The sequence below is a fragment of the Hibiscus syriacus genome, unplaced genomic scaffold (genome assembly GCF_006381635.1).
Source record: "Hibiscus syriacus cultivar Baekdansim isolate YM2019G1 unplaced genomic scaffold, ASM638163v2 tig00013680_pilon, whole genome shotgun sequence".
NCBI lineage: Eukaryota > Viridiplantae > Streptophyta > Magnoliopsida > Malvales > Malvaceae > Hibiscus > Hibiscus syriacus.
The window spans coordinates 88,505-149,452 of NW_024062306.1; the positions used below are offsets into that span (position 1 = coordinate 88,505).

General features: G+C 35.2%; 1 protein-coding gene and 1 pseudogene across 1 annotated transcript; both read left to right on the forward strand.

Moving 5' to 3' along the window:
• Nucleotides 1-32,978: 32,978 nt before the first annotated feature.
• LOC120206284 lies at nucleotides 32,979-34,540 on the forward strand (annotated as a pseudogene).
• Nucleotides 34,541-49,176: 14,636 nt separating this feature from the next.
• On the forward strand, nucleotides 49,177-60,300 carry LOC120206304 (E3 ubiquitin-protein ligase listerin-like). The gene is given in 18 exon segments (XM_039205993.1): nucleotides 49,177-49,329; nucleotides 49,440-49,557; nucleotides 49,657-49,719; nucleotides 49,977-50,054; nucleotides 50,485-50,576; nucleotides 51,044-51,146; nucleotides 51,322-51,474; nucleotides 52,012-52,670; nucleotides 52,796-53,249; nucleotides 53,942-54,465; nucleotides 54,932-55,661; nucleotides 56,249-56,306; nucleotides 56,309-56,959; nucleotides 57,254-58,293; nucleotides 58,373-58,831; nucleotides 59,219-59,449; nucleotides 59,544-59,940; nucleotides 60,099-60,300. Coding segments are annotated over 17 exon segments (5,697 nt in total). The 5' UTR covers nucleotides 49,177-49,273; the 3' UTR covers nucleotides 59,772-59,940; nucleotides 60,099-60,300.
• Nucleotides 60,301-60,948: the final 648 nt, after the last annotated feature.

The following is a 60,948-nucleotide window of genomic DNA, read 5'->3' on the forward strand; positions in this document are numbered from 1 at the left end:
CCGATCTCCTCGGCTGAAAATCTCGGTGACCGGTGTATGGTGGCGCTCAGGCTTTTGGTAATTTTGATTTGATCTTGACTGTTGGATTAGGTCATATCCAACTGTCCAAGATCGGCCGCGGCGTGATGGCTCTTTGTGGGCTAAACAAACCCTAACTCCCTTACTATATTGGCCATTGATCTCTTTGTTGATCCAACGGTCCCCTGTTGTGCGGCGCTGTGACATATGCTGGAACCCTAGTTTAATCGCTGGGCTGGATCAGGCCCGTTTGACTGGATTTTGGACCTGAAATAAACAAAATTAAATTAAATAATAAAATAAATAAAATAAAATAATATGATATAAACTATAATATAATATTTCAAAAATATTTTTTAGAAAACTATATACTTTAAAAAAGTTTTCAAAACTATATTACATAGTTTCCAAAATGTTTTTAAAAATATTATATAAATTTTCAAAACAAATGTTTTAAACTATATTATATAATTTTACAAAAAATGTTTTTAAAACTATATACTATATATGTTTTTCAAAATGTTTTAAAAACTATATAATATTTAAACGTTTTCAAAATGTTTAAAAACTATATATTATATACGTATTTTCAAAATGTTTCAAAAAAACTATATAATATATAAATGTTTTCAAAAAAACTATATAAATATAATGTTTTCAAACATGTTTTCAAAACTATATATATATAACATTAAATAAAAAATAGACGAAAATGAGTGTCTACAGCTGCCCCTCTTTGTCCTTTTCGTGGAATAAAAATAGGACAGATAAAAGACACAAATTTTTTCGGTGGAGTTGAAAATAACTCCCTGTCGAATTGGGTTGCGGATGGCTCCTCTGTCGCAAGTCGAGTCCATCTCGAAATATATAGAATTGAGGCCGCAGTTGGGATGTGGCTTCTCGTTGTAGTCCGCCTCGATCTTTTTCTCGGTCTAAAGACCTTTGTTTAAAATTCGACTGGAAAGTAGTTCATTGACTCCAACATGTTGATAGACCTTTGAGCTGAATGACATCGGACTCGAAAGGTATTCGTTGACAGATAGCTTTTCTCGATTTAAGCTATGCTGTCGGAAAGCGATTTCTTGCCACTAAGGCCGCTAACCCATGTCTTATTCTCGACTTGAAAGCCTCGATTACAGCCGGACGATAATGAATGGTGTGTTATCGAGCTGAATGAAATCGAACTCGATATTTTATTGGTAGATAGCCCTTTTTGCCTTGACTATTCTGTAAATTTGATTTGCCTCTGAGTTGAATATAATCGAACTCGAAGGTGATAACCTTTCTTGACTTGAGCTATTCTGCAAATGATGTGCCGTTGAGCTGAGCGTAGTCGAACTCAAAGGTCTTTTGTTGGCAGACAACCCTTCTAGATTTAAGTTGTGCTGCAAATGATATGCCTTGGAGCTGAGTGTAGTCGAACGCGAAGGTATTTGATTGGCAGATAACCTTCTCGACTTAAGTTATGCTGCAAATGATGTGCCCTCGAAGCTGAGTGTAATCGAACTCGGGGTCTTTGGCAGATAACCCTTCTCGACTTAAGCTATGCTGCAAATGATGTGCCGTTGAGCTGAGCGTAGTCGAACTCAAAGGTATTTGGTTGGTAGATAACCCTTCTCGACTTAAGTTATGCTGTAAATGATGTGCCCTTGGAGCTGAGTGTAATCAAACTCGAAGGTCTCTGGCAGATAGCCCTTCTCGACTTAAGCTATGCTGCAAATGATGTACCTTGGAGCTGAGCGTAGTCGAACTCAAAGGTCTTTTGTTCGTAGACACTCCTTCTTTGAGTTGGATATCCCTCGTCGTGAAGTTGAAATCCAATCTAGAGACTGATGCTGCTTGTGTGCACGATTCCCTTAGACACGAAGATGAAACCGCGGCTGGCCCCTTCGTCGTTAAGCTAAGCCTGGAATTGGATATCCTTCATCGTGAAGTTGAAATCCAAGTAAGTTGTATTGTTCCAAGTCCAATATCCTCCGCCGTGAAGTTGAAATTGGCTTGGGAAATTGTTTATTGACAACCAGCGGTCCCTTCGTCGTGAAGTTAAACTTGTATTGTCTGGAGCCCAATATCCTTCGTTGTGAAGTTGAAATTGGGAAATTGTTTATTGACAACCAGCGGTCCCTTCGTCATGAAGTTGAACTTGTGTTGTCTGGAGTCCAATATCCTTCGTTGTGAAGTTGAAATTGGCTCTGAAATTGGGAAATTGTTTATTGATAACCAGAGGTCCCTTCGTCGTGAAGTTGAACTTGCGTTGTCTGGAGTCCAATATCCTTCGTTGTGAAGTTGAAATTGGGAAATTGTTTATTGACAACCAGCAGTCCCTTCGTCGTGAAGTTGAACTTGCGTTGTCTGGTCCAATATCCTTCGTTGTGAAGTTGAAATTGGCTCTGAAATTGAGAAGTTGTTTGTTGACAGTCAACCGCCCCTTCGCTGTGAAGTTGAGCTTGTGCTGTCTTGAGTCCAATATCCTTCGTTGTGAAGTTGAAATTGGGAAATTGTTTATTGACAACCAGCGATCCCTTCGTCGTGAAGTTGAACTTGCGTTGTCTGGAGTCCAAAATCCTTCGTTGTGAAGTTGAAATTGGCTCTGAAATTTAGAAGTTGTTTGTTGACAGTCAACCGCCCTTCGCTGTGAAGTTGAGCTTGTGTTGTCTTGAGTCCAATATCCTTCGTTGTGAAATTGAAATTGGCTCTGAAATTTGGAAGCCTCTTCGTCGTGAAGTTGAGCCTCAAATGGCACGATATCCTCCATCGTAGAGTTGAAATCGTGGGTGTGTTGGTACGATATCCTCCGTCATGGAGTTGAAATCGTGGATGGCCCCTTCGTTGTGAAGTTGAGCCCTGACTTGAATATCCTTCCAAGTATTGTATGTTGCGAGTGGACACGATTCCCTTCATCATGAAGTTGAAACCATGGATGACCCATTCGTTGTAAAGTTTGGCCTTGAGCTAGATATCCTTCGTCGTGGAGTTGAAATCTACTCTCGAGCTAATTGTGTCGTTTTGAGTCCAATTTTCTTCACTGCGAAGTTGAAATAGACTCTGAATGAAATTGGAAAGTTGTTTGTTGACAGACAACTTTTCTTGACTTAAGATGTGCTGTAAATTTTCTTTAAATGAATGATGGCCCCTTTTGCCAAATTTTGTGAGCTGGATATCTTCCGTCGTGGAATTGAAATCTGGCTTGAAAGTGTTAACTAGAAACATGCTGCTCATGGTTGAGTTTGAGTCGAACTGGATTTGTTTTGAACTGGTTCTCGAATCTATCTGAAATTGGTTCTGAGATGTCAAGTCGGTTAAGGTGTAGCTTCTTACTGCCGAGTTAAGCAACCACCATCCTTCTTTTAAGGCGCTTGAGAATCGAGTATCTTTCATCCTGAAGTCAAAACTTGACTCTAAAAGCTGCAAAAACGTGTATGCTAAAATGATGAATATGATGCACCTAAGTATGTCTAAGATGCATGCAATATGAATGAATTATGTGTTATCTCCTGGATGGAGTCTCGTGCTTTGTCTGTCAATCATGTCCTTAGAATCGATCGTGCCCCATTATCTTCTCGAGCTTTGGTTTTACAGACCTTTCAAATCTGAGACTACTCTGTTTGAAAATGTTTTTCTCATTTTTCTTGTTTTAGGAGAAAAATGTTGTAAAATATTGTTGGTAATTGATTCAAATTGTAAACGTGAGTTCAAAGGAATCAACATCTCTTTTAATGCTTTTAGAGTCGCAGCTCTTTGACAAATGTTCAAATGGATGAGTTGGCCTTAGGTTGGCCTCCTTTCTAAGGTTTTGGTAACCCAAAATGTCATTTTTAAATATCGCAACATGCTTTGGTATTTCATTGGGTGTGGACAAAATGACGCAACTAGCATGATCACTTACTAGACCTTTTATTTCAGTCCTCTGAAATCACCCATTTGTTCAAGCTTTGTAGGCTCCTCTAACGAAGGCAGTGCAAAAAAATATCGGTCTAAAAATGAAATTCTTGAGTGTTCATGTGAAATTGACTATAACAGGTGTTCCTTAAATCCCTTAGTCCATCATTACCGAATATTTCTTGTTTAGGTAAATTTGATTTAATTTGTCGTGATCTGGCTAGCTGAATCCATAAAGTTGGGGCGTTCAACCAATTGCTTTAGAGGGATAGCTTAATATTATAATCACTTTTATCAGGTTTAACTGAAGGGTTCATCTCATCACAAAGTCTTCGGCCTGACAAAAGTAGTGGAGCAAACACCGAATTGCCAAGTGTTCAAGCAATGTCATGGTTTGAATATAATCTATTCATAAGGCCAGGGCTTTCAAGTTCCCTCTATAACCAATTGCCTTAGCGGAATAGCTCAGTTTTACGAATTTCTTAAGATTGTTAAGAAGAACCTGTTATAGTCTAGGTGTTTTCGAAAGTCAAGGAATCTCATCTTTAGAGTTCAATTTTCAAGTAACTGACCTAAACTAGATTCACTTACTCGACTATTACATCTGTAAAGATAATGGTCATCACTGAACGTCTTAAATAAAAAGCATAGTAATTTCATACGCAAATGATGCCCCATGTTGTCCGCACCATATGAAATGAAAAGGTCACATTGGTTAATTGCAAGAGTAGGGTACGATGTTTGAGTGTATATTCTGGGTAAGGTTAAAGTCCTTGTTTCAGATCATGTTACTTTTCAAAGATCTGTAACTTTGAACCATTTACAGAGTTTCTTAATTCAGATGATATTTAAAGAATTGCAAGTTTGCAAATGTGATTCATTGCTTAACATCTTTAAAGTAACATAAATTTATTCAAAATTCCTTACAAAAACTTGAGAAATAATGAAAAAACAGATTCAAACAGAATGCCTCAAATGATGAAATGATCTTCCTCACTTGGATGCCCCCAAGTTATTGAAGTCGATCCGATTCTTGTTACGTATTTCCTGTATGATTCTCTTTATTGTGGAGTAATTCTCGATAGTTCGCCCTGGGACTCCGCTATGATTTTCGCAATGAGCGTTCTCATCATACTACCTGGGGTACGGGGCTTCATGGATTTCTCTGGACATGGTGACACCACGTGTGCGTCAAACAACTGTTGGTAAAGCTCCTTATATGTCATAGGATCAAAATGTTCTCATTTTTTATGAGACATGTTTCCTTTAGTTAATGTGAATGCAAAGAAAATAACAAAATGCAAAATGTCTAAAATGCATGATGCATGAAATGTCCGAAGCATTAATCCAAAAAAATGTGCATGTTATTCTAAATAATCTTTATTAAGGACAAAAGTGTTACTTTTGAAGAGATAAAAAACTTTTTGATGGTATAGATCTCGCACAGCTTCTGACAAGTTGATTCGTCTTCTGCCTTTTTCATCGGTTGAATATCCTGTCAAACCATTCATGCTCCTTTGGCTAAACTTGTGCGATGACGAATTGCTTGCCCCAAACAAGGTCTCGAATGACTGCATCTCCGGCCTTCACTCTATGTCGAGCTCGTTCCAAACGAAAGTGCCATTGGAGCCCTCCATCCGAAGTTTGTTGACTTGTTTGGTCTCCGGCTTAGCTAGGGTTTCACCATATTGTTCTCGTAATTTTCGAAAGGACTCTCCGGGTCAGTAATCATTTCCTTGTCTTGCCCCTGCAACCTTTGCCTCTGAGTATTCTTTGATCACGGTTGGACTTCTGAGCTTTTTATCTCTTTGTATTATAACCACTTTGTCCATTAATGCAGATTATTTACGTTTAACAAACACATTTTTTGTGGATCAACACCTCGTTTTAATGATGCGAATGATAAAAAATGCAAAAGAACAAAAATGAAAGGAGAGAAAAAAAGTTAGTGAGATAAGGATAATAATATAAAAAAAGATGAAAATGAAAAGTCCTACCCCACATGATATCTACCCCACATATTTATTATTCCTACCTGGACATGATCTCCATCCTGAATGCTAATTTCAAACAAATCCTAACCACATATTTGTCTAGTTCGCATGCTTTGAGCTGAAAATAAAGTAGGAAATAAAAGCAGCCTAGGGTTTGGAATGAGGTTTTGGGGTGGGCTCTAATTCCATGTACTCTCCCGATTTAGGTTCTAAAAAGGTACTCGAGTTCTTCTTACCGGTGCCCCCTTGGGCTTGCCAGACCCTTAGTCCTAAGCCCATTACAAGCTTATGTGGACTAAGTTAAACTCGAGAGGAAACATTCCCTTATGCCCGCACGGTGAATAAATTCACACGAAAACATAAGGTATATGAATCCTGAAGGCTACTTGCTATGCCCGCACGGTGAATAAATTCACACGAAGGCGTCACTTTTACCCCCACTTAAAAGGGTTCGAAGCTCGGGTATAGAGCCTGAGATGAATTTTGAAAATCTGAAATCATTGAAAAAACGTCAGTACAACTATTTACTTAAAAAAAATAATCAAAGGTAAATAATTCGAATCGAATAAATAAATTAAAATTTAAATTACCATTTTCGCATAAAAGGACAACCGAAAATTATTTTGGCCTGACTCACTTACATGTCCCCAGCGGAGTCGCCAAGCTGTCGGAACAGTCTTTCGGTTAGGCCCCGGAATAGGGCTTCAACTTGAATTGATGTGAACTAGAGTCGCCACCGACCACTTTAAAATGAATTTAGGTGGGTCAGACACCATCTTACCTGATCTGCGTTGTACCATAAACGTGTCGGGTTCGGGAGTCGGTTATGGTCAAGGAAGGATTAGTACCCTTGAACCGCCCTTTCGGTACCAATTAATTTATCGGTTGTCTTTATTTACGAAAAATAAAATTTAAATTTAAATTTAAAAAACTCGATTCAAATAATTACCTTTGATCGATTGGAATTATCACTGAAAATGCCAAGAAAATGTTAGATGATGAAATAAGAATAAACACGAAGAAAAAATAAATGAAATATATATGTATGTACAAAATGGATGAAGAAGGAAAAACAAAATAATAAAATAAAATAAAATAATAAAAACAATAATAAAATATTAGTTAAAAAAACAAACAAATAAATAAGAATAAAAATAATAATAAAATGTAGTAAAGTAAAATAGAAAAACAAAATTAAATTAAAACCATGAAGGAAAAATATATAAATAAAATAAAAACATAGAGGACGAAAATGGAAGAGTCATAAACATTATTACCCAAATTCGAATGTTAATAAATATGGCACAGTATATAACAGAGGACTAAATTGTAAACGAGAGAAAACAAATGCCCAAAACAGAACACTAAAACTCCATTAAGTGATTAAACGACCAGGTTACAGAGCTGGGGGACTAAAAAGGATATTATCCCCTTTTTGTTCAAAGTTTGAGGCCAAAACGACGTAGCTTCGCGTTTGGTATATAACTCTTATCACACGGCTTATTTTCCTCATATGTTATCATTTTCTTCCTTACCTCAAAACCAGAGAAGAGAGAGAGGGGAGTGAGCTCTCCCAGAGGCTTCGACCGAGCCCAGAATCCGGCGAAGTTCCACCGCCTCTGCCGCCATTGTCTGCCGATGAGTGCCGTCCGCCGGCGCCGGAAAATAGAAAAGGCGTCACCTTTCGACGCGTTCTTTAACCCCGGATACGTATCTGGCCTTCGTTTTGCCTGGAAACACCTCAAAGTTCGTAGATCTACGAAAGTCCTTTGTATTTTGTTTTTTTACTTGGCTTCGGGTTTTCTGAATGGTTCTGCTTCTCTTGTGGTTATACTTGTACTCGTCGATATGTTGTTTTGTGGTGGTTTGGTGATATTTTTATGGTTTTGTTGTTGTGATCTTTGTTCTCTGTTGATGGTGTTCTGGGACTGTGCTGTTTGGGTACCGTTGATGCGTAATGTGGTGTGGGTATTTTCTGCTGTGTACTCCCGTGGTCTTTTCCTTGGGTCTGTTGTGGCCTGATGATGGTCACCGTGGGTGCGTGACTCTCTGTTTGGCTATGCGTAGCCGTTTGTTCCCGTTGTGGGTTCTGTTGGTTTTTTGGATTCCCCCCTCCGTTGTTGATCTGTGATGGGGTATTTATACCCCCACCGGTGCTGGTCAGTTTCCGATGATAACGGGGTCGGTTGTTGGCCGGGGATTTCGGGATGGGTCAGTCTCGATCTCCTCGGTCGGAAATCTCGGTCACCGGTGTGTGGTGGCGTTCAGGCTTCTGGTAATTTTGATTTGATCTTGACCGTTGGATTGGGTCAGATCCAACGGTCCAAGATCGGTCGCGGCGTGATGGCTCTTTGTGGGTTAAACAAACCCTAAATCCCTTGCTATATTGGTTGTTGATCTCTTTGTTGATCCAACAGTCCCCTATTGTGCGACACTGTGACATAAGCTGGAACCCTAGTTTGACCTCTGGGCTGGATCAGGCCCGTTTGACTGGATTTGGACCCGTTTTTGGACCTGAAAAAAACAAAAATAAATGAAATTAAATTAAATAAAATAAATAAAATAAAATAAAATAATATGATATAAACTATATAATATATATATTTCAAAAATATTTTTTAGAAAACTATATACTTTAAAAAAGTTTTCAAAACTATATATTACATAGTTTCCAAAATGTTTTTAAAAATATTATATAAGTTTTCCAAAAAAATGTTTTTAAAACTATATATTATATAATTTTACAAAAAATGTTTTTAAAACTATATACTATATATGTTTTCAAAATGTTTTAAAAACTATATAATATTTAAACGTTTTCAAAATGTTTTCAAAACTATATATTATATACATGTTTTCAAAATGTTTTCAAAAAAACTATATAATATATAAATGTTTTCAAACATGTTTTCAAAACTATATATTATATATATTTTCAAAAACCATTTGCAAACTATATAATATATAGACGTATATGTAAATAAAAAATGTATGAAAATAAGTGTCTACAACTGCCCCTCTTTGTCTTTTTGCGTGGAACGAAAATAGGACAAAGATAAAAAGACACAAATTTTCGTTCGGTAGAGTTGAAAAATAACTCCCTGTCGAATTGGGTTACGGATGGCTTCTCTGTCGCGAAGTCGAGTCCATCTCGAAATGATATAGAATTGAGGCCGCAGTTCGAGATTTGAATCGGGATGTGGCTTCTTGTTGTAGTCTGCCTCGGCCTTTTTCTCGGTCTAAAGACCTTTGTTTAAAATTCGACTGGAAAGTAGTTCATTGACTCCAACATGTGGTTGATAGACCTTTGAGCTGAATGACATCGGACTCGAAAGGTATTCGTTGACAGATAGCTTTTCTCGATTTAAGCTATGCTGTCGGAAAACGGTTTCTTGCCACTAAGGCACGGCTAACCCAGGTCTTATTCTCGACTTGAAAGCCTCGATTGCAGCCGGACGGTAGTGAATGGTGTGTCATCGAGCTGAATGAAATTGAACTCGATAATTTTATTGGTAGATAGCCCTTTTTGCCTTGAGCTATTCTGTAAATTTGATTTGCCTCTGAGCTGAATATAATCGAACTCGAAGGTCTTTAGCAGATAACCCTTCTTAACATGAGCTATTCTGCAAATGATGTGTCGTTGAGCTAAGCGTAGTCGAACTCAAAGGTCTTTTGTTGGCAGACAACCCTTCTAGACTTAAGTTGTGCTGCAAATGATATGCCTTGGAGCTGAGCGTAGTCGAACTCGAAGGTCTTTTATTTGCAGATAACCCTTCTCGACTTAAGTTATGTTGCAAATGATGTGCCCTCGAAGCTGAGTGTAATCGAACTCGGGGGTCATTGGCAGATAGCCCTTCTCGACTTAAGCTATGCTGCAAATAATGTTCCGTTGAGCTGAGATTAGTCCAACTCAAAGGTCTTTGGTTGGCAGATAACCCTTCTCGACTTAAGTTATGCTACAAATGATGTGCCCTTGGAGCTGAGTGTAATCGAACTCGAAGGTCTCTGGCAGATAGCCCTTCTCGACTTAAGCTATGCTGCAAATGATGTGCCTTGGAGCTAAGCGTAGTCGAACTCAAAGGTCTTTTGTTGGCAAACACTCCTTCTTTGAGTTGGATATCCCTCGTCGTGAAGTTGAAATCCAATCTAGGGACTGATGCTGCTTGTGTGCACGATTCCCTTCAACATGAAGTTGATACCGGGTGGCCCCTTCGTCATTAAGCTGAGCCTGGAATTGGATATCCTTCGTCGTGAAGTTGAAATCCAAGTAAGTTGTATTGTTCCAAGTCCAATATCCTCCGCCGTGAAGTTGAAATTGGCTTGGGAAATTGTTTATTGACAACCAGCGATCCCTTCGTCGTGAAGTTGAACTTCCGTTGTCTGGAGTCCAATATCCTTCGTTGTGAAGTTGAAATTGGCTCTGAAATTGAGAAGTTGTTTTTTGACAGTCAACCGCCCCTTCGCTGTGAAGTTGAGCTTGTGCTGTCTTGAGTCCAATATCCTTCGCTGTGAAGTTGAAATTGGCTCTGAAATTGGGAAGCCCCTTCGTCGTGAAGTTGAGCCTCAAATGGCACGATATCCTCCATCATAGAGTTGAAATCGTGGGTGTGTGGGTACGATATCCTCCGTCATGGAGTTGAAATCGTGGATGACCCCTTCGTTGTGAAGTTGAGCCCTGACTTGAATATCCTTCCAAGTATTGTATGTTGCGAGTGGACACGAATTCCTTCATCATGAAGTTGAAACCATGGATGACCCATTCGTTGTAAAGTTTGGCCTTGAGCTAGATATCCTTCTTCGTGGAGTTGAAATATACTCTCGAGCTAATTGTGTCGTTTCGAGTCTAATTTTATTCGCTGCGAAGTTTAAATGGACTCTGAATGAGATTGGAAAGTTGTTTATTGACAGACAACTTTTCTTGACTTAAGTTGTGCTGTAAATTTCCTTTAAATGAATGATGGCCACTTTCGCCAAATTTTGTGAGACGGATATCTTCCGTCGTGGAATTGAAATATGGCTTGAAAGTGTTAACTGTAAACATGCTGCTCATTGTTGAGTTTGAGTCGAACTGGATTTGTTTTGAACTGGTTCTCGAACCTATCTGAAATTGGTTCTGAGATGTCAAGTCAGTTGAGGTGTAGCTTCTTACTGCCGAGTTATGCAACCACCATCCTTCTTTGAAGGCGCTTGAGAATCAAGTATCTTTCATCCTGAAGTCAAACTTGACTCTAAAAGCTGCAAAAACGTGTATGCTAAAATGATGAATGTGATGCACCTAAGTATGTCTAAGATGCATGCAATATGAATGAATTATGTGTTATCTCCTGGATGGAGTCTCGTGTTTTGTCTGTCAATCAAGTCCTTAGAATCGATCGTGCCCCATTATCTTCTCGAGCTTTGGTTTTACAGACCTTTCAAATCTAAGACTACTCTGTTTGAAAATGTTTTTCTCCTTTTTCTTGTTTTAGGAGAAAAATGTTGTAAAATATTGTTCGCAATTGATTTAAATTGTAAACGTGAGTTCAAAGAATATCAAAGGAATCAAGAGCTCTTTTAATGTTTTTAGAGTTGCAGCTCTTTGACAAATGTTCAAATGGATGAGTTGGCCTTAGGTTGGCCTCCTTTCTAAGGTTTTAGTAACTCAAAATGTCATTTTTAAATATCGCAACATGCTTTGGTATTTCATTGGGTGCGGACAAAATATTGCAACTAGCATGATCACTTACTACACCTTTTATTTCGGTCCTTTGAAATCTCCCATTTGTTCAAGCTTTGTAGGCTCCTCTAACGAAGGCAGTGCAAAAAAATATCGGTCTAAAAATGAAATTCTTGAGTGCTCGTGTGAAATTGACTATAACAGGTGTTCCTTAACTCCCTTAGTCCATCATTACCGAAAATTTCTTGTTTAGGTAAATTTGATTTAATTTGTCGTGATCTGGCTAGCTGAATCCATAAAGCCGGGGCGTTCAACCAATTGCTTAAGAGGGATAGCTTAATATTATAATCACTTTTATCAAGTTTAACTGAAGGGTTCATCTCATCACAAAGTCTTCGGCCTGACAAAATCAGTGGAGTAAACACCGAATTGCCAAGTGTTCAAGCAATGTCATGGTTTGAATATAATCTATTCATAAGGCCAGGGCTTTCAAGTTCCCTCTATAACCAATTGCCTTAGCGGAATAGCTCAGTTTTACGGATTTCTTAAGATTGTTAAGAAGAACCTGTTATAGTCTAGGTGTTTTTGAAAGTCAAGGAATCTCATCATTAGAGTTCAATTTTCAAGTAACTGACCTAAACTAGATTCACTTACTCAACTATTACATCTGTAAAGATAATGGTCATCACTGAACGTCTTAAATAAAAAGCATAGTAATGTCATACGCAAATGATGCCCCACGTTGTCCGCACCATATGAAATGAAAAGGTCACATTGGTTAATTGCAAGAGCAGGGTACGATGTTTGAGTATATATTCTGGGTAAGGTTAAAGTCCTTGTTTCAGATCATGTTACTTGTCAAAGATCTGTAACTTTGAACCATTTATAGAGTTTCTTAATTCAGATGATATTCAAAGAATTGCAAGTTTTCAAATGTGATTCATTGCTTAACATCTTTAAAGTAACATAAATTTATTCAAAATTCCTTACAAAAACTTGAAAAATAATGAAAAAACAGATTCAAACAGAATGCCTCAAATGATGAAATGATCTTCCTCACTTGGATGCCCCCAAGTTGTTGAAGTCGATCCGATTCTTGTTACGTATTTCCTGTATGATTCTCTTGATTGTGGAGTAATTCTCGATAGTGCGCCCTGGGACTCCGCTATGATTTTCGCAATGAGCGTTCTCATCATACTACCTGGGGTACGGGGCTTCATGGATTTCTCTTGACATGGTGACACCACGTGTGCGTCAAACAACTGTTGGTAAAGCTCCTTATATGTCATAGGATCGAAATGTTCTCATTTTTTATGAGACATGTTTCCTTTAGTTAATGTGAATGCAAAAGAAAATAACAAAATGCAAAATGTCTGAAATGCATGAAATGTCTGAGGCATTGATCCAAAAAATGTTCCTGTTATTCTGAATAATCTTTATTGAGGACAAAAGTGTTACTTTTGAAGAGACAAAAAACTTTTTGATGGTATAGATCTCACAGAGCTTCTGACAAGTTGATTCGTCTTCCGCCTTTTTCATCGGTTGAATATCCTGTCGAACCATTCTGGCTCCTTTGGCTAAACTTGTGCGATGACTAGTTGCTTGCCCCAAACAAGGTCTCAAATGACTGCATCTCCGACCTTCACTCTATGCGGAGCTCGTTCCAAACGAAAGTGCCATTGGAGTCCTCCATCCGAAGTTTGTCGACTTGTTTGGTCTCCGGCTTAGCTAGGGTTTCACCATCTTGTTCTCGTAATTTTCGAAAGGACTCTCCGAGTCAGTAATCATTTCCTCGTCTTGCCCCTGCAACCTTTGCCTCTGAGTATTATTTGATCATGGTTGGACTTCTGAGCTTTTTATCTCTTTGTATTATAACCCCTTTGTCCATTAATACAGATTATTTACGTTTAACAAACACATTTTTTGTGGATCAACACCTCGTTTTAATGATGCGAATGATAAAAAATGCAAAAGAACAAAAATGAAAGGAGAGAAAAAAAGTTAGTGAGATAAGGATAATAATATAAAAAAAAGATGAAAATGAAAAGTCCTACCCCACATGATATCTACCCCACATGCTTATTATTCCTACCCAGACATGATCTCCAACCTGCATGCTAATTTCAAACAAATCCTAACCGCATATTTGTCTAGTTCGCATGCTTTGAGCAGAAAATAAAGTAGGAAACAAAAGCATCCTAGGGTTTTGGAATGAGGTTTTGGGGTGGGCTCTAATTCCCTGTACTCTCCCGGTTTAGGTTCTAAAAAGGTACTCGAGTTCTTTTTACCGGTGCCCCCTTGGGCTTGCCAGACCCTTAGTCCTAAGCCCATCACAAACTTATGTGGACTAAGTTAAACTCGAGAGGAAACATTCCCTTATGCCCGCACGGTGAATAAATTCACACGAAGACATAAGGTATATGAATCCCGAAGGTTACTTGCTAGGCCCGCACGGTGAATAAATTCACACGAAGACATAAGGTATATGAATACCGAAGGCTACTTGCTAGGCCCACACGGTGAATAAATTCACACGAAGGCGTCGCTTTTACCCCCACTTAAAAGGGTTCGGAGCTCGGGTATAGAGCCTGAGATGAATTTTGAAAATCTGAAATCATTGAAAAAACGTCAGTACAACAATTTACTTAAAAAAATAATCAAAGGTAAATAATTCGAATCGAATAAATAAATTTAAATTTAAATTTAAATTACTATTTTCGCATAAAAGGACAACCGAAAATTAATTTTGGCCTCACTCACTTACCTGTCCCCAGCGGAGTCGCCAAGCTGTCGGAACAGTCTTTCGGTTGGGCCCCGGAATTGGGCTTCGACTTGAATTGATGTGAACTGGAGTCGCCACCGATCACTTTAAAAAGAATTTAGGTGGGTCGGACACCATCTTACCTGATCTACGTTGTACCAGAAACGTGTCGGGTTCGGGAGTCAGTTACGGTCAAGGAAGGATTAGCACCCTTGAACAGCCCTATCGGTACCAATTAATTTACCGGTTGTCTTTATTTGCGAAAATTTAAATTTAAATTTAAATTTAAAAAACTTGATTCAAATAATTACCTTTGATCGATTGTAATTATCACTGAAAATGCCAAGAAAATGTTAGATGATGAAATAAGAATAAAACACGAAGAAAAAATAAATGAAATATATATGTATGTACAAAATAGATGAAGAAGGAAAAAGAAAATAATAAAATAATAAAATAAAATAAAATAATAAAACCCAATAATAAAAGATTAGTTAAAAAAAAACAAATAAATAAGAATAAAAATAATAAAAAATATATAGTAAAGTAAAATAGAAAAACAAAATTAAATTAAAACCATGAAGGAAAAATATATAAATAAAATAAAAACATAGATGATGAAAATGGAAGAGTCATAAACATTATTACCCAAATTCGAATGTTAATAAATATGGCACAGTATATAACAGAGGACTAAATTGTAAACGAGAGAAAACAAATGCCCAAAACAGAACACTAAAACTCCATTAAGTGATTAAACGACCAGATTACAGAGCATGGGGGACTAAAAAAGATATTATCCCCTTATTGTTCAAAACACGGAAAGTTTGAGGCCAAAACGACGTAGCTTCGCGTTTGGTATATAACTCTTATCACACGGCTTATTTTCCTCATATGTTATCATTTTCTTCCTTACCTCAAAACCAGAGAAGAGGGAGAGGGGAGTGAGCTCTCCCCAGAGGCTTCGACCGAGCCCAGAATCCGACGAAGTTCCACCGCCTCTGCCACCGTTGTCTGTCGGTGAGTGCCGTCCGCCGGCGCCGGAGAATAGAAAAGGCGTCACCTTTCGACGCGTTTTTCAACCCCGGATACGAATCCGAGCTTCGTTTTGCCTGGAAATGCCTCAAAGTTCGTAGATCTACGAAAGTCCTTTCGTATTTTGTTTTTTTACTTGGCTTCGGGTTTTTCGAATGATTTTGCTTCTCTTGTGGTTATACTTGTACTCTTCGATGTGATGTTTTGTGGTGGTTTGGTGATATTTTGTGGTTTTACTGCTGTGATCTTTGTTCTCTGTTGATGGTGTTATGGGACTGTGCTGTTTGGGTACCATAGATACGTACTGTGGTGTGGGTATTTTCTGCTGTGTACTCCCGTGGTCTTTTCCTTGGGTCTGTTGTGGCCTGATGATGGTAACCGTGGGTTCGTGACTCTCTGTTTGGCTATGCGTGGCCGTTTGTTCCCGTTGTGGGTTCTGTTGGTTTTTTGGATTCCCCCCTCCGTTGTTGATCTGTGGTGGGGTATTTATACCCCCACCGGTGCTGGTCAGTTTCCGATGATAACGGGGTCGGTTGTTGGCCGGGGATTTCGGGATGGGTCAGTCCCGATCTCCTCTGCCGGAAATCTCGGTGACCGGTGTGTGGTGGCGTTCAGGCTTCTGGTAATTTTGATTTGATCTTGACCGTTGGATTGGGTCAGATCCAACGGTCCAAGATCGGTCGCGGATTGATGGCTCTTTGTGGGTTAAACAAACCCTAACTCCCTTGCTATATTAGTCGTTGATCTCTTTGTTGATCCAACGGTCCCCTGTTGTACGACGCTGTGACATATGCTGGAACCCTAGTTTGACCTCTAGGCTGGATCAGGCCCGTTTGACTGGATTTGGACCCGTTTTTGGACCTGAAAAAAACAAAAATAAATGAAATTAAATTAATAAATTAAATTAAATTAAATTAAATTAAATTAATATGATATAAACTATATAATATATATATTTCAAAAATATTTTTTAGAAAACTATATACTTTAAAAAAGTTTTCAAAACTATATATTACATAGTTTCCAAAATGTTTTTAAAAATATTATATAAGTTTTCAAAAAAAATGTTTTTAAAACTATATATTATATAATTTTACAAAAAATGTTTTTAAAACTATATACTATATATGTTTTCAAAATGTTTTAAAAACTATATAATATTTAAACGTTTTCAAAATGTTTTCAAAACTATATATTATATACGTATTTTCAAAATGTTTTCAAAAAAACTATATAATATATAAATGTTTTCAAACATGTTTTCAAAACTATATATTATATATATTTTCAAAAACCATTTACAAATTATATAATATATAGACGTATATGTAAATAAAAAAATGGACGAAAATGAGTCTACAGTAAGACAGAGTTAGGATGGAAGGCGCCCTCAGAAAACTGATTATGTAATGACTCTTACTTTTTTTGTTTCAAGCAACACAATCATGGTTGCTCCTTGAATCTGCTGGTGATTTTTGTCTCTCCTTTTGTACCCTAATGTTTTGACATTTTGATTTTAATTTCTGCAGCGGCAAGAGCTGCTATCTAAATCCATCCAAAAGCAAGAGGTAATTTGATGTCTGGCAATGATATCCTAATTCATTTTGAAAAGATAGTCATCATCGTAGTTTTTATCTATCTGATAGCGATTGCTGCTTTGTCTATGATTCAAACATATTGTTAAAATCTAGATTTATGAAATGTGTCGAAGTATGGAATAATGCCTTCTTGTAAACTCCACTTGTTTATGCCCTTCACTATCATCTTACCTTTTTGTTGAAATTACTATCTTAAATAATTACTTTACTACTGATAGCAGAATACCAATTGAGCACATTTACTGGTGTATGTGGAATACTTCTCACTGGGTTACAAACTAAAGTGGGACAAGTTGCTGGTTTGGCTGTCTTGTTTTCACATGTTTCTAATATGAATGTTGCAAAGGGGTTTGTGATGGTTTCACATTGTGGAGTAGTTTTATGATCTTTGCCTTAAGAAATTATGGGTTGACCATAACCTCGAGTGATAAATTTATGGCACAATAGGGTTAAATCTCTGAAGTACCTGTATTATAGTTCTTGTTATTTGTTCAGAAAGCTCATGGCTCTATTGGTATAGATTACTGGAAATGCATGCTTTTTGTGAGACTAAAGTAAAAAATTGTCAACTGGTTTTGCTAAGAGAACGGAACTGCCCAAGTTTGCTTAGACTTACTCACTTCCTTGTAGAAACTTGTTAATATTAGTGTTTTAATCCAAAATCTGGAGAATCTGAACAATATTCAGAAGTTTGTCCACATCAAGTACAATTTTAAACTGGAGCTAAGCAATTTACTGCATTATTTGGATCCTATGTCTGTCGTTAACACAACAAGTTATCTTGTGATGTAGGGAAAAGGGATTCGTTTTTTGCTTTTACTTTCATATTCATGGGGTCTGTTGTCTCAGGAAAATGCAAAAAGTGCTCGTTTTGAACAAATATGGAGGAGCAGAAGAGATAAAAATGAGGCAGTTGATGAAATGTGCCATTTCTACGATGTTGTTCGTGTTGATGTTGAGGAAAAGTCTAATAGCATGCGATTTGAGTAAGTTTGTCTTAAAATTTATTTAACTTGTAATTTAAAGAATTATTTTGAAACAGATTAAGTTGCCTTGATTTTTACTGCATAGAAAGATCCTTGGAGGATCAAAAGCTTTTGTCAAGTTATATGCCTTTAAAGAGTTCATCCTTGAAGCTGTTGCCGAAATTGAATCCGATATGCGAGCATATGTGTTTGGAAAAGGTTGTGAATTGTAAATGTTTTTTTTTATGATGAACCACTGTTTGCTGCACTATGTCTGGCCTTTCAGCTGCTATTGGTTTCGGCTTTAGAGTTCAACACTGTTTGATCTTATATATTCACATATGGTTTTTATGCAGTTGATTTCACTGGTTTCCCCTGCAATGCTGTTTCATTAGAGAATTAGTATTATTTGTGTCCTCTTTAGAACATCAGTGTGGCTGATATTTGGTTTATGCTCTCGAGACCATCTGATGTGTTATTTCCTTTTCTATTTAACATGCAGAGCAATATGTGTATGACTACTACACTGTGAAGGATGACTCTGATGTAGATGAGGATATGGCTTCAAATCCATTACCACTGTGAGTAGTACATTACATAGTCTGTTATTTCATCTCTCTCCCTCTCTCTCTCACACACATTGAAAGTGATGCATGATCTTGTTGCAGGGTGCAGGTGGATGATGAGGATTTCTATGATGTGCCATGAGTTGGAATATGATAGTGAAGATTCAAATGGTAACCTTTAGAGTCTAATCTCTGTCACCAAATTCTGGGGATGTTGGTATGATTTGTATATTCTTTTTGGTGTTTGCAGCTGAAGATAATCCAAGAAATGATTATCCTGATGAAATATCCGATGAGGAGGAAGGAGGAAGATGAAGACGAGGAGAGTAAATCCTCTAGCAGTATCAAGTCTTCAGAAGTTGGGAGCCTGGGAGGCTATGATGAAGACCTTCTAAATGAAATCGATTCATGTGATGATGATGATGATGATTATCTTGGTCATGGTAATAGTGACAACGATAACGACGGTGCAGATTGGAGATGGTTTTACAGATGAAATCTGGACTTGGTTGGCAAGTAGAGTTATTTGTTTGGAGATCATGTTTGATTATTTTGTTTTATGTTAAACTATGTTCATAATTAGATCCGAAAGACCTCACCTTAGAGGATTTGTTAAGGTACATGGTTACTTGAGCTGCTTTCAAAGTATGTGAATTTGGATATGGTTGTTGGTACCCAACGTTATGTTATTAAGCATAATGAACAGTGGTGAGGGAAATGTTTAGCTATTAGATAAAACATGTTCCATATTAATATTATAAAACCTGTCTGTGTGAGGCTTATTTTAGAAGTCGATCATTACAGATCAAAAGTTAGGTTTTGCTTTGTCATTTTGGCATCACAATTCGTGAATACAGGGAAATATGCGTCATTTTACACATGATTCTCAACCCCGCATCATTGTTTCGCTGAACCCCGAATTCATACGCAACAATTTATTTAGTGCCTGCTTTAGCTTGCAGTTGCAGGCAAACTGTCTTTAGGAAATTATATCATTCTTTTTTCATTTTACATATTTTTTTTATTGGTAAGGAGAGACATGTAATTGTTAGAATTTGAATAATAAATCTAAATATATCAAGAAATCAAGATATTGAGTTTTTTTTTAACAATTCCTATTTAGAGGAAGAGAAAAAGGAATTTTTGCACCTAATGGATATTGAGAAGAAGTGTTAACTTAGAGTTTTTAACCATTTGTTCTATAGATCGATGGCTATTATTCTTTTGAGTTGTTAGCTTTGTATAATTTTCGGTATACTGAATAATGTAGTTTGATAATAAAGATATGATATGATATGGAAGAGAGGTCATAATTACATCATTCGTCTCATAACTTTTTTACATCATTAATTATCTTAGCAAATGCTCTTACATATCTGTAATTTTTTATTTATAAATAGATTGGGTTGATTATAAGATAATATATGTTATGAATGTTTCTTAGTCATTATCAATGTACACATACCTTACAGACGCAATTGTTCGAACATGAAATCTTCAGGTAGAATAACATTTTCTTTTATCATGAAGCCTCTTGACGAGTTCTTATATTTTTTTAAATTAAAATAGTGTTGATCAAATTTTGTATAATTTATAAATAAAATTACCTACTATTTTATTTAATATAACATATAAATTAATGTTAAAGAATAAATTTCTGGCATTCATTAATAAAAACCCTTAAAAGAAAGTAATGAAGAAGCTAAATCCAATGAAGCATCAAAAGATAAATAATTAATGAAATGGAAAAGAGGGTGAAAATGGGAGCCTCATAATGGCAGCTTAAATTTGATGCAGTTGATGAATTAAACAATATAATCCTAGTCATACGGTAAAGTAGTTTATCCAGAATGGTCAATTAATTAGGTGATGGATTATTTTGTTAAGAAACAAACATACTGATACAGTGGGATATCAAATATTTTCCTACCCACTAACCCTAAATTTAACATATAATATGATCAAATCTTAAGCTGATCAAAATCAACACTTCATGTTCAATGTATCACATCTTTCATATATAAGCCTTTCGTACTTCAAATCACAAAACATTTTAGTACCGCTCAACCTTTGTTTATCATTTTCAAGACAGTTTTTTTTAATTACCTACCGATTTATATTGTAAGTTTAGGGATAAATGTCTCTTTCCGTCATAAAAAAATTAGATCGGTTGTACCTACCGATTTACTGTAAAAATATAAATCTATTTGACGGACTTAATTTTGGGTTAGTATTTTTCTTTATAAAAACCACTCGTGTTTTTTTATCTATTTATTTAATAATTTAGATAAAGATTAATCTTATTTATCATTTTATATATCATCTACTTGTAAGTAGTGTTTAAGTTGAACTCTGAATTCTAACTTATCTTTAAAATTATATCCTAATTTGTAGAAAATATGAATCATGTCTTATCTAGGTCTCTAATTTCAGTATATAAAAATCTCATGTATCCTTTTGTGTAATATGCAATTGTTATTTGAATAAAAAAATTCAGAATCGAAAAATCTGTTTACCAGAATCGAAAAACTATGTTTACCAGAACCAGAAAACTCTTATTCTACATGGTATCAGTCGTCGGCGTCGATCCCAGCCTTGTTGCCGTCGTCGTTCGTTATCCTTCCGACCAGCAGTGCGCCTTCTGTGCACTGTCGTCCTTCCAATTGTCCTTTCAACACACCACCCATCACAACGTTGTTCTTTTCCTATCGTCACACCCTTTACATCGTCGTCCTCATCGCAACACAGCCCCTTCGTAGCACCGTCTTCCTTGCTGCGCAACCACAACAGTGATGCTTCATTCGCAGCGTTGTTCTCCTCGTCGTACTGCTCTTATCGCATCGTCGATACAATGTTGCCCTCATCACAGCGGTAGCCTTCCCGTTTCGTTGTTTGGTACTTGTTCCACCGCTATTTGGTACCTGTTCCACCACTGTTGGTAACTGTCCGGCCAGCACTATCACCTCGCCGCACAACCCATTCTACACTCATCCTAGTGTCGATCTCCTCAAATCTTCGGTTATCACTTATAACGGTGTTCCTTGCTAGTCGGCGACATATCCAAAGCTCTCAATTCTTCAGCAATCATGGCATATCATTCTTCGCCCAACCTGTCATCTGAGGATGAAACTTCTATTGCTCAACTGTCTCCTTCCGACTCAATTTCCTCGAACATTACTTGTCATCCTCTAAATGGTGAGAATTACATTGTTTAGTCTCAATCCGTGTGTCTGTTCACCACCAGTCGTCGAAAACAACAACATATCTCTGACAATATGTCTGTCCCCGATCCATTCGACCCCCAATACGACACTTGGCTCATCGAGAACACCATGATTATGTCCTGGTTCCTCAACTCTATGTTTTCTAACATTAGCACGAACTTCATGCTCTATACCACCACCTCAAAAATCTGGAACTTTGCCAAGGAGACGTACTCCAATCAGGAAAACCCGTCCGCTTTGTTTGCCATTGAATGTTGAATCAACGAATTGAAGCATGGCGATCTCATTGTTACCCAATATTTCACTTAGTTGTCTCGCTTATGGCAGCAAATTGATCTGTTTGTATCTCCCGATTGGCAAACTGGTGCATATGCCAAACTCTATAAAGGGCTACTTAAAAAACGAAGTATTTTTCAATTCCTATCTGGACTGTCCGCCTCTCTTGATAATGTCTGTAGTCGGATTCTGGGCATCATGCCTCTTCTGTCTCTTCGCAAGATGTTCTCTAAATTTTGTTGCAAAGAAAGTCACAGATGTCTAATGCTTCCTTCACCCGTTGAAAGTTTTACCTTAAATACCCATTCATCCGGTGACACCCGTGTCAAGAAAGGTCAATCCCTGGTGCGATCACTGTCAGAAACCTGGTCATGTTCGTAATATTTGTTGGAAGCTCCATGGTCATCCAGCCAATTAGACTCCATCCAAATCCTCCTTGCGTTTATCTCACGGTAACTTTATTGTAACGACATTGGAGGGTGGTTCCTTTTTCTCGTCAACAACTGGACGATCTACGAAAGATGTTTGGTCATTTACAGATTCCTCCTGCTACTGAGTCCAAGTCTGCATGCACTGTTTGTAAATGTAGTTCTCCTTTTACCTTTTTATCCCCTTCACCAGGGTATGTTTCTTGGATTGTTGATTCCGGATCAAGTGATCATATGACGAGTAACTTTAGTTTATTTTCCATATTTCACAAAAATAGTATCTCATGCAGTGTTCGTACTGCTGATGGCTCCCTATCACCCGTTAAGGGTAGTAGCTCAGTTCACATTAATAGTCATATTACTCTATCTAATGTTTTATTTGTTCCAATTTTGACTTGGAATAATCTTTCGATTAGTAAATTATCTATCAATTTGGGTTGTACTTCTCATTTTACTCGTTATTATTGTGAATTTTAGGATTTGACCTCAGGGATGGTGATTGACAATGCTAAGTGTCGTGGTAGACTCTACATCCTTGACGCTCCTCCTTATACTCTCGTTCTCAACCATTCACTTGCACCATTTATCTCTTCTTTTATTTCAGTTTCTCTCATAGATGTGGCTGCCTACATTGTGTTATGGCATTTTAGGTTAGGTCACCCAAGTTTTTCTTATCTTGCAAAATTGTTTCCCAAATTATTTATTAATAAAAATCCCACATCATTTTCTTGTGACATTTGCTCTCTTGCAAAACACATTCTGAGTTATTATCCTCATTCTCCCTATCGCTTACCTAAACCTTTTTTCTTTAATTCAAAGTGACATTTAAGGACCTTCACGGGTTATGGGTTTACATAAAATTTGTTGGTTTATTACTTTTATTGACGACCACTCTCGTACCACTTGGACCTCTCTTATTAAGGACAAATATGAGTCTTTTACCATCTTCAAATGATTCCACAAAATGGTTGAAACACAATTTCAAAGTTCCAATGGCATCCTTAAATCTGATAATGGTGGGGAATACCTCTCTCAGTCGTTGGGATCCTTCTTCCAGGAAAACAGAATAGTCCACCTCACTTCTTGTATTAACACTCCACAACAAAATAGGGTCACCGAACGTAAAAACCATCATTTTCTTGAGCTAACCCAAGCACTCATTTTTTCTTCTAATGTTCCAAAATATATTCAGGGTGAGGCTCTCTGAACAACTAATTTTCTAATCAATATTTTGCCTAGTAAGATTATTTCCTTTAAGTATCCACGGGATATCATTTCCACTAAATTCACTCATTTCAAACATTTTACCTCTTTATTTCCTCTTCGTGTCTTTGGTTGTACAACCTTTGTCCGTGACCACAATCCTTATAAATCTAAACTTGATCCTCAAGCAATTCAGTGTGTCTTTGTTGGTTATTTATCCCATCAGAAAGGTTATCGTTGCTACTCTCCATTTACAAAATGGTTCTTCACATCTATGGATATCACTTTTCAAGAACATAAATTGTTCTTCTTAAATCGAAATCCAAGGGGAGAGTGAGTCTGAATTTCAATTTTTACCGATTATTATTGAGTTACCCATGAGTTCATATTCTACTGAAAAAAATACCACTCCATAATCTCCTAACACTACCACATATGATAATGAAAACCAATCCATTAATCCCATCGACTCTCATAAAACACCTAGACCATCTACCGATATTCTCATCTAAAAAAGATGACCCAAACAAACCTTATCTTCCACATCGCATCCAATACGTTGTCAAGATAGTGTCTAATTTAAGTTGGATGTGGTAATTGATACTAGTGACTTACCAATTGATCAAAGAAAGGGAGTCAGACGATGCACAACGCCTCCTATAAGTAAATTTATTGTTTATGGGAAACTAATGTCTGGTTTTAAGACTTTGACAGCTCAGGTTGATCATATTCACATTTCAAAGACCATAGATGAGACATTAAAAAGTCCCGAGTGGAAGAAGATAGTTGAAGAAGAAATTTCAGCTCTAGAAAACAACAAAACCTGGGTCATTGTTGATATACCTAAAAATAAGAAACTAGTCGGCTGCAAATGGATCTTTATTGTGAAATTCAAGGAATATAGAAAAATTGAGAGATATAAAGCTAGACTTAAGGTAAAAGGGTTCACTCAGACTTAAAGAGTTGACTATCAGGAGACCTTTGCTCCAGTTGAAAAACTCAACACTGTTCGAGTTTTATTATCCTTGGTAGAGAATAAGGATTGGATACTTCACAAACTAGACGTAAAAAATGCATTTCTCAATGGCAATCTTGAAGAATAGGTTTATATGAAAGTTCCATCAGGAATTCATTCTGGAAATAACCGGGTATATAAATTACTGAAATCCTTATACGGTCTAAAACAATCACCTCGAGCTTGGTTTGATAGATTCACAAAGGTAATGTTACAAAACAACTACAAACAATGTCAATCCGATCACAATCTGTTTGTAAAAATATGCTTCTGATAAGAAGAAATCAATCTTGATTGTCTACGTTGATGATATCATCATTAGAAGACATTACTAGCAAAAGACATTCCTAGGCATAGAGGTAGCCAGATAAATCAAAGAAAATATATTCTAGACTTACATTTTGAAACTGAAATGACTAATTGTAAACCCTAGGAAACTTCTATGGAAGTTAACCTGAAATGGAGTAAAGATAGAAACCCTGTAAACAAGGAACAATATCAGATGCTAGTTGGTAAACTCATTTATCTATCTCTAACTAGATCTGGCATTGATTTTCTTGTTAGCATTGTTAGTCAATACATGAATGATACAAGAGAACATTTGGAGGTAGTTAATCGAATCTTAAGATATATAAAGATGACACCAGGACATGGGTTGATTTTTGGAAAACATGAAGACAAAACAGTTAAAATCTTCTCAGATTCAAGTTGAGCTAGAGAATTAACAGATAGAAGGTCAACCACTGGATACTGCTAATTTGTGTGGTGAAACCTAGTGACAAGGAGAAGCAAGAAACAATCAGTAGTCTTTAGAAGCAGTGCAGAAGCAAAATATAGGGTGATAGCACTCGGAATGTGTGAAGGAATTTTGCTACAAAGACTCTTAATTGAACTAGAGATGTGCGACAATAACAATTTTGAACTTCAGAGTGAAAACAAATATGTAATAAGAATTGCAAAGAATCCAGTGCACCACGACAGAACAAAACATGTGGAGATCTACAGACACTTTATTGTAGAAAAAGTAAATAACGGAATTGTGAAACTAAACTACGTCCCTTCACAAAACCAACTAGCTTATGTATTGACCAAGGCACTTCTAAGGATTACCTTTGACGAAATTATATCCAAGATAGGTCTTCACAATATTTACTCCCCAGCTTGAGGGGGAGTATAAGTAGTGTTTAAGTTAAACTCTGAATCCTAACTTATCTATAAAATTATCTCCTAATTTGTAGAAAATATGACTCCTATCTTATCTGTCTCTAATTCATGTATATAAAAATCTCATGTATCCTCGTGTAATATGCAATTGTTCATTAAATAAAAATAATTTCATAATCGAAAAACCATGTTTACCAGAACCGAAAAATTTTGTTTACCAGAACCGGAAAACTCTATTTCTACACTACTTAATTCTGATTATAAAGTTTTTAAACTCCATATGTATGGGAATAAATTTTTCTAATTTTTTATAGGGTAAAGTATAGTAATGGTCACTGAACTTTTCTAAAGCTTTTATTTAGGTCCCCTAACTTTTAAAACTTGCAATACAATCCTCTAACATTTATTCCGTTTGCAATATGGTCCCCGATGTCACATTGTCGTTAGTACATTTGCAATATGGTCACTGAACTTTTCAGGCGCTTGCATTTAGGTCCCCCGACTTTTAAAACTTGCAACACAATCATCAATTTCATTCTAAACCCTAAATTCCTTTTCGGTCTCAAATTTACTTTATAAAAGTTCTTTAATCAAAGGAGATAGATCTATTCAAGGTGCATTTACTTATTTTATCGTGTTTGTTTATATAAAACACTTCTAGTTTACAAGTCAATTAAAAAATACTTAAAATATATAAATGACTTTTAATTACATGATATTATTTTATAAAGTCTCGCCAACTATTAAAAGTTACAAAATGATGTCTTAAGAGTTTTGCTTTATCAAGTTTCCGACTATTAAAAGTTACATAATGATCACATTATTATTCATATGTTCAAACTTGTCTGTTTATATTAAAAAAGTAATGGTCGTTTGAACCAGACACTAACCCGTTGAATGAAATATGTTAAACATCCGTAAAATTTTTAAGTTAAAAAATTGTTTATACAAAAAACGAAGCTCCTTTATTTTTGAAAGAAAAAATTATACAAATAAATTTATAAACTTAACTAAAATATTTCAATATTAATTTTCCCACTTAAGTAATCATTTATCGTACTCGAATGATTCATCGAGACTCTTCCATTAATGTTGATATCCTATCGCGAATAAAGAAACTTGTAACATTCACACAAAAATAATATGGACGTTTAGCTTATAAAATTCAATAGTATACTATACTATTTTATGAGGTTCACATACATAAACGTTCAAGTCAAATAGGAACATGTATGCATTAAGTATAAAGATCTATAATCCTTAATTAATTATTAGGGATTATCATACTTACACAAGTACAAAGAGTAGCATATTTCAAATCAAATAGGTACATACTAAAGTTTTATAATCCTTAATTAATTATGAACATATACACATTAAGTATAAAGATCTATAATCCTTAATTAATTGTTAGGGATTATCATAATGAAAATTTTATTTTATTCATTAACTTGTTAACTTTATTTGGAAGGAATTTCATGGTTTTTTATTTAGTATCTGAATTTCTAAAGTTTATTCTCTCTTTTATTTCTCTTATAATAAGTTTTGTAGGTTATATCTATAAGCTTTGATTTTATAAGACTAAGATATAACAAATTTAAGATAAATTTTTCATATTTATTTTCTAAAGAAAATTCGATATCGAAAAGGAATTTGACGTTTAGAATGAAATTGAGGATTGTGTTGTAAGTTTTAAAAGTTGGGGGATCTAAATGCAAGCACCTGAAAAGTTAAGTGACCATATTGCAAACGTACTAACGACAATGTAACGTCGGGGACCATATTGCAAACGGAATAAATGTTGAATGACTGTATTATAAGTTTTAAAAGTTGGGGGACCTAAATGAAAGTTTTAAAAAAGATCAGTGACCATTACTATACTTTACCCTTTTTATATACAATTTGTTTTCAATCTATAGATTTGTCCTTTTCCAATATTGGAGTTGTGATGATGATGATGATCTTCTATCTTTATAAAAGACATTCCAATATTCCGCAATTCTGGACGCGGGTTCTCTGTTTTCCTGTAAGTTGCTTGGTTTGCTTTCTAAAATTAACATGGTTATTAAAACTGGACCGGACCGACCGGTTCGACCGGTTACCTGTCTGGTCCGGTCAGCATGCAAAACCGGTTGTGCACAGAACCGGTAAATAACCGGTAAAACCGACTGTGAATCGGCAAAACCGGTGTGAACCGACGGTTCTACCGGTTCAAGCGATTCTGTGTTTTTTTTAATTAAATAAAACGTCGTCATTTTATGATTTTGTTCAACCCATATTTATTTTTTGATTTTGTAGGGTTAAGCCATTTTCAATTTTTCTTTTTCTTTCACGAACGTTTAAGCAGTAAACCCTATCCCTTTTCATTTTTTCCACTTTGGTTTCCTTCATCACCACTCCCTCACCGGCGTTTCATTGAGTTCCAGTTCCTTATTCTCGTAAGATGGTAATGTTTAAGCTTCCCATTTCTTTATATTTTTAATTCATCTTTTAATTGAATTTAAATCTTTGAGTTTGTAGTTTATTATAAATCCTTACGGGTCTTCATTCGTTGTGTGATTTTTATGGCCCAATTTTATATATATGGAATTTGATAAATTGTAGTCGATCTTGATTCTAGTGTGATTTGCAGCTTGATTCTGCTGGATTTGGTTTTTAATATAGTCATTCTTTGGTAGAAATTCAACTTGATCTTTTTGTTCTTTCTGCTTCGAAAACTGGTGTAAAATTTGTGATATTGTTAAAAGTTGTCGCTGCTTCTTTGCTTTCTGCAAGAGAAAATCGAAACAGTCTACCCGCGCCTGTGCTCCATTTCTGGTATAGTGCAGCTTCATCTGGTTCTGGTTCTGGTTTTCCTTGAACCATGTTTTTTGACATGGTGGTTTTGAAACATAATATTAAAGGAACCTTAGAACTAATACCTTTGTTAGCGTACTGTTTTAGCCTCTGTTCAATGTGGAACTTATAAAACTTTCAATTTAATGTCGAGTTTTGTGGAAATGAAACCGTCTCTGCTCACTTTTTACTTAAAAAAAAGAAATTTGTGACACCGTTCGTTCAATGTATGTAGCAAGGTTTTCGATTCTTTTGTTTTTATGGCATTCTATTTATATGGTAATGATGTTTCTGTTTGTTGCTCGTTATATTTACAATTGCATATGAATTTCTCAATTATTCAATTATTTATTATTAATCACTAATCAGTTTATGTTTATAACATGTAGGAATTAGCAAGTGTGAATGCTCTACAAGATAATGCTTCTCAAGATAATAATAATATTCCATCTGAGAAACAATCCACAGAATCCTCAAGTACAGCTCGAGGGAAAAGTGATTCTGCGTGGGCTCACATTTCATTTTAAAAAGAGGGAAAAAGTTGTGTATAAACTTGCCTTTATTGTAGTAAGCCTTGTAAAGGAGGGGGCATAAATAGAATGAAGCAACATCTTGCGGGGGTTCCAGGTAATATAATTTCTTGCAAAAATGTTCCTCATGATGTTCTTAACCAAATGCTTAAGTTATTGGATGAAATCAAAGAAAAAAGTAAGAGTGGCGATGGTAACCTAAATGAAGCATATGGTGATCAAAGTATTGAAGAGGAAGCACAAGAAGTTCAACCTAGCTCAAATATGGATAAGAAGAGTAAGATACAACCCACATTGAAAAGAAAAGCTAATGTTGAAATTAGTAATTATTTTGCTCCAATGACTACTCCAGGATCACAACCAAGTTTGAAAAGTGTATTATCAAGCACGTAAGCAATTCACAAAGCTAAGATGGCAATTGCTCATTGGTTTTACGATGCCTGCATTCCATTTCATGCAATACTATCACCATACTTTCAACCTGCTTTAGATGCAATCAATGCTATTGGTTTCGGTTTTAAAGGCCCATCTTATCATGAATTAAGGGTTAACTTGTTGGGAGATTGCAAGAGAGAGTGTTGCTTACTTGTAGAAGGTTATCGAGCAAATTGGGCTAAGAGTGGATGTACAATTATGGCAGATGGATGGACTTATCAATGATAAAGAACTTTGATCAACTTTCTATTTTATTGTCCTACAGGTATCATTTATGTTAAATTTTAATACTCTTTAGTATAATTATTACTTATTAGTTCACTATTTTTTTAGTTTGTTGTTAACTGTCATATGAAGAATACTTGATATATGTTTGATAAACTTTTTAATTTATTATACTATAGGTGTAGTATTTGTGAAATTTGTTGATGCATCAGATGTCATAAAAGATGCTAAGACATTATGCGGCTTGTTTTCTGAAGTGGTTGAATGGGTTGGAGTTGAACATGTTGTTCATATAGTGACTAATAATGCAGCTAATTATGTAGCTGCTGGTAAATTGATACAAGAGAAATATGATACCATTTTTTGTTCTCCTTGTGCCGCTCATTGTTTGAAACACCTTTTAAAGGACTTTGCTAGTATGCCTCATGTTGCAGACCTTGCCTCATGTTGCAGACCTTGCCTCAAAGGTTTCCAAGATTACAGTATTTGTCTATAATCGCATGGTATTCTTATCTTGGATGAGAAAAAGATAAGGTTGGAAAGAAATTGTACGTCCAAGAGTGACTCATTTTGCTACTACTTTTATTACATTGAAAAATATTTTTGATCACAAACATGATTTGCACGCTTTAGTTGTAGACAAGCATTTCACTAGCCATAAATTATCAAAGACTACAGCAGGAAAAATTGTTAGTGCTATTGTTTTGGATCAAAAGTTTTGGAATGATTGTTTGTCGATAGCGAAACTTGTGGCTCATAGCATTCGATTACTAAGAATTGTAGATGGGGATGAAAAACCTTCTCTTGGTTATGTTTATGAAGGCATACAAAGGGCAAAAAATGCTATAAAGGAGATGTTTAGAAATAGAAGAGCTTTGTATAAGCCTTACACATGCATAAACATTTAAAACTCAATCTTCATGCAGCAATTTACTTTTTAAATCATGCATTCTTCTATGATGAGAAATTTTGTATCAAGAACAGAGTCATGAGTGCAGCCATTTCTTTACTTGAAAAAATAGTTTTTTGTAATGACTTAACTAAAGGCATTAGTGAGATGAATATGTACAGGGAACGACAAGGAAGTTTTGGTCGAGAAAGTGCTCTTATCGTAACAAAGACAACTCGACCCGGTAAATGTTACTTTATTTTTTTAGTTTATAATTTATATTTTTACGCTTAAATAGTTAAGTATAACTTGTGTTCTATACTTATATTTTTTTATCATTAAATTTATTTCTTGTAGATCAATGGTGGGCGTTGTTTGGGGATAGTGCTCTAATTTTGCAAAAGTTGGCAATCCGTCTTCTTAGCCAAACTTCTTCATCTTCTAGATGTGAGAGAAATTGGAGTGTCTTTGAACGCATCCATACAAAGAGAAGAAATAGACTAGAACATCAAAGACTAAATGATCTAGTTTATGTTACTTATAACTTGTGTTTAAAGAATAGGTATAATGTCAAAATATTATTTCATTTCCTTATCCTTTTAAGCATAATCAATTAATCATTAATCAACTTCTTTCTTGATATTGTGATGTTTAATTTTAGGTTGCTCAAGAAGTCATGTTATGATCCTACTGATTATGAATCTATTGATCATGTTGATTTTTTGGTAACTGAAGAAGAAACACCTCCTGAGCTTGATATTGATGAGATTGATAATTTTCTTTATCATGAGAATGCAATTCCAGTTGGTCAATCATCAAAAATAATGAAGGTTAATCTTTGCTTGTTTATTTAGTTATATAATTATATTTATTATTTAATATGTTTTACACTTTTCCTTTTAATTGTTAAGTATTGTTTGGGAATTTAAATTTAACTTTGTATTTGTTTATCATTGCTAGGTGATAAAGATCTTGATGTTGTGGACTTTTAAATTCAAAGTGGTGATGGCGGTGGTAGTTCAACTAATGAAGAAGCTTTTCCCAATATTTTGGAATTTGAGGGAATCAATTTCAATGAATATTATGATGATTGATACTTGTATCAATTATGTACTTTTATTTATTCATTTGTTGATGAATTTCATTAGATATTGACCTTAAATATTATGTTGTAGTTGATTTGAATCATTTTGTTTCACTTGATATTATGGTATTTAACTTATATATGTTATGACTTGTGATAGTTTTATACATTTTAATATTGTGAACTTAAAAAGAGTGTTATATATATATATATATATATATATATATATATATATATATATATATATATATATATTATATAATATAATATATTAATATTGCTTTGAATATTATGTCAAATTTAAAAAATATATTATTTTATATAAACCGGTTCAACCGCGGTTGAACCAGTGAACCAGTACCTTCACCGGTTTAAGATCCGGTCTGGTTTTAAAAACATTGAAAAATAATGAAGTCACCGACCCGTTTAATGACTACATTAGTTAAGAAATAATTATTTTTAAAAAAAATTGAATTTGAGCAATTATGTTTAGAGTACATAAGTTATAAATAATTAAAAAATATGAATATTTATTCATTTATACTTTCAGAAAAATAATAATGGAATCATCATAATTCAATTATAGAATTCAATCGGGTTGAATAAAATTAAATAAAAAAATTAATTAAATTGAGTATTATTATTTTAATTTTTTTTAAGACAATTCGAATTTATAAAATTTGAGTCAAATCAAATTTTTTATGTTTATGTTCAAGTTTATTTTAATTATTTATGTTATTGTTTTGATTAATTCTAATGTAAATGGTTCTCTTTAATCAAATATGATATATATATATATATATTTCACATTAAATAATATTTATAATATTATTTAATAAATCAAATAATTATATAATATATCTATAATATTATTTTTTTAAATAAAAATCTATGAGGATCAAGTATTAATAAAAGTATTGATGAGTTAAAAAATTAATAATTTTTTTTTGTAAAGAATTACTATGAGAAAATCAAATTAAATAATTTAAACTTTAATATTTTCTCTTATATTTATTTAAACTTTAAATTTTAAATTTAATTTAAATTAACTTTACTAATTCGATTTAAGAACTTAAAATTTTTAAAAATATCATTTTTTTTTTTTTGCATCCGGTAATAATATATCACACTATTGTATTGAATGGACAAGTCCATAATACAGAAACTTTCTATATATATAATGGGGCACTTCCACTTCCATTTCGAGTATTAAGCGTCACCTTTTAGACTTTGATTCTCTGCAACATCAATGGCAACCCACAGTAACATCATGTTCACAGTCGACAGGAACGATGTCGTATTTGTTAAACCCTTCAAACCTACACCCACACAGATTCTCTCTCTCTCCACCATAGACAATGATCCCAACCTCGAGCTCATGTGCCATACTGTTTTCGTGTATCAAACCAACGGCGATTTCGATGTTAAACCCAAGGATCCAGCTTCTGTAATCCAGGAAGCACTCTCCAACCTCCTTGTTTATTACTATCCTTTAGCGGGGAAGATGAAGAGGGAGACCGATGGAAAACTCCGAATTGCTTGCAATGCCGCCGCCGACGGCGTGCCGTTCTTAGTAGCAACCGCATATTGCAAGCTCTCGTCTTTGAATCACTTGGATGGCATAGATGTTCAAACTGGTAAAGAATTCGCCTTGGATTTTACATCCGAATCCGACGATGGTTATTATCACCCTCTAGTCATGCAGGTGAGTCCACGGATGGATAGAGATATAACGGAATCTACTCCAAAAATTTAAAATTATTAAATATTTTAAATATTTTTATATTTTTTATTAATAATTTATCTTTATTTCTATAACGTAAGAACATGGGTCGTCTCTGCAGGTGACGAAGTTCGTATGTGGGGATTCACGGTTGCCTTGAGTTTATCGCACTCGGTTTGTGATGGCTTCGGTGCGGCTCAGTTCTTTCAAGCATTGACCGAGCTTGCAAGTGGAAAGAACGAGCCCTCGGTTAAACCTGTGTGGGAGAGGCAACTATTAGTGGCGAAACCGATCGAAGAAATCCTGGATCGATCATCGATAAGGAATTATCGCCGGCTTCTCCTTATCTGCCGACGACAGACATAGTCCATGACTGCTTTTATGTGACCGGAGATAGTATAAAGCACTGAAAATGAATCTGATCAAAGAAAGCAAAGATGAGAGTATAACCAGTTTCGAGGTCCTTTCAGCCTATATATGGAGAGCAAGGTTTCGAGCTTTGAAACTGAATCCACATGGAAACACAACGCTCGCCATGGCCGTCGGAATACGACGCACCGTGAAGCCACCGTTACCGGAAGGATACTACGGGAATGCTTTCACCTCTGCAAATACGGTCATGACCGGGCAGGACCTCGACCAAGGACCGCTCTCCAAAGCTGTTAAACTAATCAAGGAGAGCAAAAAGCTTGCTTCGATAATGGGTATATCTGGAACTTTATGAGCATTAACGAGAAGCTGAGAGAAGTGAATAGGAAGTTCGAAGCGGCGGCCGGTGGAATCATAGTGATAACAGATTGGAGGCGGTTGGGACTTTTGGAAGATGTGGATTTGGATGGAAAGGGAGTGTAAACATACCATTGCCGTGGAACATGTTCGGGTACGTGAATTTGGTTCTTGTATTGCCTCCTTGTAAGCTAGATAAATCCATGGAAGGCGGTGCTAGGGTTTTGGTTTCTCTACCCAGGGCTGCTCTTGCCAAGTTTAGGGAAGAAATGGATGCTCTCAAGCACGGTAACACGGTTGCAGGCGATTAATATATATATATATATATATATATATATATATAAATATATATATATATATATATATATATATATATATATATATATGTTTTAAGTTGATAAAATTGTGTTTCTTCCTATGACTTGTGTTCAAAATTACTGTGAACTGATTTCCTTTGTGGAAACTGGAAAGAATAATGATGTATGGAATTATAATTTATATCTCTGAATAATATTTCGGAATTTTTTTGAAATCAGATGACCTACTTCAACAAATGAACATAGTCCATCCGATTGATCTGTTCGTATTGAAGAAACTATGTTATACGGGTACGATAATTTAATATCGTTTAAACTATTCAATATTTTTTTTAGATAAATACAAAACATGTATAATTTAAGTACGTATGAAGGACATCACATGTTGAAGTGATACGATTAGAATTATTTAAGAACATATCGAGGATAACATTTGATTTTCAAGCACGTTTTCATAATTACTTTTGACAATTAATTTAATGAATAAAAAATAATTTTGAATAAGAAAATGAAATTGATTTTGAAGTGTAGAATATCAATTGACTTGCGAAGATTTTTTGAATTGGATCTGAGCATTTTTGAGTTGAGATGTCTTCTTACGTATAATTGGTATTTCAATAACATTTGCAACACATATTAATACATCTCAGTTAGAAATCAAAAATACAAAATATGTTTGTTTTAGCAAAGATAATGCAAGCAGAAAATTGACATATGAAAACTAGTATATAAATTTTAATGAATATTTATTATATTTTTTTATATTATTGTTTTTTGCCCTACTCGTACTATGTAATTTTGAAAATTTCGTTTGATATTCCTGTATCCGTTCCGTTACTTCCGTATCTCCCACCCGTGCAACATAGCCAAGAAGCACCCTGGTCTCTTACATGGCGTCCTGGGATTCGCTGGTTCTTCTGACAATATCATTTATATGGTTAGCCGTTAGTGTTCCAAATCATTGTCCAACGACAATTACGAGTGTAAATGAATCGAGTTTGAACAAATAAGGTTATGTTCGTGTTCGTTTGTTTATTTTTTAAGGTGTTTATGTTCGGTTCGTATTCATTTAATTATTGTTTGCGAACATGTTCATTTATATATTCACAAATGTGTTCATTTAGCATTCGTTTAGTGTCTATTTAGCGTTTATTTAGTGTTCGTTTAGCATTTATTTAGTGTTTGTTTATTGTTCGTTTATTATTCGTTTATATATTCAATTTTTAGTTTTACCATTTCGTTTGCAAGCTAATGATAAAATTATACTACCCTTAAAACCCACGATTTAAATTTTAACTTTTATCGTGTGTTCAATTTAGTCTCCACCTTCACCAATATTCAAAATGTAAAGAAATAAAAGGAAAAGGAGAACTGGGTAAAAGAGTTTGTTTATGAACACGAACGGGTCGATAAAGTAGCTTATAACGAGCTTATTTGTAAACATAAACGAACTGAACACACATTTGTTCGTGTTCGTTCGTTTATTAAATGAACATAAAAAAAAATTGTTCATACTCATTTATTTAGCTTAACGAATGAATATAAACGAACGTTATACGAACGGTTCACGAACAGTTCATCGAATGCTATGCTCATTTACACCCCTAACGACAATGCCATCCTCCTTGATTCCGCGGGAAATCCTCCTTTCCCTCTAAGCTCATGTTAGTTTCTAAATCTATGCAAATTCCTCAAATTGGTTTTATTTTATTAATTTGTTTTACTTTGCTTGATTAGAAAGTAGAAAGTACTTAGATGATTCAATCTGGTCTATAATGATTTTATTGACTAAGTTGACGAGAACCGAGCTGGAGGTATTTCTTGTTGCTGAAAATAAAGGAGAACTAACTTGTGATTTCATTGTCATAGGTTGTCATTTCCAAAGATCTTGCACCATCTACAAAGGTGATTTTCCATTGGCTCAGTAATTCACTCTCGTTACCAATCTTCAAACTAAGGCCTCAATGCACCAAATTAGTTACTACTACTTGACTGACATTAACTCCACTTTTTTTTCCTGCAAACAAGCCTTGGTTCCTTAATCCTTGTTATATTCCTCTACAACATTATGTTACTGGTTCATACACTGTAGGTTCTTCTTTCATACTTTCTTTGTTGTAGTACCAGCGCTGCACATTCTTTGCATTCTAACTCTATGCTTCCCTAATGCAGACTAGTCTGTGCACAAACTACGGCAAATTTGTTAGTAGGAGTAAATTTCGACTCACCACTTTTTCCTGCCTCCCTATCCTTCTTGGTTGTTGCACTCATGGTGATTTTGTTGTTCAAGAAATTACGAGTTCTAGATAAATTTCTCATCTGTTAGGGGTGAGTAAAACTCGACTCGACCTGAAAAATGATCTTTTTTACTCAACTTGACTTTGAGTTGTAAAAGTAATTGTTTAGGTACCAGATTGAAACCTAAACAAAACATTTGTATGATTTTGAAGAAAAATAAAGTTTAGGTACCAAAATGAAATAAAAGTAATAGTTTAGGTACTAAATATATAGTTTATCCAAATATCTTTTTGTTTCGAAAGCTTATAATTTCCTTGGTAAAAATTAAGTGGCAAACATATGAGGCAAGGGTTTTCTGCGTACGGCAGCCTTAATATACGGTTAAGGAAAGGCTTTATCGGAAATATTAATACTTTTTTATTTTTGTAAAGCGCTACCGAAAATATTATTTTTTTACCGAAAATGTTAATTTCGCTATCTAATTTTTGGTAGGAAAAAAATAACATTTTAGGTAACGCTCATATTAACATTTCGGTAAAAAAATAATGTTTTAGGTAGCGTTTTACCGAAAATATTAAAAAATATTAATATTTCCGGTAGTGACTTTTTTTAGTTGTATATTAGGCTGACGTACCTTAGACATCCCCGTGAGGCAAGGCAAAAAGGTAGGTGAAAAGGGAAGATTTAGTGAAAAATCCAAGCGACCCAATTATTTAGCCCAATAGGTTATTTTTGATTTATTTTGAGATCTACGACAAATTTATAGTGGAGAAGTAACTCATCATGCCGACGTGATGAGTTCCATGAGATATTTTTTAATGGGCCGTGGGAAATAGGTCCCATGGGTCGAATATATTTAATATATTTTCACGGACTCGAGTCCCATAAAAAATAATTTTTTTTATTTTAAACATTGAAAAATATTATTTTAATGGACATCAAACTCGTCACGTCGGTGTGACGAGTTCAACGGGGTCAAAAATTTGAAGTTTTCGACAGTTGAGGTGACTGTTGGCGAACATGCATTTTTTTTAAAATCCAACGAACTCGTCATCGGTGTGACAAGGTCTAGAGGCTATTTGGGAGATGGTTTCTGTATAAATAGGGGTTTAGAGTAATGTTTAATGTAAGAACAAAGATAAAAAAAATTGAGTATGTTACATAATGTGGTCGTGGGAAAAATTTTGGGTATGATTTAGCGACGATGTTTATGGGTTTGACAACATCGACTTCAACCAAGTCTACATCCACTACATAAGTTCCTCACTTAGGATTTTCTAACAAATTTACTAATTGTTCTTTCTTTTCAAGGATCAATAATAACCTTTACAATTCCCTAGTTTTTCACTTGGCTAAACAAGAACCAATCCCCTTTACAAAGGTAAAAAGAAGTAAACAAGAAAACCTCTTAAAGGTAGGTGTTACAAAGTTAAGCTCACAAGAACAAAACTATTTACAAGAAGAGTAAAATAGGAATGAAAAATTATTCTATGTGTTGATTGCTGGATATGCGTTTTCACCCTTCTTCAAGTGTCCTCAACTTGTTTTTATATGTTGGAATTTGTTTGTGGACGTTTTTAGCCATTGGAGTGATTTGGAGCCATTGGGGATGTTTTCTCTACAAAATAAAGTTGCCTAGTACAGGGGAGTATCGGTACTCCTTAATGAGTATTGGTACTTCCTATGTTAGTTTAAATAAAACTAGTTTGGGTCTGACGGTATCGATACTATGTTATGGTATCAATACTACTATGTAAAGTAGTATCGATACTCATTTGAGTATCACCTATTTTGCATTCTGGAATTTGAGCAAGCTAGTAGTATCGATACTCTACCTTGTGATCAATACTTCTCTTACCTTTGGTATCGGTACCACATGAACACTATCGGTACTGTTCATATAGTATCAATAATGTAAGAACAGTATCGGTACTTCATACTTTGAAAATCAATTTTGTGCTCAATTTCTAGTTTATTGACTTTGAATTATTTTTGAAAACTTTGAACAAATTCAATTAAGTCCACATTTTGTCTTAATGTGTTATATCAAACATTATAAAAATGATTCAACTTCACCTCTGCAGCGCCACAAAGTTTGGTACACCTTGCTCTCTTTGCGGATCATCCATATCGGTATGAATTCGACTAGATTCATGTCGACCCCTAACTTCCTACTCAATTGAGGATTTGACAACCATTCTTAAAAAATTGTTGATATAGGCCAATATGCTTCATTTGAGAGGTACTTAAAGTCACAACTGTAAAGTTACGCATAGTGTCAGCTATAATAGTCATCACATATAAGTATGAGTCAACATTAATGTGCATACATGCAGCAACAGCGTGAGCGCATGGAATCTAAAGCTTGAAATCGACCACAATTCATCTTCTATTCAGATTACCAGTGTATGTTGTAGAATAACCTCATTTGCTTTTCATTGACATTTCACATCAACTCAAATAAAATGAAAATTTTAGAGAGTCATAATCTATACTATTCAGTCATTTATTTTTCATTGATATTCACATCAACTCAGATAAACTTAAAAATTTTAGAGAGTCCGAGAATCTACACTATTACATCTTTTGCTTTTCATTGACATTTCACATCACACATATAAACTTAAAAAATTTAGAGAGTCAGAGAATCTACATTATTCTACAAAATTAAAACAAAATTAATTTGTTAACTTTAGTTTTAATAGATTTTTCATATTTGTTTACATATTTTTCAAAGTATTTAATTAAAAGTAATTGATGACAAATTTTATAAACATTTTAAGGGTGACATATATATTATTGATATATTTTTTTATACAATTAAATGTCGAGTACAAAAATTACTTAAATAAATATATATATATATATATATATTTATATGCAATTATTGCCAATGTCAATGAGTAGTAGAATAGTGATGACTTGGCACTCGTCGATTTCGTCGTGGTCGTCCACATTCGTCATTTTCGTCTTCTTGCGGTTCCGGTATACTAAATATTACTCCACCACTTTGATTTTCATCTTCGGTGAAAATGATGAGTATTGTATTTGATGCCATCATTGATGTCATTGACTCAAATTGCACACTGAAATCGCCACAAGATTGATCGTATTGAAGATGATCATCCCATGGACCACTTGCTCCCATTTCTTCTGCCGAAAATTGTTATGAATATGACATGCTTCCTCGGCCAATCTTCCGTATGCTTCCCGCACGCATCTATTTTATGGAAACCGTCCATGTTATATATGGGCATTTCCACCGGTTAATGAAACCCAAATTGTTGCAAAACTCTATCAGCTGCATAAATCTCAACAATTACGAAATGAAGCAATGGTGTTACGACACACCATGTCTCTACTCCTTCAAAGAAAAATGGCGGTAGACACCGTTGGATCTCCGACGCACAATACGATGACCAATTAAACTGTCAAAAATATTATATTAGTATAATTAAATAATTAATATTACAAATTTCAATGTTAATGCAAATTTTTTTAATATTTATCGCATATCTACAGGCGATATCGATCCTTATCCGGATATCTACTTTGGTTGCACTTGACAACTTTGTATCAGTTATTATGTGTCGCCATCTAAACAAAAAATAATAATAACTACATTATTTATTGTAATTTTCAAAATATTTAAATAAATATTTTAAAATATCAAAACTTTAAATATAAGAATTTAACTTGCGATGAGAAGAAACTCCGTAGGAGCGGATGTAATAGGCGTAAAAAACGGGAGACGATACCACGCCCATGATTGGAGCAAAACTAAACAACCCGCTACATCCGCTTTTTTTTCCTCTAACAACTATGGTCGCCTTGCAAAGTTCACGACACAAAAAAGCCAAAATTGCAGAACCTCAACTATATTGGCAACATATAAAGTAATCCCCCAATACTAGAAGATATTGGATGTGCACCTAGGGATGGCAAACGGGTATAGTTTCTTGGATTCCGCACCGTATCCGCTCCAATTGGAGCGGGGATGGGTATAATTTTAGCGGGTAGTGGGCGGGTGTGGATTTATAAAGTGGTACCCGTCGTGGGTGGTGGGCGGGTAATGGGTTTGAGACATTACCTGCCCCGCATCCGCCCGCCCCGCATCCGCCTGCCCCACATCCGCCCGCCTAACCAAATATCTATTAAATTTTGGACCATTATGAATTTAGGTGTAATTTTAGAGACTAATTTATAAATTTAATATTGTATAATATAACATATAATTTAACCAAATATTAAGGATATTTAGTCTTTAATCTGGTTTTTAATTAGGGAAATATTCGACTCTTTGATTAAATCCATAATCCCACTAACCACATCACTTTCCATGTTCTTTAGCCCATGATGCCCATCCAAACACAAATTAGCCGTACTATATGCATTAACATCAAAAGCAGCAGTTTCCATGTTCTTTAGCCCCTCAAAACCCATATTAGGCGCACTATGAGCATTAACATCGAAAGCAACTCAACAATCCAACTCTGCGACTACATGCTCCCTACAATCTATCTCCATAACATTCATAGAGCCACTCCTCTAACAAATTGAAGCATGCGTTGCTACCCCATCACGAACTTTCTGGAAACCAACTCCAACATCCCATTAGTTTGCTGTCAGGAGGGTCTAGATGGGTATGTCGCTAGTGGGTAGTGGGTGTGGGGATGGATTTGAAAATGTACTCGCGTGGGCGGGTGTGGATTTGAAAATTTGTACCCATCATGGGTGGTGGGCGGGTGGTGGATTGAAAAATATTAGGTGGGTATGGGGATGGGGGAAGGGGTATCCGCACCCGACCCGCCCGTTTGCCATCTCTATGTGCACCAAATTGCCCGATTTATCCAGTAGCAAGATCCCTCCAATCAACGTCATAAGATATGCTCGGGTTGCATATTTCACCTCTTGCTCGTTTGATTGTCCATCTACTCTAAATTCTCTTTCCAACCACGTCATTCGTATCTGCATCTCATCAATGACATCGACTGGAGCCTCATTCCCAATAAATTATAAAACTGCATCTTGCGCATAATTGTTGTGAAGCACCAATGACATACAATTAATCGGAACGCCAAGTTAATATGCGACATCTTCCAATGTTATCGTCACTTCACCAGAAAGAAACTAACACGTATGCGTTTTTGACCTCCAACGCTCAATCAACGCCGATATCAGTGCCGACATCACTTTAAAACCACGAAAAAATGTAACACCCCCAACCCGTATCCAACCCGGATACGAGTCCGAAGTGTCACATTGACTTTTCAAACATTTATTCGTATAAAATAGCGAGTAATTTAAAAACTTTGATAACATTTAACTTATTCAAAACGTTTACAAAATGTATCAGAGTTCATACAATTTATATTAGACTACATGCCAACTACACTCTATAAACACATATATTTTCTGATCTGACATTTGGTAAGGAAAACTGACCTGTCTTGCTCCGCTTTACTCTTCTCGAAACCTACGTGTGAACAATCACACGCTAAGTCGAAGACTAGTGAGGCATAACGACTTATAATGCACTCAACATATATCAATACATGCATGTTCTGTTCTATCATGTTATAACCAATTCCATGCATTCTTCGTATCATATAAAATCATATCAGATTATTACAGTAATACATACATACACATATTCATCATATGGTTCACGTAACACATTTCAAACCACTTATAAACCCATCGTATACATATCACATTCAGTATGCTTGTTTAATCACTTTATAGCCCATGTACACTAGTGAGAACTTAAGGTATGTGAGTACTTGAGGTTGTGCACACATATGCTGCCACCACAGCTCGATCAATGTCCCGAAGGACCAGTCCATAGATTCCGAAGAACCTAGGTAATCAGTCATATGTCCCGAAGGGACATAGGTAAACAGTCCATATGTCCCGAAGAACATAGGTAAACAGTCCATATGTCCCGAAGAACATAGGTAAACAGTCCATATGTCCGAAGAACATAGGTAAACCCTCGACCCTTGGTATGCCAACTATACCCCTAGCTCTCATATCACAACATGGGCATTATCATTTATAACAGTTCACATTACTTATTCTATTCTTTCTCTTATAAACACCATATATTTCTTTTCAGTCACGTATCACATGTACGTGTAATCATTGATCTCATAATCACATGTTCCTTCTCTTCTATCACATACCACATGTATGTGTAAACATATATCTAATATCATGTTGCATGTAATCACATAGATCGTATCAAATAGTTTCTTTCACATATACAGTGTAATCACTAGTCTATTTTCATGTATATTTTCACTTCTCATATGATTTTATATTCATCTCACACAGCTCATATCACCTTGCATTGTTTCATATAAACATAGATGTCATATCTTGTTCGCATATATTTTCCATATAACTCTAGTTCTTTCACATAGCCTTATCATATTTTCATATCATATATCTTGTAAGAGATTCTTATATCATCATAACATATCACATATTCACATCAACCATATATACATATATACATACATGTCAACACATATAAATATACACGTATATACTTCTATTTATGAATTCATGCATTTTAACTATGGAAATAGACTTGTGCAAGTCTTATTTCCATTTAACATCATATAATACTAATATGCACTCACCTGGCCTCACTAGTCCATTCCAATCTCTTATCTTCCCTTTTTATCGATCTTACTTGTCATGATTCCGGAACTCGTTTAGGCTCTGAATCTACATATTATACATTTTAAGACAATTATTAGATACCTACCTTGTAATTAGTACTAGCAACTTAAACGAACTTATTAAACCAATATGCATTTTCCTTTAGGGGGAATCGGTTCCCTACTATGGGGGTATCGATTCCCTAATGACATTCTGGAAATATTGTTCGTTTGAAGGGGATCGGTTCCCTTGAATGGGTACCGATTCCCCTTGCCCAGAAATCATATTTCATCCGAAAATTACTTCATTTCTCTCAAACACTTCATATATCCCCCTTTTCATTCTTAACTCTAGTACACATACTTAAACCAATCTATATTCATTTATTTCATCTTAAACCTCAAAATCCTATCTTCCATATGAGATTCAAAATCATACCAAATTTTCAATGTGTCTAATTCCAATTCTAACACTTCATACTTCTTAATTAGATTGATGACAAGTCAAATTCATCATAAAACTTCACAACCATACCATATCAAATTTCATCTTAAAACTCATATTGCAAATTCCTCATAATTCCTTATCTTATTGTTTAAATCTATATAAGCTTTCCTTAAGCTTATTTAATACCCAAGAATCAAAACTAAGCTTAAAACTCAAGAATTAACCAACTGAAATCAAACTTACCTTTGCCTTGCTCTCCCACGTATGAAGAAGAAGAAAGGAGAAGAGAACTCTGGATGTTTCTCAAATTCCCACGTTTTATTACCTTAAAAAGAAATATAAAATCTTTCTGGTCAAATGACCATTTAACCCTTAATTTCCTTTAATAATTACTAATTAACCTTCATCATATACATCCAATAATCATTGAACTATTTCATTCTTATACTTTAGTCACCAAATTCTGAACTTTACAATTGGGTCACTAACCCGGTATTGAGGATGTTACAAATCTCCCCTCCTTATAAGAAATTCGTCCTCGAATTTTCACTGCACATCTTAATAGGAACATATCTTCTAATGTTCTTATGTTGCTTCCTGACTTATTCTTTCTTGTCATCATCAGAAACTTACTTTTCAATCCTTTAGTTTTCCAACTATCTTTTCGTTTATACATTCATCTTCTGTTGTTTATCATATAAACAATAACCAGTAATACCAATCCATTGTTGTCTTTTCTCTCATTCGATTATGCATTTTTCCTTTGACCTTCTAAAATTCCATATAATGTCACTCATCACGTTGACAGTAACATTCATCTCATCACTCTATATCAAACTATCCTCTGTACTTCCATATTATCGTATCTGGTTCTTTTAAATCAATCCCTTTCATTTCTTTACTCCTTATCCTTATACATAAATCATATATTTCCTTTCATATTCACATACTCTTGTCTTATCACTTATACTCATCTTTATGTACCAATCTTCATTGCATCCTCAATACTCTGATAACTCATTTCTTATACATAACTTCATTCTTTATCATTTCTTATACTTGTATTTTCCTTCCTGAAGGTTCCATGCAAATACTTATCTCTGTTTCTACATCATAGTTATCTACTCAGAATATACAACTATATTCAAATTCACATCATAATCAATTAACTTCACTTTATCTTTCCTCCAATCTTATAACTCTAGCACCTTTAATCTAACAGCTAGATAATAACTTTTGTTCAATCTAGGGCACAAACCCTATTATACCAATCATATACATTCTTTCCAATCTAAATTATCTCAACATTCGCTTACTCAACTTATCAATTTCACCTCTATTCTCATACATCCTGAAATTTCTTTTACTCAAACTCAACATTCTGACTTCCTGTGTCCTATAATATGATCATCGATATACATATTCTCAAACTCTTCTTATCAATCCTCAGCTTTACTTAAATATACAAATTCTTACTTCCTTTTCCTTTACTATACCACATTACTATGATCCAAATATGCAACTGTATCCAGATCCATTGCGGATTTGGTTATCATATCCTGACATATCTTAAAATCTTATAATTCCAGTACATTTTCATCATACTCTAGTTAGCCAATGCTAACTCTTTCCATCTTAACTGCAAACCCTTATCATAAACATACTCTTGTTTATGCGCAATACTATCACTTCGTTTCAAACTCATAAGCTCTGACTTTATATATCTTATACACTTGTCACTGATGCACTTATCATTGAGTTCTTCTATACGTACTCATCACGTCCTTAGATCTTTTTAACCTTCTTATGGTGACACCTGTTCACCATATTCTATCTTATCCACATAATAACAAAACTACTCTATATCGTGTTTCCGATTCCAAACGATGAAAACTTTCTATCATTATTCAGATATGATTTCAGCTTTCTGAAATCAACTTTTGATCTTACTAGGCATTTCCTGAGGTGTCCGCTCTTCATCCTGCCTGGCCAGGGCAGGTGAATAGCTATCACAATCCGGAATATCACCTTTCACTTACTTCGAAATTATCACGATCGGATTTTCTACTGTATTAAACTATTCTTATTCTATTAGCAAGACAACATATTCCTTACACTATCAGATCATAAAATTTTCAATCTATGTTGGCATGTACACCTTTTATGACACTTTGGACTTCGGTTTATGCCGAGAATCGGCTAAACCTTAGCTCTGATACCATTAAATGTAACACCCCCAACCCGTATCCAACCCGGATACGAGTCCGAAGTGTCACATTGACTTTTCAAACATTTATTCGTATAAAATAGCGAGTAATTTAAAAACTTTGATAACATTTAACTTATTCAAAACGTTTACAAAATGTATCAGAGTTCATACAATTTATATCTTTAGACTACATGCCAACTACACTCTATAACAGTACATATTTTCTGATCTGACATTTGGTAAGGAAAACTGACCTGTCTTGCTCCGCATTACTCTTACTCTTCTCGAAACCTACGTGTGAAACAATCACACGCTAAGTCGAAGACTTAGTGAGGCATAACGACTTATAATGCACTTCATAACATATATCAATACATGCATGTTCTGTTCTATCATGTTATACCAATTCCATGCATTCTTCGTATCATATAAAATCATATCAGATTAATTACAGTAAATACATACATACACATAATTCATCATATGGTTCACGTAACACATTTCAAACCACTTATAAACCCATCGTATACATATCACATTCAGTATGCTTGTTTAATCACTTTATTAGCCCATGTACACTAGTGAGAACTTAAGGTATGTGAGTACATTGAGGTTGTGCACACATATGCTGTCACCACAGCTCGATCAATGTCCCGAAGGACCAGTCCATAGATTCCGAAGAACCTAGGTAATCAGTCCATATGTCCCGAAGGACATAGGTAAACAGTCCATATGTCCCGAAGAACATAGGTAAACAGTCCATATGTCCCGAAGAACATAGGTAAACAGTCCATATGTCCTGAAGAACATAGGTAAACCCTCGACCCTTGGCATGACAACTATACCCCTAGCTCTCATATCACATAACATGGGCATTATCATTTATAACAGTTCACATTACTTATTCATATTCTTTCTCTTATAAACACATATCTTTTCTTTTCAGTCACGTATCACATGTACGTGTAATCATTGATCTCATAATCACATGTTCCTTCTCTTCTATCACATACCACATGTATGTGTAAACATATATCTAATATCATATGTTGCATGTAATCACATAGATCGTATCAAATAGTTTCTTTCACATATACATGTAATCACTTAGTCTATTTTCATGTAATTATTTTCACTTCTCATATGATTTTATATTCATATCTCACACAGCTCATATCACCTTGCATTGTTTCATATAAACATAGATGTCATATCTTGTTCGCATATATTTCCATATAACTCATAGTTCTTTCACATAGCTCATTATCATATTTTCATATCATATATCTTGTAAGAGATTCTTATATCATCATAACATATCACATATTCACATCAACATATAATACATATATACAATAACATGTCAACACATATAAATCATACACGTATATACTTCTATTTATGAATTCATGCATTTTACTATGGATAGACTTGTTGCAAGTCTTATTTCCATTTAACATCATATAATACTAATATGCACTCACCTGGCCTCACTAGTCCATTCCAATCTCTTATCTTCCCTTTTTATCGATCTTACTTGTCATGATTCCGGAACTCGTTTAGGCTCTGAATCTACATAATTATACATTTTAAGACAATTATTAGATACCTACACATTGTAATTAGATACTAGCAACTTAAACGAACTTATTAAACCAATATGCACATTTTTCCTTTAGGGGGAATCGGTTCCCTACTATGGGGGTATCGATTCCCTAATGACATTCTGGAAATATTGTTCGTTTGAAGGGGTATCGGTTCCCCTTGAATGGGTACCGATTCCCCTTGCCCAGAAATCATATTTTCATCCCGAAAATTACTTCATTTTCTCTCAAACACATCATATCATCCCCTTTTCATTCTTAACTCTAGTACACATACTTAAACCAATCTATATTCATTTATTTCATCTTAAACCTCAAAATCCTATATTCCATATGAGATTCAAAAATCATACCAAATTTTCAATGTGTTCTAATTCCAATTCTAACACTTCATACTTCTTAATTAGATTGATGACAAGTCAAATTCATCCATAAAACTTCAACAACCATACCATATCAAAATTTCATCTTAAAACTCATATTGCAAATTCCTTCATAATTCCTTTATCTTATTGTTTAAATCTCATATAAGCTTTCCTTAAGCTTATTTAATACCCAAAGAATCAAAACTAAGCTTAAAACTCAAGAATTAACCAACTGAAATCAAACTTACCTTTGCCTTGCTCTCCCACGTATGAAGAAGAAGAAAGGAGAAGAGAACTCTGGATGTTTCTCCAAATTCCCACGTTTATATTACCTTAAAAAGAAATATAAAAATCTTTCTGGTCAAATGACCATTTAACCCTTAATTTCCTTTAATAATTACTAATTAACCTTCATCATATACATCCAATAATCATTGAACTATTTCATTCTTATACTTTAGTCACCAAATTCTGAAACTTTACAATTGGGTCACTAACCCGGTATTGAGGATGTTACAAAAAATGTCAATGGATATAATCCGGATTGTTGAAGATATATCACAATCTGTTGATGTAGCTATTCATTCTTCATTCCTAGATGACAAATACCTTTTCTTCTTACTATAATTTGAAAATAAATTAATAAATAAAATTATATAAATAATTATTATTAATACTATAATTTTTTCAAAATTAAAATAAAATAAAATAAATTAAATTAAATTTACTGTAATCAACTCTGTCGACGAAATATGAACACATCAAGACGTAACATTTCTTCTTATGATATCATTTCACAAAAATCTTCAGTAAAAAAAAATTTACTCTTAATAGAATGTTTGATTTCAAGTGAAAAATCAATACAACCTAAATATCTATTTATACTACTTTATCAAACGGTTATAAATGATAAGTTTTTTCAAATTAAAAATAATTGTTGGAACTCGTCACACCGGCATGACGAGATCTGTGGTAATATTTACTGTAGATCACATAATAAAAACAAAGATAGGCTAAATAATTGGGCCGCTTGGGTTATTTCACTAAATCTGCCGGTGAAAGAGCCCCAAATATTTCATTTCACCAATAGGCAATACAGCTACCTCCTCTTCCTTCTTCCTTTGTTTCCCAGCTAGCAAACCAAGACCTTCCCTCGTCTGCCCGACGGTGTCGTTTTCAATCCAAGCACACAAGAATGGGAAGACAGAAGGGTGAGGGAGCCAGGAGCAAGGCACGCCCTTCAAGCAGCAGGTTTTCCTTTATTTTTCTCTGCATAAAATTCGCTATTTATTAACAAATTAAATATTTTTTCTTTAACCTAAATGCTAATTATTTTTACTTTTACGGTTGTTGGATGGCAGTCTTGCGGCTTCTCTATTGCCATCGAGCTCGGCTGCTGCGGCGGTGGGATTTGGCGGCTACGTCGGTAGCTCCCGGCTTGATTCCACTCTCTCCACCGAAGATTCCAATCATCTTTTGGTATTCAGTTCCTCTTTACCTCTAAAAGCTTTTGTATCTTAATTTATAACGTTAGCAGCAATTTATTCTTCCAATTTTATGAATCGTTTGAAATTGCAGGATATAGATAGTGAAGTGGCACAACACTTAAAAAGGCTGGCAAGAAAGGATCCTACTACCAAGGTAGTAATATTTTCTTGAATACCTGTGATGAACTCTATAAGCTTTTTACAAGTTACACTTGGCATGTCTTAATTTTTCGGTTATCAGATTTTCAGCTTTAGTTCCCAAGCTTTGACTAATGTGATCATCTTTTTCATTTAATAAGAAATTGAATATATCTTCATGATCGAGGGAGATCCTCTTTTTTTTTGTTGCTAAGTTATAACTTATAATCTGCTGAATTTACATGTCATGACCAGCTTCTTGTTCATTAACAGCTTAAAGCTCTGGCATCTCTGTCTGCTCTGCTCAAGCAGAAGTCTGGAAAGGAAATAGTTCCGATTATTCCACAATGGGTGAGATTTTAGTCTTTTCCTTTTAGCTTTCATTGTAGATGCATCAACGGGGTTGCACTCAAAACCCTAGTTTCTATAATTTCCTAGTGTTTGCATGGTGAAAATTTTGAACTTCACCTTCACGAGGAGAAAAACAAAGAACAAAGAGATCTACATGAAAATGTTTCTGAAATTGGTTAGGACATATTGAAGTCTAAAATATTAGAACTGAAAACAAGTTACTCCAAATGTTATCTCAGAAATCATAGGAAAATGAAACTCTGATATTGTTGAACTTAAAAGACTGGTTGATTGTTTGACTTCTTTTAGATATTAAAGAAAAACATTTAAACCATACTTTTTGATGCAAATGTTTTCATGTATTCTTTAGTTTTTCAACCCTTAAACTTGGTTTATATGTTCAAGTATTGCTATGCTCTCCCTCATACAGGCATTTGAATACAAGAAGCTACTGCTGGACTATAATCGAGAGGTTCGGCGAGCTACTCACGAAACAATGACTAATCTTGTCACTGCTGTCGGGTTTGAACTTCTTCCACCCTCTTTTTTGGCTAATGGATTATGTTTTCTTACCTTCTTGTGTATGACAACTTAACGAATACATTGTAGTGAAGAATATTAATGATCAATCATGAAGTCTTGACCCACTGAATGTTGGAATTCCAAAAAATATGGTCTCTGTGATGATTATTTGTGTGAATGTATTTTGTTTGATAGTGGAAACAAATACAAAGCTCAAACAACAATGTATTGAAAAACGATTTTCATGGAAGATTAGAAACTTATACAGTTATATATGCTATTTATTTAGAAATATAATGCCTATTGAGTCGGAAGAATTGTGACATTTTGAAGATGACAGAACAAAGAAAAAGGAACTATTATTTTCCTTAACAGTTCTTAGTAGAATCATTTACCTTATTTTGTTATGCAATAAAAACTTGGCTGTCTCAATTTGATGGCATGTTTTTGTTGGTATGTTTTCTCAGAAGAGATTTGGCGCCACATTTGAAGTCCTTGATGGGACCATGGTGGTTCTCTCAATTTGATCCAAGTTCTGAAGTGTCCCAAGCTGCTAAGCGTTCATTGCAGGTTTGAATCAAATTCATGTTTTTTGAAGGTTCAATCCTCTTCGCATGCTATAACCTGCTAGCATATGCATCATGAATGTAGTTTAGTTGTAATTTGTGAACATTTATTATGCTAGGATGCGATGGACTTTGAACAGTTGCTTTTCTTTATTTAACCATTTGGTTGTAAACAACAGGCTGCCTTCCCAGTTCAGGAAAAGAGATTAGAAGCTTTAATGTTATACACAAATGACGTTTTCTTGTATTTGGAAGAAAATTTGAAGCTTACTCCACAAAATTTGTCAGATAAAGCCGTTGCTTTGGATGAGTTGCAAGAGATGCACCAGCAGGTATGCATAGATCTGTTCTGAATATGGTTTTCTTAGGGACAAATGTTGAACTGCATATTACTTAACTTTTTCAGTTGCAATAATTATCTCATTGTAAGCTCTTTTTTTGGTTATTTTTCTGCTAAAAGTTTTCTGTACATTTGATTCTTGGCTGAGTGGCATCACTTATTTTGGAAATCTATAATTATATGGTTTTGGGGAGCTACCGATGTAATTTTTCTTAACCACCTCCAACACTCTCCAATCCTTGAGGACATCTAACTGCCCATGCACATTATATGTTTGTTTGTGCAAATATGCTTGTATGAGGGTTTTAAAATTACATTTACAAATAATTTTTTATATGAAATTACATGTACAGGTCATGCTAATCTTCTATGTGTTTTTCAAACATAAATCTGTACAATGTTTGATATATTCTGAAATCACTACTTGAGGAGCATTGAGCATAGTAAACATATCATATTGTTTCTTGGGTTTCTTTATCATATCTTCCGCAAATTTTTTTTAATCTTCCTCATTTCTGTTTAAGTTCAGGTGATATCTTCTTCATTGCTGGCTTTGGCCACACTTCTTGATGTTTTGGTCTCTGTGCAAATAGAAAGACCTGGTTTTGAAGATATATCTGCTGAACCAAAACATGCTTCTAAGGCTAAGGCAACTGCAATTTCTTTTGCAGAAAAACTCTTCTCTGCTCATAAATATTTTCTTGAGTTTTTGAAGTCTCAAAGCTCAGCTGTTCGGTCAGCTACATACACAGTCTTAAGAAGTTACATCAAAAACATTCCTCAGGCTTTTGATCAAGGAAATATGAAAACTATTGCTACTGCTATTCTTGGTGCTTTCCAGGAAAAAGATCCTGCTTGTCATTCTTCAATGTGGGATGCAATATTGCTATTTTCAAAGAGATTTCCTGACAGTTGGACGACATTGAATGTTCAGAAATCTGTTTTTAACCAGTTCTGGTCTTTTATTAGGAATGGATGCTTTGGATCTCAGCAAGTTTCTTATCCAGCACTGGTTCTATTCTTAGATACTATTCCTTCTAAAGCACTCTCTGGAGACAAATTTTTTCTTGATTTTTTCCTTAACCTATGGGCTGGAAGGAATCCAGTTCATTCTCTGAATGCGGATCGACTAGCATTTTTCAGGGCATTTAGAGAGTGTTTTTTTTGGGGATTACGTAATGCTTCTAGGTACGAGTTAATAGAGTTTTTACTTTGCGGCCCTTTTTGTGTAGCGGATCAGATGTTCTCAATTCTTGCCTCTTGTATCATTTATTTTATTTGGAATGCTAACTCATATTTTCTCAACTTACCAGATTTTGTGATACTGTTGATTCCATCTCTTATTTTCGGATCACCCTTGTTAATGATATTCTTGTGAAGCTTCTGTGGCAAGACTATCTGTCATCTGTGAGCTCAAAAGACCTGGATAGTGATGAGCTTATCCGTGGGAAGACAACAGAAATGCAGAACATCAAGTATTCAATAAGTTATCTTCAGGAGTTGGGAAAGTGCATTGTTGAAATTCTTTCTGGAATTTATTTGCTGGAGGAGGACCTTCTCTCTTTTTTTTGTGTGGCAGTTCAGGAAGCTTGTGATAGATTGCTTCAGAAAAAAGTGACCACAGAACCGCCAACATTGAATATAGAGCCAATTATAACATTTCTTTTCTTAGTGGATCTACATGCAAAGCGAAAGGGTGAATCTTGGCCTTTTCTGCATTTAGTCGGACCGATGTTGGCAAAGTGTTTCTCGTTGGTCAGATCACTTGTAAGTTACCATTGCATGAACACATGTTTGCCAGATATAAATTGCTCAATCATGCTTATCTGTGCTATTTATGTTGCTATGTAAATGCATGAAGGATGAGATGGATGGCTATAACTACCCCCATGCTGTACATACATCATTCTAAACTAGTTGTTTATGAAAAACTGTAACTTATTGTTGCTGCTGGTTGTAATCATACTACTGGCAAATTGTTTTTATATAGTGTTCTTGGTTGATTGAAACTAAGGTCTTTTTGTTTACCTCCTTGTGTCTTTGGCCCCTGAAGTATCTTTATTCTTTTTAAATGTCATTGTTAGTTGGATGAGAAATCAGTTCCCGATTCTCTGTTCCCTAGACTCCCTAAAATGGAGTGTCTTCATTACGATTTTCATTGCACTTTTGTTTTGCTGTCATCTTTATTTTTCATTTCTGAACATAAGTGAATTTTAAATGAAAAGTGTGGTTTCATCAGAAAGTGGAATGACCAGAACAATTTTAGTTTAGCTGGGAAATCAGCCCAGTGTTCCATTTGTTCTGCTCTGCTTCTGTCCTTCATCTCTTTCATGATAATTCTATTGTATCCAATTCTTAAGCTGAAGAAAAAGGGCATCTTTTCATGTGCCCATTGCATTATCTCTTATCTACACATGCTTTAATTTGAACGTTGACATTTGGATTTACCTCCACGACAGGATTCAGTAGATGGTGTGAGGCTATTGTCTACTTCAGTTTCAATATTTGGAGCACGAAAAGTACTCCAAGTGATTTTTTCCGGCAGCAATGCACCTTTCTGTGGCCCTCCCTGTGACAAGGACAGTGAAATGATGCTGGAGTATTTTCTTCAAATTTACAAGGAAACATTTGTTCCTTGGTGTTTGCATGGACATGATAGTAATACCAGTGCTCGACTGGATCTGTTGCTTGCATTGCTTGAGGATGAATGTTTCTCCGAGCAGTGGCATGCTATTATCACATATGCCATTGACTTGGTAAATTTTAAGGGCTCAGGCTCCATGGACTCAAATCACTTGGCCATTTTGGCAATGCTTTTTGAGAAGGCAAGAAATGAGATTAGGATAAGGAAAGTGGGAGACGGTTCTTTTCAACGTCTTGGTTCCGTCCCAGATCATTGGCATCATGAGCTTCTTGAAGCAACTGCTGTTTCTGTTGCCTCTTCCGTTCCTCCTTTTGGAACTTCTGATGCACAGTTTCTGTGGTATGTGAATGCAAAAACATGACATGTTTTATCCTCTGCAATTTGAGTTTCAGGAATTGGTGAGAAAGTATCAATATTTACCACGATGATTGTTAATTTATTGCTATACTGTTGACAAAAAAACCTTTGTAGAATACCACAAGTAAATTGGTTCCATAAGGGTGGTCCATATGCTTTATTGTTCATAGTACATCATCCCATACCATAACATCTGTGAGTGACTGACATGACCTGCTATATTTCTTGGAAAATTATAGCAGTTATTTGCTTTCTTGAATACCCTTGAAACAAAACTAATGATTTTGAGGATGTAGGCGGACCTAAAATTCTTGCTCAAACATGGACAAAGACTTGGCTGATTATTTGATAAATGTGGAGAATTGTCTCATATTGAGTCCATAAATATTTTGCTGATCTATGCATTTATATTTCTGTGCTTTGACACTTTTGTTTGTACCATCTGTAGTTCTGTTCTTGGGGGTGCAACCGGAGGCAATCTAGATTCATTTGTCTCCAGGAAGTCAATGGTCCTGATATACAGGGAGGTTTTGAGAAAGCTAAATTCTTTTATTATGGATTCATCTTTCAGTTCTGTTAAACAGGCTTGTACTTTGCTTGATCCTGAAGAGAATTGCCTTGGGTTAGATAGTAAGAATCCTGCAAATGTGCTCGATATGGCATGTTTTGCTCTTGGAATAGTTGAGGGTAGTTTCTTTTGCTTAAGGGCACTTGATGAGGAAAGTGGCTTGGTTTCAAGTATTTCAGCTGCTCTGTTTATTATTGACTGGGAGTATAGGATGACTGCAGCAAGAGAGGATGCTCTAGATGATGAGTCGAGGAAAATGATTAAGGCACGGATGGATATTTGTGAATCAGCACATGGTTATCTATCCAAGATAAGCAATTTGTGGAAAAGCTTCTGTAAAGATGTGAGACAAGGAATAAGAACTATCTTGATTTGCACTATTAGATTTTCCGTCTTCAGGGAAGATAAACTAGACAACAACAAATTTGTGTCTTTGTGCTGCGCGATGATCGTAGATGTGCTTGAGTGTCTTTGTCAGGATCAGTATGAGGAACAAAATCTTTTGGATCATCTTCTAAGCAAAGGTGATATGTGTCCTTGGGGGATCACACCCGACTTGAATTCCATGGATGGACTGGCTAAATCAGATAGTGAAAAAATATATGAGACGGTGAGTAACTGGATGCCCTTTTTATATCTCACACACATGTTATAATGTCATTATTTGCCCCTTCTACCATGCAAGCGTCTCTTTCAAATTTATGGTAACAATTTAACTGTAGTATGATGGTTTTTAAGTGCCTTGCTTTTGCTATTCAATGCCATTTTTGAATGTCTAAGTTTAAATGATTAATGCTGTTATGAAGTATGAACCAAATCGTGTATTCACCAAATAGAGTTTTTATAATATGTTGGTGGGAGTAAGGTTTATCTGAGTTGTTTAAATTCCATTCTTACTCGGAAAAAATTTATTTTGAAATAAAAATCAAATCACTGAGCTCTTTTTTGACTAATAAAAAACAAGTTTGAAGCATCTATCGTGTCTTAAGTGGTCTGTAGAACTAGTTTACTGCTTTAAGTGAAACTATAGTGACACGGAGTATTCATAATCATATAATTGATATTTTTAGTGTGTGCTACAGTTTTTACGAGTGGTTTGCTGGATGTATACGATTTGCAATTTTCTTCAAGTATCATCAGTTTCCACTGCAAGGCTGAACTCAAGATTAACAAATTGCAAGTGTTTGTTGGATGCAGGCATATGGAAACTACAAGTTCATTTCTTTAATCGATAAACTTATTTATAAACTTGGTTTCATAAAGTTATTGCTTGTGATGATGGCTTGGACATTTTACCATTATCAACCAACGCTTCAACATATACTGAGGTTACTTCTCGAGCTTGGGTTGCTGCTGCAATACTATGCACATGGAAATGGCCAGAGGGAAGTGCTGCAACCTCTTTCTTACCTCAACTTGTTTCATTTGCCAAGAGTAGAAATTATTCTTCCTATGGGAGCATCTTGGATTCCATTTTCAACATTTTATTTGATGGTGCTCTCATTCATGGTGAAAACTGTTCACAGAGTTCACTTCAGGCATGGCCTACTTTAGTTGAAGATATGGAGGATATTGAAGAGCTCTTTCTAAGAGCTCTTGTATCTTTCCTTTTCATCTTGTTAAAAGAAAATATTTGGGGTCCAGAAAAGGCCATGGTTCTGTTTCAGCTTCTTGTGGATAAACTCTTTTTAGGCGAAACAGTTAACTCAAATTGTTTGAGGATACTTCCTTCTATTTTATGTGTTCTTGTGCCAACCTTATGTCAAAGAAGTATCAGGTCCAGTGAATGTACTAATAAGGACGGTAAACCTGATCCACTTTATGAAAATCAGATACAGGATACTGTCAAAAGCTGGATTCAGAAGATTCTACAATTCCCACCTTTGGTCACATGGCAAACTGGACAAGGTAAGTATGCATTTTTTTTGTAATTTATATCTGAAAGTTAATTTTATAGTTTAAGACCAATTGTTCTTAGGTCATAATGGTATCGGTATCTTTTGTCCCTTTGATGCATACGATTTGCATCTTGTGCAAAGACGAGCTTCTTATAAGAATTTTCTTTTTATTTTGTTGCATGTGCTTATTGGTTGACCTCATCCACTCCCCTTGAATATCTGCATGATTTGGTTGAAATGATGTTACTTCTACTTTAAGTTGTGTCCTGTCTGACTTTTTCCTTTTTTGGAGTGAGGGTAATAGATATGGAAGAATGGTTCCACTTGGTCTTCGCATGTTATCCTTTAAGGGCTGTGGGAGGTGCTGAAACAATGAAACTGGATAGAAACATCGATCATGAAGAGAGAGAGCTCTTGCTGAATTTATTTCGGAAGCAGAGGCATGAAAGTGGTAGATCAATTGATGCTAATCAGTTGCCAGTGGTACAAATGTTACTTTCAAAGCTAATGGTTATTTCTCTTGGTTATTTCTGGAGAGAATTTGATGAAGAAGATTGGGAGTTTCTATTTTCCCACCTAAGAGGCTGGATTGAATCAGCGGTGTTGATGATGGAGGAAGTTGCTGAAAATGTGAATGATGCAGTAACTGAACACTCTTCTTCTGAAAACTTTGATCTTATTCATAAAAAACTTGAAGAAAGTGTTTTAATTTCTAATCATTCTCTTATAAATATCAGTAAAAACTCCCTCATCTCATTTTCTTTCCTTTATGGCCTTTTAGAACTCCAACCAACAGAAGACACAGACAATTTAAACCCCTTGAGAACAGAAAGATGGGATCCTGTTAAAAACCAGATTCTGGAAAGCATTCTCCGCTTGTTCTTTTCCACTGGTATTGGTGAGGCTATTGCTGGTTCTTGTTCATTTGAGGCTGCATCTATTATATCAGGTTCTCGACTTTATCATCGGTCTTTCTGGGAATCAGTTGCTTTAAGTGTCCTGAAATCTCCTCCACATGCTAGAGATGAAGCAGTCAAATCAATCAAACTCTGGGGACTAAGCAAAGGACCTATTTGCGCTTTGTTTTCCATCCTCTTTTCTTCCAGATCAATACCGTCTTTGCAGCTTGCTGCCTATACTGTTTTGTCAACAGAACCTGTTTCTAAGTTGGCTGTCTTTGGTGAAGGAATTGCACCTTACACAGATGTTGATTCAAATGCCCAGGAGTCAATTCATCTCGATCTTTCACTAGAAGAGAATGTCCATTTGACGAAAGAATTATCTTACATAATTGAGAAATCACCTTTTGATGTTCTTGATATGGATTTAATGGCAGAGCAACGGGTATATTTACCTTACATTTTGAATTTCGATGAATTATTTCCCATTTGATATAATGATATATTATTATTCATATCTGCAGGTACATCTATTCCTTACTTGGGCTTTGTTGTTATCTCATTTGTCATCATTGCCTTCATTATCATCCCCAAGGGAGAGACTGGTACAGTATATTCAAAGTTCTGCTAATCCACTGATACTAAATTGCCTTTTCCAGCATCTGCTTTCCGACTTATCTGTAATGCATTTTCAAAAGAAGAAAGATGGGGAGCTTCCTAGCATTCTGTCAGAAGCTGTAACTGCAGCCAGACACTCCATCACGACAGGGTCATTATTGTTTGCTGTGGAATCACTTTGGCCTATTGAACCTCTGAAAATGGCTTCATTTTCTGGAGCAATATATGGCCTTATGCTCCGTCTGCTTCCTGCTTATGTGTGGGGATGGTTTAATGATTTACGGGACCGTTCTGCTTCATCAATGATCGAATCTTTTACTAGAACATGGTGCAGTCCTCCTCTGGTTGCGAACGAACTATCCCTGGTATGCATCTTTATCTAAAATATCTCTATTTCTAATGATCAAAGTAATTGTTAAAAATTTAGTAAGCCTGTACAGCGCTTATTGAATTTCAAGGCTTTTAGTCATTATTTGGACAGTTTCTGATGTTGGAATTGCTAGATCAATTGTTCTCAAATGACAAATGCATTCTTTAACATCCTTCTGCAAGATGAAACTGACCTGTAGACAATCACTTATCAGTAATGAATTCAAGTTTATCTTTGCCCGACTTGCTCTCTGAAGTACTTCCGTATGAGTTTTTTTTAACACTTGACCTGTACCAGAAGAGGAAGAGACCGAAAAGAAAATTGATCAGGTTGAATTCTGTACTGAATTACTTAGTTTTGATAAATTTCTTCTGCAATGCAGATAAAGACATCGAATTTTGCTGATGAGAACTTCTCAGTAACTGTAAGCAAATCAGCAAATGAGGTTGTTGCTACCTATACAAAAGATGAGACAGGAATGGATCTAATTATCCGTCTTCCTTCATCTTACCCATTACGGCCTGTAGATGTTGACTGTATGAGGAGCCTAGGGATAAGTGAGGTGAAGCAGAGGAAGTGGTTAATGTCTATGATGATGTTTGTTCGTAATCAGGTAACTAGCTACTAGCTAATATTTTATTTGCATTCTATTTCATCTTTAGTTTTTTTCCTCCCATTTTATGAGGTACGTGTCATTCGTGATGCAGAATGGAGCTTTAGCTGAAGCAATACGAGTATGGAAGCGTAATTTTGACAAGGAATTTGAAGGTGTTGAAGAGTGCCCTATATGTTACAGTGTTATCCACACTGTGAACCACAGCCTTCCTCGTCTTGCTTGCAAAACCTGCAAGCACAAATTCCATGCAGCATGCCTCTACAAGTGGTTCTCAACTTCTCACAAATCTTCATGCCCCTTATGCCAGTCTCCGTTCTAACCTTGAAATCAGTTATGGTTTTTCACGGCACTTTTGCGTCCCTGATATGTTCATTACCGAAGAAGTGAAAATACTGACAGCATAGGGTGTTCATGTGATCTTGTGAGCAAAGACGAATACCGCAGATGTTGGTTCAGACTGGAGACAGGGATTTTACATGTAACAACTGGTAAGCTCTCTCTCACTCACACACATGCAGGTGATCTTCTCCCCAAGATGGGTTCAAACCGAGCACAATTGGAGCTCAGTAATCTGACTTTTCTTTTCATCTATTACTGTTTCATTTTGTTTAATGTTTTCATTTGTAAATTCTAATCACACTTACAGGTTTCGAAGGTTTACTGAATCAAGCTGGCTGCTTATGTCTTCGAGGATTTTGCTGATTTTCACCCTACATACAATTTAGAAGACCCAACTTTTATCATATATATATATATATTAGGATTTATTGTGTCCTTATTTCATTTCGCTTTATAGATCATAAATAGTAGAGTAGGAAATCAGAAGATTTTGATGTGACCTCTTTTTTAATGGAAAAAAAATCAAATAATGCAGTGTCGTTATCTATTTGCAAGTATGCAACTCAATTGATGATGGTATTACAAGATTTAATGGAAAAAAAATCAAATAATGCAGTGTCGTTATCTATTTGCAAGTATGCAACTCAATTGATGATGGTATTACAAGATTTAATCATAAAAAGCAGACTTGCTCATGTCTCGTTAAAATAAAACTAACGAGGAAAACTAGCAGGGAACCTGCAGGAACATTTGGTGTTGGGCAGTCTAGACGTTTTCCTAAAGCAGTTGGCATCCTGCATCATGGACCTAAATGCTAAAGCCATTTACCCTAGAAATCTTAAGAGTACTTAGTTTAGTTGGAAGCTGAGTTGCAAATGGACGTAGAAATAGGACATCAATCGAAAATAGTAAAATTTGAGTAGTTTCGTGAGGTTGGAAGTAGGGGTGCACAAAAAATCCGAATATCCGATTTTACGAAAAAAATATCCGAAATCGGATTTGGGAAAAACCGGTTTTTTTTAACCGGATCGGATTTTTTTTTAACCGGTTATTTTAACCGGTTTGGAGAAAAAAACTTAGACCGGTTTTTTTACCGGATAAAAAACCGGTTTTTAACCGGAAAAAAAAACCGGTCTGGGTTTAAAAAACTAGCCGTT